At 40.3% G+C, this 72,089-nt stretch overlaps 1 protein-coding gene across 3 annotated transcripts; it reads right to left on the bottom strand.

Moving 5' to 3' along the window:
• Positions 1-15,541: 15,541 nt before the first annotated feature.
• Positions 15,542-47,086, bottom strand: parp4 (poly (ADP-ribose) polymerase family, member 4). Of its 3 annotated transcripts, XM_034128966.1 has the most exons (38): positions 46,980-47,086; positions 46,359-46,486; positions 45,961-46,186; positions 44,625-44,709; positions 44,013-44,091; positions 43,825-43,929; positions 42,869-43,027; positions 41,715-41,852; positions 41,354-41,524; positions 39,863-40,014; positions 38,748-38,879; positions 37,525-37,623; positions 36,626-36,809; positions 35,489-35,651; positions 34,962-35,104; positions 34,625-34,756; positions 33,891-33,977; positions 32,554-32,718; positions 31,197-31,234; positions 30,841-30,922; positions 29,620-29,757; positions 28,556-28,745; positions 28,044-28,114; positions 27,225-27,412; positions 26,486-26,585; positions 25,801-25,971; positions 22,731-22,811; positions 22,351-22,431; positions 22,153-22,248; positions 21,896-22,051; positions 21,662-21,793; positions 21,443-21,559; positions 19,965-20,880; positions 19,184-19,343; positions 18,790-18,856; positions 17,175-17,277; positions 16,188-16,320; positions 15,542-15,848 (listed from the first exon to the last, which is right to left on the bottom strand). In XM_034128966.1, the coding sequence occupies exons 1-38, from the start codon at positions 46,987-46,989 to the stop codon at positions 15,641-15,643; spliced, it is 5,586 nt and encodes a 1,861-aa protein (XP_033984857.1). In that variant the 5' UTR covers positions 46,990-47,086; the 3' UTR covers positions 15,542-15,640. The 3 variants fall into 3 exon arrangements, with proteins under 3 accessions (XP_033984857.1, XP_033984855.1, XP_033984856.1); XM_034128964.1 differs by having other exon boundaries at positions 19,184-20,880; XM_034128965.1 differs by having other exon boundaries at positions 19,184-20,880; positions 21,443-21,541.
• Positions 47,087-72,089: the final 25,003 nt, after the last annotated feature.

The raw sequence follows: 72,089 nt of genomic DNA, 5'->3' as shown, positions 1-72,089 counted from the left end.
TGGCGCTGTACCTTAATAATATAAAAGATTGTATTTGCGTGCATTTCCTATTTGGAAAGTGGCAATGTACTGAGAGTGCAGGTGTCCTAAGATCGACCTGTCAGCGCTACGTCATGAACACAATAAATCATACCCTCGTGGGGGCGCGCTTATGTGTTTGGCTTAGAATTGAGGAGACATCTGATTGGCTATAGATAGAAAAAGTACAAGTACTAATCGGGTGACCGTCAAGGGCAACCTGGTCTCACCAGAATGCGTGACTACACCACGACTCTTTAACACCGCAGTGCGTGGTGGAGTCACGAACTTTGCTACATTTACGTGTCGGCACCACGCAAACAACCCCAATGTAAAGTGAATGAGGCTCCTTTGTCGTGGTGCACACACGCATTTCTACAACGTCCAGCAGTGAGCTTTTATTCTATAAAACGTTTTTAAAATCTACTTTATAGCTTGTAGTAACCAGAGTTGGGTGTAACGAGTTACAAAGTAACAAAGTAACGCGTTACACAGGAAGCCGGCCATTTTGAATTTGGCGTCGGAAAAACGCGATTTATCGCGTTTTTCGTCCTCCGCACGAAATCTATCTTCTCCCGGGGACTTTATCCGTACGACTCGAAATTCGTCGGGTAGCGTCTCGAGCCATGGGCAATTCAAAGTTATCACGGAAGTTTTTTTCTTTCGCACGGCGTAGCCGTGATTTGGGGCCAAAGTTCGCGTTCGCTTGATGCTAGGCGATCCCTCGCCATGGAACACGATGATGTCATAACACCAACTGACATACTCAGAACGCCACCAAACTTCACATGATGGTTAACACTGCGGCCCTGAACAGCTCTAAGTCAAATTTGATGTTACTTAATATGGCGTTACCATGGCAATGCATCCCTCGCCATAAAGCACGGTGTCGCTGTAACTCCAATGGACACGGTCCCATCGTCCCCCAATCTTCACTTGTATATCACCGGTCCATGCCTCAACAGCTCTACGTGAAATCTGAGATCTATAGTGAGATCTCAGATTTCACGTAGAGCTGTTGAGGCATGGACCGGTGATATCCGGTGATATCCCTCGCCATAAAACACAATGTTGTCTTAAGTCAATGGAAAATGGTCCAAACTGCACCACACTTCAGATGATGGCTAATGGTCCGGCCCTCAACAGCTCTATGCCAATGATGGGATGTCATCATATGCCGTTACCATGGCAACGCATCCCTCGCCATAAAACACAATGTTGTCTTAAGTCAATGGAAAATGGTCCAAACTGCACCAGACTTCAGATGATGGCTAATGGTCTGGCCCTCAACAGCTCTACGCCAATTATGGGATGTAATCATATGCCGTTTCCATGGCAACGCATCCCTCGCCATAAAACACGGTGTTGCTGTAACTCCAATGGACACGGTCCCATCGTCCCCCAATCTTCACTTTTATATCACCGGTCCATGCCTCAACAGCTCTACGTGAAATCTGAGATCTCACCGTATGCCGTTTCCATGGCAACGAATCACTCGCCATAAAACACGATGTTGTCTTAATTCAATGGAAAATCGTCCAAATGGCACCAGACTTCAGATGATGGCTAATGGTCTGGCCCTCAACAGCTCTACGCCAATTATGGGATGTCATCATATGCCGTTGCCATGGCGACAGATCGCTCGCCATAAAACACGGTGTCGCTGTTACTCCTATGAAAATGGTCCAAACGGCACCATACTTCATATGATGGCTAATGGTCCGGCCCTGAATAGCTCTAAGTCCATTATGGGGTGTCATCATATGCCGTTGCCATGGCGACAGATCCCTCGCCAAAAAACACGGTGTTGTCCTAACTCGATGGAAAATCGTTCAAACGGCACCAGATTTCAGATGATGGCTAATGGTCCGGCGCTGAACAGCTCTAAATCCATTATGGGGTGTCATCATATGCCGTTGCCATCGCGACAGATCCCTCGCCAAAAAACACGGTGTTGTGCTAACTCGATGGAAAATCGTTCAAACGGCACCAGATTTCATATGATGGCTAACCATCAAGCCCTCGAGACATATATGTGTCAGTTTTGAGATTTCATCAAATGTTGTTGCTATGGTAACAAAATGGTCGCCATGAAACACGGTTTTCTCATAACTCCAGTTAACATGCTCCAAACGGCACAAAACTTCACAGGTTTGATAACGATGCAGGCCTCAACATATCTAGGCGTATTATGGGGTGTCGCATCACACCGTATAAAAGGAGGCCTCGCCTCCTGACTATCATCCTTTTTCTCTTCAGCAGCGGAAGTGATTCCACGAGCTTCGAGACGTTGAGAAAAGAAAGTGAAAGTGAGAGTATGGAGTCAGTGCTTGACCTCAGGACCTACCCGAAATGCCCGAATCTAATTGCAGGGGCTGATCCGCACCCCTTCTGCTTCACGTGTTTGGGGCCTGACCACGCGGTGGGTAATATGGGCCCGACGCCGGCATGCCTAGCCTGCCAGATGATCCCGCGGCTCACACGGGAGCATCGTGGGCAGCACTTCCTGGCGAGGGCTACCCCGCAGGAGGAGTCGGAGGATCTGGAGCTTGACGTCGTAGACGTGGGCGATTCGGGGAGCGAGGAGACGTCGTTCCGGTTCTCCCTTCCATGGGACCAGGCGGGCTCGGTTCCGATGGAGGACGATGAGGACGCCTCGCTGACAAGAGGTCCAACTCTCAGGTCTGCGCGGAGGGATTTCCCGGCGATGATGACTCTGGCGGTGGAGCGTGTAGGCTTACCGCTCCCCCCACCGCTGCCACCGAGGCCTGTAGACCGCCTGAGATCGGGGTTTTATGGCCCGGTGCATCCGGTGCAGCCGACCTTCGTTTCGCCCCAGCTGCCAGAGGTATGGCGGTGTGTGGAGACGACATGGCAGCAGCCATTAAAAACGAAGGCCCCGATAGCCGCCATGGTGGGTATCATTAAGGTGGTGGATCGCTCGGACACTACATATTCAGGTGTGCCCCCCCTCGATGAGAGCCTGGCGACCCATCTGCTTCCGCGGGCGGCTGGTTGGGCGGAGGGTGGCTGCCCCAGGACCGAGACACCCTGGAATATCTGGATAAGATGTTCAAGCTCGGTAAGCAGATGGCGGCTGCGGCCAATAATCTTGGCGTGTTGGGCGTCTCCCTGATCACCCCTCAGGCAGACGCCCCCGCCCTCCCGTCTCAGGACGAGAGCGATTATTCAGACCGCGCTGTTGGTCAGATGAATAATCTGATTTATGGCGTGGCCACCGCAGCAGGGCGGATGATTTCCCTGGCCACAGTGGCGTCTCGTCACGTGTGGCTAGGACTCACTGCCCTATTTAAGAAGGACCGAGAAGATCTCCTCGGAGCCCCCGTGTCCCCGGAGGGGCTCTTTGGGTCGATTTCCTCGGTCACCCAGCGCTTCAGCCGCCTGGAGGAGGAGAGAGTCGGGGGTTTTAGTCTCCCCCCCATGGTGGGGCCAGGGAGGCTAAACTGCACCTCCTCTGCCCGGTGCGTGCGCTAGCTTGTTATGTGGAGCCCACAGCTGCCCTTAGACGCACTGAACAGCTGTTCGTGTGCTTCGGGGGCGGTGTGTTCGGGAAAGCTCTGTCCAAGAAACGCCTGGCAGGTAGGCTCTGCGAGTGCATTGCACATGCCTACGGACAGGCGGGGAGAGCCTGCCTCACGGGGATTCGTGCGCACTCCACACGGGCTGTGGCTGTGTCAACAGCCTTATTCAACGGTGTGAGTGTGGAGGATATATGCACGGCGGCGTCTTGGTCGACACCAGGCCCCTTCATAAGGTTTTATCTCTTGGACATGTCTGGCTCTTTCTCCTCGTCTGTGCTTGCTGGGGCAACACAGGATTTGTAGGGGGGGGGGGGGGGGGGGGGGGGGGCTTGTGGGTCAGTTGGCATCGGACCCCCTCCCCGGACGTGATGCGCCTTCGCCTTTCCTGGGCCCTCTGAGGGTCCCGGGATAGGCAAGGGGCGCGCTGGCCCTTTACGGGGCGGAGGCTAGCCCCCCCACATTTTAGTCCTCTCACACTCTGCACAGGGTCAGTGCCTGATTGTGAGGCATGGGCGCTGGCGCTCTCCCTGTTATCCTTAGGGATTCAGGGAGGCAGGTGCGTAGTAAGCCCATACAGGGCCGAGGGGGCTCTCCCCATCCGTCTATGGGCGGGGGGGGTTCCCCGGCACTGTTTTTTTAGCACACTTTCTGCGAGGTAGGCGCAGCAGGGTGTGCTCTGTCAGCCGCAGCCCAGATTTCTCCTCGGTCACAACCGGGTTAAAAGAGAATGTGGGGCAGCTGCTGCTGACCAGAAAAGCCGGTCAGGGGCAGTACTAGGGTGGAATGATGTTGTTGGACGACAGTGCGCGTATACATCAGGGCTCCACCCACTGTACCCATAGAGTCCAGTAGAGGGCGGAGCCTGTGAGATATATAACGTTGGGTTACGTATTGTTACCCTTGTTATATTAGCACAGACGGGGCCCTCTACTCAGGGCACTGTCTGTCCTATTCCACTCGCTGAAGAGAGGTGTAGGATGAAAGTCAGGAGGCGAGGCCTCCTTTTATACGGTGTGATGCGCGCACATTCAGGTAGGCCCGCCCTAGGCCGGCTACGTCTATAGAAGTCTCAGTGGGAGAATGCACGCAGGATAAGGTAGTACCCATAGAGTACAGTAGAGGGCTCCGCCTGTGCTAATATAACAAGGGTTACAATACGTAACCCAACGTTATTTTAGCCGGGCCGGCTAAAATAATTGGTCGTGCTTTTTACAGCGCCACGGCTTCCACGGATGACATTTTTTTATGTATTTATTGTCAAAGCATTTAATGTATTCATTGTAGGGCTGTCAGTCGATTAAAATATTTAATCGCGATTAATCGCATGATTGTCCATAGTTAATCGCGATTAATCGCAAATTAATCGCACATTTTTTATCTGTTCTAAATGTACCTTAGAGGGATATCTTTCAAGTTTTTAATACTCTTATCAACATATGAGTGGACAAATATGCTTTATATGTTTGTTTATTATCATTTGAACAATGACAAATATTCTCATGAATATTAAACACAACAACCTCTGAACATTACAAATATTCGCTTAAATTCAACCTGGAACCTCTCTCATACAATAATACTGTGTGTGTGTGTGTGTGTGTGTGTGTGTGTGTGTGTGTGTGTGTGTGTGTGTGTGTGTGTGTGTGTGTGTGTGTGTGGGTGTGTGTGTGTGTGTGTGTGTGTGTGTGTGTGTGTGTGTGTGTGTGGAGCTCAAGGCATATATGCTCGAACGGGTGCTGCCTGGACGCTGCAATCATGTTGCGCGTACTATCCGTGCTGAGTGTGCTGACTTTTCGTACAATGTCCCACTGTCTGGCTACCTGCATAAAGTCAATTGCTCGGCGCAGTTGTCGGCGAAATGTCATTGAAACAGCTCCTTATATCCGTTAGCGCAGCTAGCTAGCACCAGATGCTAACAACAACAACACGTAAGGTGTGCCTCGCTCGCGCGAGTCGCGCCACACATACACTCCCTCCCGGTCCTCCCGATGGCCAGTCCGGGCCTGCCGGTGAGCGTGGAAGTGTGGTCTGCCACAAGCGGGCGTCAGGAGCGGGGCTGTCAGCATCAGCTTGTAGATGGTATTTTACACTCGATGCGCTCTGAAACTATGGCGGCCGAGGACAAAAAATACACATGCGTTAATCGCGTTAAAATAATTAGTGGCGTTAATTTGTTTTTGCGTTAACGCGTTATTAACGCGTTAACTTGACAGCCCTAATATTTATACTTTTTTTTTTTCAAAATACCAAACAGATCATGCATTTTAGCCAATTTGACATTTTTTTGCTCTGGATTTGCAAGGGCAGATTCAGTGAGAACAGCACCATCTACTGGCCTGGCATATGTAATACAGCGTCTCCAGCGCTTTCGAACGGCAATGGCCGTGGCTGTCTCCTCCTGATTGGTGGAGTTAGCCCAATAGCCGTAGCGCCACCGTCCTGACGTCAGGACAGTGTTCAAATCTGGATCAGTTTTTATCAGATCCGTTGCAGCCCCTTTTTTAGAGATTTGGGTATGGAGAAAAATAGAGAGGGTTGTGTTTTCTTAACACTTGGTGAGTTCCCTGGAACACCGGGGACACATATTCATGTATAAAAGACGTACAAAAGTGCATTTTGCATGATACAGTAGGTCCCCTTTAAGTATAAGCATCCCCCGAAGAGGCACAAGGTTAGTGTTAACTGTAATATAAAAATGTGGTTTGTGTCTTAATTTGTTTATATACTGTATTATAACTTTGCTAACTATTTGAAGTTCTCTTGTTTAATGGTATTCTAAAGTAATGCTCATATGGATGTTGCTTAAATGTATTTGTTGTTTTGTGTCTTTGTGTAGCCCTTACGTTGGTTTTTGGAGTTTTCAATACATTTGAAATCATCAGTCTAGTGTACGACCATCTTTCCGAGGGATATGCTACAGTTTATATCAGGGGTACTCAAACTTTTTTATTAAAGGTCCACTTGTGAATTTTATACAAAAAACCTGGTCCGGATCAATGCCAGTAAAGTTTCGCCAACAACAACAACAATGGCGGATCACAGGGTTGCATTCGTGCTCCAGACGCTACTGACCATGATACAGATGTTAGTGAAAAATCTGCAGCTCCTCTACCACAACCATCAGCAACAATAATAATATAACATAATAATAATAATAATAATAATCGTCATCGGTCTTATTCGCTGCTTTTGGTGTATTTTGTGGCGGAAGTACAGCGCCACTTACAGGCCCAGCATATGTACTACAGCCTCTCCAGTGGTTTCGAGCGGTTTTGTTTGGACGGAAGACTTTTTTGAAAACGACTTCAGTTCGAAATCGGTTTCGTCTCCGTGGGGACAGAGTCTTAAACATATTATAAATGAAGTTTACAGGGATGAACATCGACATTCGGATAACTATTCCCTTCTAACTAACTCAGACATAATGTAAGGCCATAGCCAGCATGTTGATGTTTTTGTTATTATTCCTGTTTTTATTTGGTTTCTCTCATTTCAGTTTCAGCTTTCTTGCCCTTGATTGAACTCCACCTGCTTCCCATCTCTAATTAGCCTCACCTGTGCCCGATTATCATCCCGCCCCGTCTATTTAGTCTGCGTCCACATTCCCCTCAGTGCCAGTTCGTCTTTGTTATTCCTAGCGTTCCAGCAGTGTTTATTCCTACTAGTATCTTGATTCCACGTGTACCTGACCCAGCTTCGTGTCCTGACCCTGTTCCTGCCTAATCCTCGTCTGTTTTGGTTGCCTTACTGACTGATCTCCCGTGTACCGAGCCTCTGCTATAAAGACCTTTTTGCAACCTAAGCCTCTGTCTCTGAGTCGTGCTATTGTGGAGTCTATTTTTATACAACATTAGAAAGATTGATTCTTATTATTACATTATAAGCTTATTGTGCTCATTTTATGTTGATGTGACTTTGGAATAAATAGACAAAATCACCAATCCCAAGGTTTGATGGATTGGATAGGAAACGAAGGGAAAAGTCACATAAGAAAGTATTAGCCTGCAATACAGAGTAGCAAGATCAGGTGCAGACACTGGAAGAATACAAAGAGTTATTCATGAACAGGACATTGCTCCGGCCTTGAGTTGTGTGGGAGCTTCGCACCCACGCATAGCTAGGAAGCAGTGTAAATGGAGGATTCCACTATATGCCTGCAAAGCAGCTTTAGCGAAAACTAATTACTAGGGTAGCGGATAGTATAGGGAGGGACTTCGCCGGCCGGCTGAATGCTGATTGGAAGGTTGTGTTACCAAGAGAGAGAGCCAAAGTCTAAACCAAGGTTACTCTCCATCTAGTCTCAACCAATCATAAATGTACGGGCAACGCCTTGTGAGATAAAATGTATTGTCGCACAAGGTTCGGGGCTCTTTCCGTAAATAGTGGTTACAGATTACAGCTTTGCTGCCTGTGATTTCTATGACGTGACGGAGTCCTTGGCCAAGTGAATATATATCTTTTGCTCTCTTATAATAAATAGTTAAACTTAGAAGTTGTCTGTCTTTCCTGGAATTTTGAACACAATACTATTGAGTCCTCTACTGGTGTTCATTCAGTCGTTACACATAAATCATACATTTAATTTTTGTAATCTAATCTAAATGATACGTATGAAAGATACACATAAAAGCATGCAATAAAAACACAATTGAACGCAGTGTAGTACAAAAGGGTGTGGTCATCTTTGGGAACATTTGTACTTAAACACTAAAGTATTAGCATAAAAATAAACTTGAAGTATCAAAAGTAAAATAACTCATTGTGCATAAAAGCCAGTAACGATAACACACAGCTGTGAAGTAGATAAGTAATAAATAGGCGAAATGATAGATAAAACCACCATATACAAAATATAAAATCAAAGTTTTGTTAATTTTAATTATTTAATATGTACATTGGCACTGTTATGACCGGCCCGTTGGCCACAACAGGAAAACAAAGAGAGGTGTTCAAAGGTTCCAAAAACCATGGCACTTTATTGATCATCATCAAAGAGCAAACACCAAGAACAGGAGAAGACGGACGAGGGGAAAGGACCAGAGCGAGAGTCCTTCTGCAGCCGGCTTGGAGAGAGTCAGGACCGCCATGTGACTCCGGGCAGCTGGGCTTAATAGCACCTCGGCTCCAGCCAGGTGTCCACGATCGCGCTGATTGGCCTCTTCAGCTCCACCCCATCGTAAGACCTGTAATACACCTGCACACAGGCTCTGGAGCCGTCACAGCCCCCCCCCCATAAAGTCAGGGTCCCCATCGGAACCCTGGCACCCAAATTAAACACTCTTATGTCACCTACACATAAACGAGAAGAAAGACACTAAAAGGTATCGGCTACCTAAACACACTAACACGGCATTGAGCTACTAATCAACGACTAGTTCAGCTAACTAGTGTGTTACGTTTTTTCTTTTTTTTTCTCTTTTTCGCCATGTCACGGAACCTGGAATGCACCCCAACTTGGTAAAGAGGTTCACCAGCAAAATGTTCCCACTGAGGTACCCAATATCCCATCCGAACATTCTTCTGAAGCGAACACCCGTCCGTGAGCATGACTTTTCACCTCCACACCAGGAAGAACACTCTCCATTCGACCCTTCAGAGACTCACCAGCACGCTGCCCCTCCACGAGTTCACCGTGAGAACCAGACCTGGGAACATCAACACATGGCGCTGTGGGGTGTTACTGACATTTCCCGTCTGCACGCGCTTCATTGTACGTGTCGCAGCGCACGCTGTAAACACATCAGGCTTACCACTGCTAACCCGGGACACTGGCGCCACGATAGCAGGAGGTGCCCCATCAGCCCACACCCGACTCCCCGCTATGTCATTACCCAGCACCATGGTAACCCCATCTACGGGCAGAGCCGGCCGCACGCCAACCGCCACCTCACCCTTGAACAGATCTGAAACCAGCATCATTTTATGGAGAGGCACCTGAAGAACATTTAATCCCATACCAAGTGTCGGAATGAACAACCCCATGTACGTGTCCTGCGAAAACGGTAAGGCAGATGCTAAAATGAACGAATCAAATGATCCGGTGTCGCGTAATATCTTCACCCACACCTTCTCATCGCTCCCCACCAGAGAAACAAAACCTTCAGTCATGAAAGGCAAATAAGACTGCAGTTCTGGGCTAGACCCCTGCGGTTTCAACTCACTGTCTAAACGCCCAGTCACCTGCTCAGCGACAGGTGCCACGAACATTGCTGGCCTGGGACTACCACTAGTCCCTTCCTGCTCAGCTTTAGCCCTAAATGCATAGCAGTCTTTTCTCCAGTGCCCTTGCTCATGACAGTAATGACACACATTGTCAGGCTCACGTGCATCACGTACATACCCTCTCTCTTGCCCAGCAGATCTCAATGGATGACCAGACCACGCTCCCATATCGGAGGAATTTCCACTGTGACTGCCTAGTACGGCAGCACCTCCACCAACGTGTGTCAAAACATAGTAATCTGCTAATGCAGCAGCTTCAACAGCTGTTCTGACTGCGTGCTCACTAATATACACCGCAATGTGTTCCGGTACAGAATTTTTGAATTGCTCCAGAATAACGAGATCCCTCAACGCCCCGTGAGAATCAACGTCAGTTGCCGCACACCAGCGATCGAAATGGGTGGAAATATCCCGAGCAAACTCGAGGTGAGATGTATCACCTCTCTTCCAATTCCTAAAAGTGCTCCCGAGCAAGTTTAGGGAAAAGGGAAAGTGAAGCTCTAACCGCCGTACCTCAACACTATCAAAGCCCCCCCCCCAGACGAAACCTAAAGGGGAAACGCCTCTTGAACCTACCAGGGGAAACACTCCTACAGGTATTGTATACACAGGCGGGACCACTACCTCCTATTTTTCAGCTAATATTTAAGAGAACAGATCACCGCTATCGGACAAAAACACATTTCATCAAATCCCACAAACCCGGGACCATACGCGTTCCAAAATAACGCCTAGGCACCCGTAGAGTGCATACACAACACCATATAAGGCCACATACGTCACTGTCCCCAGAGGGAATCCCCTCAAAAAACTCAGGCGACCAACTAGCCACGAACACAGGCTAATTCAGGCACAGCTAACGCCAAAACAACCCAACCAACTCCCGGTTCATACTCACGATAGACGAGCCCCCAGTTGTTATGACCGGCCCGTTGGCCACAACAGGAAAACAAAGAGAGGTGTTCAAAGGTTCCAAAAACCACGGCACTTTATTGATCATCATCAAAGAGCAAACACCAAGAACTGGAGAAGACGGACGAGGGGAAAGGACCAGAGCGAGAGTGCTTCTGCAGCCGGCTTGGAGAGAGTCAGGACCGCCACGTTACTCCGGGCAGCTGGGCTTAATAGCACCTCGGCTCCGGCCAGGTGTCCACGATCGCGCTGATTGGCCTCTTCAGCTCCACCCCATCGTAAGACCTGTAATACACCAGCACACAGGCTCTGGGGCCGTCACAGCACCTATTAAACAACCTTTATATTTTGATTCTGATTCAGATAAGTAAAACAATAAATTGATAAAGCAGCACACATTACCTGTTCTTCATTACTGTCTACGATCACCAGATCTGCTCCTCTGGCTCTGCAGTTTTGTCTGCTTTGTTCCCAAGAAGCTTTCTCCGTAGAGAGGAGATAACAGACACAACCGACCATCCTCCATCCTGCAGGACAAGTTTTCTCTGCAAAAAAAGACAAGACATGCCTTATTACCTTCTTTTGAGTTTTAAGATTTAGTTGACTCCTTGCTGAAATATTCAACTCTTGAGAGCATTCTTGTCCCTTGTGTGATTTAAAAAAAGACATATTCAATAAGCATTGTTGATGATAACCAAGATCTATTCTGATAGATCGGTATCATTGCATGGGACAAAGGGTAAAACTTCTCTCACTCTGCATCATTTTAAGAGTCTGTTATGATTCCTTACACGGTACTATAAGTCCAATTGCTTAATAAATCAAATTAAAAAATACTGCAATAAAGGCGGTAATTTTGACCGACATGACATCAAAAAAGGAAGATGATATAAAAAACATTCCTGGGGAATGTATCTTCTAGATCACCATATAAATAATAATAATAATGATAATACACTTTATTTATATAGCCCCTTTCAAAACGTAGTTACAAAGTGCTATAACATAAAATACACGGTGAGCAAGATAATTAAACAACAGCATGTAAACATAAAAACACAAAGTAAAACACATAGAAAATAAATATAATAAGCTTAAAAATAAAATCACACAAGTCATTACAAACTTGAAGAAGAGCCGTTTCAGTACTATGATTTTTCTAAAACCAGATTAGAATTTTTCTAAAATATTGTTGTCATTGATAAAAGCTAACAATTATTCTGCTACAGTTTTTTCTAAAACTTTATCTAAAAATGGGAGCTTGGAAATATGTCTAAAAATGTTGGGCTTTTTAAGAAATGGCTGAACCAGCGCAGTTTCAGGGACAGAACCTGTAAAAAGAGAGCAGTTAAAAATGTGCAGAATACAAGGTGTCAACATTTTTAAAACATCCTTACGGCCCGTCCACACAGCAGCGTTAAAAAAATCTTGGAACGCTTCTGCCCATTCACTTTGAATGGGGTGACGTCACTTTGCCTCACTTTTCGCCGAACTGCATTGTGGGCAGCAGAGCAGAGATTTTCAGGATTTTCAGGATTCAAAGTTGAGCAATGTTCAACTTTTGAAGCTGAGGTGGAAGCGTCAGCCAATCAAATCCCGTGTATGCAAATCTGACAGTTCAAGCGCTAGCCAATCAAACGGCGTGTATGCTGGGAGAGACATACCGCAGGTCATTTCCTCATATTCCAAAAAATGGAGGAGAAATTAGCGGTAGGGAATCACCCGGTGCTTTATGACGAGTCCCTATTTACCTACCGGGATACAAACCGGAGGAGCCAGGCATGGAGGGAGGTGGCAGAGACAGTGGTATGTTTTCGCCTGTTTGGGGAGTTTATATCCAGTTTACTTCGGGCTTTTTTGCTTCGTATGTCGGGGGCGGGAGATTCATGTGATTGGTTGTTGGTGCCTTGCTCGCAAAAAATCCCCAAGCTTCAGATACGCCCACCTCCAAGATTTTTTTAACGCTGCTGTGTGGACGGGCCGTTATAAAGAGATATTTAGTTATTCACAATCTTATAATTATGTGAAGTGATGGGACTGAAGCTTTTTAGCTTTTAAAACGATGTTACAACGATTTTTTTAAAGGGCTGTACACATAAAAAATGTATGTGAAAAAAAAAAGCACTGAGAGTAAAATAAGTCTGGTGTTCTACACTTTTATGCAGAAGGGTTTGGCAATATATTGATATTGTCAAACAAGAATAGATAAGTTGTTAGACTTTGGATTTCCTCATATAATAAGTTGGCATGTTGTCTTTTCACATTTTTATGAAAAGACCCGTACCTTCTTGTATTGTTGATGATCTTGAGCTTAGGGGTTTGACATCGTCAAGGTTGACATAGATTTCCTCCATCGCTCATGGGAATGTCAAGCATTGAAGTATGTGACTGAGGAAAGTGTGTTGGTTGGTTTCAATTTAAAAAAAAAAAGTCTTTTTGAGGAAGTCACAACTCTCAAGTGTTAAGAGTAGTTTCATTGCTGTGTCAGATAATTATCTATCTAAAAAAAACAATACAAATATAAGGAAATGCTATATTTTTCTAACGCTGAGTCAAGAAAAATTCAAATAAGCTTTATTGACATGACCATAATTAAATTAAAACATAATTAAATTAAAACACACCCATAAACCTCTCTTTGACAAGTTTAAAAGAGTATTAGCTGACATTGTTGTGAAAGCAGGGATCTTAAATGAATGCTGATAAACACAAGAAAACAAATGAAGACAACTGGGGAACCTTTTGAAAGACTTTATTTTTGTTCATGATTACATAAACACATATAGTGGTGAGTACCTTTTTATATCCTGCTTCTTTACACATACTTTCTCCAGTACAGCGTTAGCTCTGAGTGTTAGCGATGCTTGCTAATGTAAACACTGACCATATTACTTCCAAAATAGTTGGGCAGTTTCTGATAGCGACGTTTCTGATAGTGCCGTGGGTGTAAAGCCAGCCCTGATTTTAGTAATGTCGTCATGACCGCAGCACATCTGGATCAGCTCCGTTGTACCCCCGTTTTTAGAGATTTGGGTACGGAGGAAAAGAGAGAGGGTTGTATTCGGACACTTTGTGAGTCTCCTTACACACCAGGGGACACATATGTGTGTATAAAAGACATCAAAGGTGCATTTTGCATGATCGGGGACCTTTAAGAAAAAATGGGAAGTGGTAAAGCTGCTTTTTATCTGATAACAGCAAGTTGTTGAGTGCAAGAGCTTTATCTTGTCCGAGAACATGTAATACACCCACCATATTTTTATAATAAGTGTTATCTTGTATAAAAAAGTTGCCATTTCCTGATTTAGCTACACATTTACTCGAGTACTGTAATGTACTTCAAATAAAAGGGAGTTTGATTTTACTTTTTTGAATGAAACATGAGCAAATCCTGCAGTTAAAGTCTTGTTTCTTTTGGTATATATTGAAATTAAAACTTGTGGGATGTTTATGGTGCTTCATATTGCATTGACTGAAGTCAGACTGATATTTATTTCAAAGTCAAAGTTATTTGCACCGTTTAACCTTAAAACGTGTTTCACATTCAGAATTTTAAAGGTTTTAAGTCTTTGGCTTTGTCTCTCGTGAGTCGGTTGATTTTGTTAATATTATAGTTCCAAATAAAAGAGGAAAATAATAAAAAAACTGGTTGTTTTAATCCACTTCTTATTGAATTTACAGAACAATACTATACTGTACCCTGATTTATACCGCTACCATGATATAAAACTGCATATACTGTGAAAGAAAATCCTATATCCTACACTAAAATAATCAAAGGTGCTTAAAAGGCAGTTATAAATGAAACACAAGACAAAAAAAGATTCACATGTACAAGGTTACTCAGAGAAGCAACACACACCTTCAGCAGGTCAGTCCAAGATGTTCCCAAGAAACTGACCCTTTTTGGGCACAGAGGCACTGCTTCCTTATTTTATAATAACATGTGACTGTGTGTTCAACTGTGGGAAGACAGCTGTGACTACATTTACCAGTAAAATATTTAGAGAAAGTAGTAGCTGCGGAATTAGTTTTGGTTTTGACTAATTTTTGATGAGAGGATTACAAACATGCAGATAGACTGCTACTCATCGTGACCTTCCCTTTTATCACTGGTCACAATGATGCTATCTCTGTCTGAAGGCATTGTTGTGGACTTGCATGCATGTGAACAAGATGATAAGTATCAGGCCATGAAATGTAATCTAGCCTTTAAATCCTCTTTCCCCGAATAAGGGCATGTCCACATAACGCTCCAAGGGTTGTTTTGTTGTTTCTATGACAGCAATATCTTGACACTGCATCACCATTGTTGTATTACAGACTAGCCTCACCCCTTGGTTTTTATTATCGATTTGTGCTATGTATTTGTTTGACATTGTGTCTATGAGAACAAACAGGAGGATGCTTGTTCTCACATTTTGTGTGATTGAGCGTCACAGCTTTAGTCTGACAGCCTTAGAGTGAGGAGGATGATATGTGTACGGTACGATAAAAGCCACACACTCACTGGCAGATCTGCTCCAACAAACAGGCTCTTTGGTCTTTGTTATGATGGTTACTGTCTGACAGTGAGACAGTCATTTCCTTCAGTGACGTCAACAGCGTTTTTCTGGAAAGTTTAAATATTTTCAACTTGACCAAAAAGGTGGAACGGTCAGAAGAAAGACGAGGGGTGCAACTCTTTCTCTGAAGACCACGGTGTAAAACAGTATAAGCTATCGCCTTATTGGAATACATTTGAAAAAAGATGCTGACGTGCAGAAAAGGCGATATGTAGACCCAAAGCAGTTTAAGTTGAATAAATCAGGTCTGCAGTAAGCCAATTGTATCTACCTAAGAACATGTAAACACACTGACAATAAAAGGGCTACAAATACATCCAATAGATGATGTAATCCCCATAAAAAGGCAAAGGGGTGTGAACCTCCCTCTCACTATCCTGCTCAGTGGACCAGAACCAGGGGGACGGTCTTCTGCAGGTTCAGCCCCCTGAGAGCGGAGAAGGGAGGGAGGCCTTCGAAGCCAAGCAGCTGGCGGGTGGAGGACTCCCAGCTGAATCCAAACTCCAGCCGGCTGTAGACACACGGGTACTGCCGGTCCGCCCAGCAGACCCAGTCCACCGCCCTCTTCACCTCCTCCCAACGCTCAGGCCTGGAGGAAGAAGAAGAAAGTCGATATGAAAACAGGTTGCCACGCTGGACATAGTGACAGCTAGTCTCCAAAAATCACCCAGAGAAGAACATTGTAATACATATTGGATCTTTTGCAAACGAGAACAACATATTTGAGTGTTTTAAAAGTCAATGGGCATCTCAAGGGTATGAATTGAGAGATAAATGCTTTGTTGTGTTGTGATGTGTTTCTCTTCCTGTTTCATTTCCTCTTTTCACACCTTTGTACTTTGGTTGCAGTGTAAGCCTTCAAGCTTGGAATCAGTTTAGGTGTTTTTATTTAGGATCTTCATGTTGTTCGATTAAGTTTTGGACAGACCTGGGCAGAGGGGAGTCGTCCAGGCAGAACAGGGTGCGGAGCAGTTTGCCCTCCTCTATCTTCTCCTCTCTCATCAGCTGCAGGACCAGCAGAGTCGCCACCAGCTTCAGGATGTCTGCATGGGCCTTCACACCTACACACACACACAGACAAGTACAGCACATGCTTTTAACATCCGTGGGAAACAAACTCATCATCATGGCTGAGATATCTGTAAGACTTAAAAAAAGGAAAGCAGTGCAACTATGAGAGTCCTCAATGAAAACTGAAAGACAGGCACATTTATTGTGGACAGAGATGTCACAGTTCCATTTTTTTAAAGTGTATTTTTCAACTTGGAGCCCCCACTCTTACATCTCCATTGTGAAGCAGATGTTAATTTCATACCCTGGACAAATATAATCCAAACTATCATGAAATATACTTGTGGCGAAAAGTTGGGTTTTGATATAAGTCTCTAAAAAGCAGAGACGTGGCATGATAACTGTTTGCGATTTGACCCTAGACTGTATATTTTCACACACTAAAATGTATAAAATGTGGCAGTTTTGAGGTTATTCTTCTCTTCTTCTCTTGAGTTGTAACACTGGTAATGGCTCTAGCAACTTACTTACTTTGAATACTGATTTTACATTCAATATTCAACTTTTCACCAAAAACCTTTTAATATAACCCCCAAAGAGAGCAGTTTGAGTTGAATCAAAGAAAGAGACTTAGTCATTAACAGGTCATTTTTAAACTCATCTTAATGATTTAAAACCTAAAAACTCATAAATACAAATAGGACATTCTCGTCTGATTGGTTAATATTATATTGCTTGGAAGGTTATATTAAACTTTAAAGAACATGTTGGCACTATTCGGCGAATGATACTTCTATCTCCACGTGTAAACCCAATCTTTTGGCCACAGAAAGATGTGGAAATGATCTGAAATGACAAATATATTCCCACTCTAAAGGCTGCATCAGTTTCTGAGAGTCCTCACCCAGAGACTGGATGCCTTTGTTTTTCAGGAACACGTTGGCGAAGAGGTCCACATCCAAATTAATCAGCTCACCCAGCTCTGCGGTGAACTGCCAGTAACCCTCCTGCAACACAGAGACACAAATAAAATGTTCATTGCCTTCATAAAGTGGTAATTAATTACGCCCCCATGGTTAAAGTGCCAGCTAAAAAAAATACACATTAACATAAGCATTACTGCAGCAGTAAATACATCCAAAAAACACCATTTAATAGTAAAACACTCACTGATGATATATGTTATTACAACCTTTTACTTTACGTGTCAACCTACCTGGTGATAAACCCGTTTCTGATTCTTCCTCCTCTCCCTCCCACCAGATTAATTAATGCAATTAACTGATAATGTTTACATACTTTTATTTCAGTATATGCATGATTAGGAGTGGAGTATTTCCAGTTAGGTATTAGTACTTTTAAAAGCATCTAAAGTATTTTTCCAAAATGCTTGTACGATAATACTGAACATCGCCAAGTTGCATAAGACTGCTTTTGAAACCCAAATTTGCCCCGCTGTCAGTAAACATATCTCTAACTGCTGTATCGCTATAGTTACAGTGTTTTAAAGGAGAGGTGTCATGGCCATTTCCACTGATCATAATTCCATTGTTGAGGTATACTAAAATAGATTTATACTGTGCATGTTTCCAAACTCACATTGGTTTCTCATACAGCATCTCTGTAAACTACTTGTATTCACTGAATTTCACTCTCTGCCTTTAACGGCTCGTTGTAGCTCCAATAGCTCCAGCCCCCACCCTCCCTGTGAGCACAGTGTGCTCTGATTGGTCGGGACGTTGTGAATCGCGCTGAGCTCCGTGGAGGTGTTGTTTCCTTGTTTAGGATACATAGCGAAACACAGCCAAACTCATCCTGAGCACACACAAAGTCACAGCCGAAGTAAAAACAATAAGTGTGGCTTGATATTGAGTAAGAAAAAGCTTGATAAACGCAGTGAGAATGGGTCTGCAGAGAGAATTTCGCCGCCATCCCAACTGTCTGTTATCAGCCTGCAGCCAGGGAGGAGAAATCAGCTGAGTTGCCTGCTCCCTGCACACAGATGTGTGTGTGAGGAAGTCCGTGGATTGGTCAATATGGACCAATAAGCGGGGGCTTAACTTAACGGCTCCGTGGACGTAACGTAACGGCTCCACGGATTGGTCCATTTCGTTCCGGGTACGGCATGATGTCAAGCCGTACCCGGAAGAATCAAATGGACAATGACGTATCTCCAACGAGGCGTTTTGGGGAGGTATTTTCTGTGTTAGAGTTTTACTCGCTACAGGGTGTACTTTGAGGGTTTTGACTCTGCACACCGTTTACATGCATAAAAACCTTCATAACACACAAGGGGACGGGTAATAACCGGAAAAGCATGACACCTCTCCTTTAACAAGAAGTGCAAAGCAGCCTTCTGACAGCTAATCATCCCAAATGGGTTTCACAAAGAAATTATCAAAAGATCAGAATTGATAAACCATTCAAAGGGCTGTCATTTTATCCTGTCAGCAGGAAAAGAAAAGGTCCATTTATGCACTCGAGAACAGCCGCATACGTTCATTTTGAATATTTCTTACCGAATGCTGCATTTGGAAGATCTCTGTCCATCTGAGCTTCAGCGCTTCAGGGTCTGCTGACTTCCTCCTGAAACGACATGATCACAACAGGACACTCTTAGAGAACACTGGAAGTTGTGTACTAAAAAACACACACATGAATCAAAGAATGTAAACATAAATACTCACATATACTGACTTTCTTTTTTTTCCACATGCATACATGTACATAATCAGAGGATTTACAACAATACTTTTCAGTTAACATGCAGATGAATTCATCTATGTTCATTTTGTCAACCAAAGCCTTTAAAAATAAGTAGAGCATTTTTTGTCAACAACTGTTATTCAAAAGTTATCACAGTTTTCTTAGTAGGAGCTTATCTATTCAAACAAAAAACGTTTAGGGACTCACTCGAATGGTTGATCAGCTGATTGACGCATCCTGGAAGACTTAAAAAGACCTTTACTCCGGACCCGTCCTCCCCAAGAACTTCCACATAAGGGCTCATCTTCTTCAGGCATTGCTGATGATCTATCTCTGGATTTGTGCCTCCGTCGCTCTACATGGACATCTGATGCTTCATCAAGTGAAACAGGAGGGGCATCTTTCATTGGCTGATCTTGTTCTTCAAGCGCACAACCCCTGAGACCAAAGCCTGCCATTTCTTGTTCATCAGAAAATAAGAGCTGAGCTGTGGAGAATAAAGATGCTGCACTACTGGAAAACCTTTCAGCTAGCGGAGGAGCTGGACCAAGAGTAGGAGGAGGGGGAGCTGGAGGGTCTCGAGAGGTGGACTGGCGTTGAAGTGAATGTGCAGAATAGGACAGTGCATTTCCGAATGAAAATGCTTTCCCTGTGACAGGAGGCTCAGGCGCACGGTCGTTCATCATCATCATCATCACATCTGAATCAGTTGCAGCTTGCGTTGTACCGTACATGGCGCTTTGGCGTTGGGGAACTTCTGCTGCTATTTGTTCTCGAGGATGAAATGAGAGAGGAGGGGGAGGCATACGGAGAGTGATCCTTTGAAGACCACTAATCTGAGAGAGAGGCGCACGGAGAGGAGATTTTTGGGCGAGTTCCTTCATGTGGACCTGTCCTCCCCAAGAACTTCCATATAAGGGACCATCTTCTTCAGGCTTTGCTAATGGTCTACCTCTGGATTTGTGCATACGTCGCTCTACATGGACATCTGATGCTTCATCAAGTGGAGCAGGAGGGGCATCTTTCATTGGCTGATCTTGTCTAACGGGTTCTTCTTCAAGCGCACAACCCCTGAGACCAAAGCCTGACATTTCTTGTTCATCAGAAAATAAGTTTGCTCTTTGTCTGGAGAATAAAGATTCTGCACTACTGGAAAACCATCCTGACTGACCTTTCACAGGAGATCCAGTCGCACATTCAGTTGTTTCAGTTGTTGAGGTGGAAACACTCAAGCTGCATTCCTGGGGTGCAAACCTCCCTGCATCCCAGAGACCAGAGGAGGTTCCTGTTTGATTGGAACGTGATAGCGCTCTGTTCCCGAAAGCGCGTCCTACCAGTGACCCACTGCGCTGATCCGACATGGCATTAGAGCCAAGTAACATTTCAGCTAGCGGAGGAGCTGGACCAAGAGTAGGAGGAGGGGGAGCTGGAGGGTCTCGAGAGGTGGACTGGCGTTGAAGTGAATGAGCAGAATAGGACAGTGAATGTCTCTGTGTTGAGAATGAAAATGCTTTCCCTGTGACAGGAGGTTCAGGCCCATCATCGCTCATCTTCATCAACACATCTGAGTGAGTTGCAGCTTGCGGTGCACCGAACATAATGCCGTGGTGTCGGGGAACTTCTGCTCCCATTAGTCCATGACGATGAAATGAGCGGCTTTGAAGACCACTGATCTGAGGGAGAGGCGCACGGAAAGGAGATTTATGGCCGAGTTCCTTCATGTGGAAAGGAGGAGGTGGTGGAGGATGAAATGAGCATGATGAATACGAATGCATTTCTTCATCCACTAGAGGCGTTTCAAAAGAATCTAGTGTTACTTCAATGCCACACAGGGGTGCTGGAGGTGCCCATGTGTCCACGTCCCCTCTTCTTATTTTTTTCAGTTTTAAGGGAGAGGCCCCATGCTAAAAAACACAGAAACAACAAAAAAGTCAAAACCTTTTTCTTACAAATTATAACTGGACACATTTTTTTCAAACTAAAATGAATGGAGCAGTATTGCATTGTCCTGCCTCTCTAATAACATGTGAGTGACGCCACACGAGGACACTCTTTAAGGATTTGTTAACCTGCTAATTGGTATGTTTTTGTTTAGTTTTAACAGTCAATGCATTACAAATAACAGCTCTATCTGAAAGCGATGCATTTATTGTCACTTTAAAATAGCAAATGTGAAGCAGCAATTTGTTGCTGAACATTTTACGGGAATAAGTCCCCTATCATACAAAGCACAAAGGGAGACAAATGCAACTCATTGAAGTGTTATTTATTAAAGAGGACATATTATCCTCATTTTCAGGTTCATATTTGTATTTTGTGCCTCTCCTGTCACATGTTTACATGCTTAAATGTACAAACAATTGCTTTATTTTTCTCAGGAGGGAAGTTTGGGATTTTAGGGCATCTTTAAATTACAAAAATAAAACTCTTTTGTTTCCTCATTATTATAATGCAATGTGACATTACCTTCATTTCGATTATTGGACCACTTTGAAACACAGACCCAATCAGAGTCTCAGACTCATCCTCAGACTCATCCTCAGAGATCCCTTGGAACCCTAACACCTTACCATCATCACACTCCTACAACGGAGAGACGAAGGCAGAAAAGATATTGTCAATTAGTAAATCATAACAAGTAAAGATGCTTTTTTCTTGTCCCCTGATTACACAATGTGACTTTACCATAGTGCATTTGGACCTCCTTTCAGAATAATCCTCAGAGTCCTCCTCAGAGTCCTCCTCAGACTCATCCTCAGACTCATCCTCAGACTCATCCTCAGACTCATCCTCAGAGGGCCCTTGGAGCCCACAGTCCTACAACGGAGAGACGAAGGCAGAAAGGATATTGTCAATTAGTAAATCATAACAAGTAAAGATGCTTTTTTCTTGTCCCCTGATTACACAATGTGACTTTACCATTAAGCATGCGGACATCAATTCAGAATAATCCTCAGAGTCCTCCTCTTCAGTGACCTGAGGAGAAATCCAGCCCATGTAGGGGAGGAAGTCCACATCTTCCTCGGCGAGTAGCTTTGGGATGTCTGTAAAGCCTTCCTCTGGTTGTTCTGAGTCCTAAAACAAGGTAGAGGGGATGGTTGGGTGCTACAAAACCTTCAAATCTGGGGTGGAAAGGTGGACAAATATAAATAAATAATGTTTTTCATTTAACAAACCCTTTCCTCGATGGCCACAAAGCTGGTGAACTGAGACAGGATGGAGAACTCTTTGCTTAACTCGATGATGAAGCGCTTCAGCTCCGCTTTCTTTCCCTGAAACAAAACAGGTCCAGTTTAACACCTGGAGCTGGGACTAGACGTCTAAAGCGATGCAGGTTTCCTTCCACACACACACACACACACACACACACACACCTCATGTTCGGCTTCATTGGTATCCAGGCTTCCGTCTTCGTAATCCCTGATGAGGGCCCTCGCAGTGAGCTTGTGAAGAAACTGAACACACACACATTAATACACATCATAATCTATAATCAACAACAACCTGCATCAGTTTCTGCAGGGTCAACTAGCTAAGATAACTGCAATTATAAGATGGTACTATTTTTTGTTAACAAACAGTTTCATCAACTGCTATTCAGGATTCATGGATTCAGAGGACGTTTTGAACAACACAAAACATGTAGAAACAGATGATCAACGTTACATGACATTAATGTTTTTCAAAGTAGAAGTGCAAGCAGAAGGATTAACAAATACAAAAGGGACTAGTGTGTGTGTGTGTGTGTTCTTACTGTGCCTCTGGTCTTCTGCAGCTCACTGGTTGAAACCATGGTTTGGAGCTCCTGACCGCTGAGATTTCCGAGCAGGGTGGCCTGTGATACAGTAAGTCATTATTTGAGTCATTTATCAAGGAAACATGCTGGATCATATTGAAGCTTTTAAAATATGTTGCCCTACTGTGTTCATATCGTTGAGCATTGTGCAAAGGAAGCAAACAATTTAAATCACATTGAGCTCTTGGACATTGTGATTATTTCTTACAAGTTTTGAATATTTTATAGTCTAAGCAAGGGGTCGGCAACCCGCGGCTCTCGAGCTGCATGCGGCTCTTTAAGCCCTCTGCTCTGTCTCCCTTGAGCTTAGACAAAAATAAGAAGGAAATCAAATAAAAGTATTTGTAGGACTATTTACATTTTGTTGCATGGTTGAAAATGTTTCGTATTTTGTATTTTGAGGTGATGCTGTGACGCTGTGACACATAAATAAAAAACAAAACTTTTTTCAACTAAAATATGCGTCATATCCTATACGGTCCCGCCGCCAGCGGCTTTTCTTACAGGGGAATAACCTGACCCCCGGCACGATGCTGGTTTACCGGTATGTTTGATATGTGGAGAGAAGTTATCAAAGGTGCTGCAGCCTTTACGTATCGAGGAGAAAAACGGAAGAGGAAGACAGCTGACGATCTTCAGTCATAATTCAATCAGTTAACTATTTTTAGGGTGCAGCTATATGTTTTATTTATTTCAAAGTGGGTCAATTTTGATTGTATTTTTTTTCCTTCAAATGTGCAGAGGACTCCCCAAGTGCTGTGTGGATTTATTTTAAAGTAGGCCTGTGTCTTTTTTATAATTCTCCTTATAGAGTGGCGAAGTCCCTCCCCTTCCGGTGGACCTCGATGGGACCTTATTTCGGAAAGATTATGTATTGAAGTCAATGGAGAGAGAAAGATTATCTTTCGATCCCGTTTGAATTGTGCCACGAATTACACATATGTTGTTTGTCAATTTAAAAGATAATTTTGCAAGTCAAAAAAAAAAAAATGTGTTGTAAAACTGTGAAGTAACACATTTGTTTGTGTGAAACGCTCAATGAACTACATCTCTGGTCTCACAGAACAACACACGTCACCAAGATGGCCGTCACTACTGTCTTGTCAACACAACGATTGACTTCCCTCACTATCACCACAATGAAACACGTCCTGAAGAATGTCATGCAAAGCTGCCTGCCTGCCTTCCTTTGATTCTCTCTGAACTGCCTGGTCGTTTTAATGTTTAATGTCAACCATTTGTGCAGATAGCATGAAGTAGAGAAGATCGCTAGCGTTAGCGTTAGCATTTCTCCCCCGGGCTTAAATTGTGTATTATAGAATGATCACACCGGTGACAGTACTATTCAAAGGGTTCACGAAATATGACTACTACTCTTACTGTTTAACATTGTGGGTTACTTCATGTTACTTCATGTTAAGGCTAATAAAAATGACAAGGCTGTAATGCTAACTAACGTGCTAGCTACTAGCTAGCTTGATCCAGACACTCCTAGTCCTTTCATCAGACGGGAAGCGAAAGAACGAGCAAGACCCATTGCTGGTATAATAACAACCTGGTACTAAGCACACAGGCATCTTGTTAAAGTTATCTTATCTTAGCCAGCGCCATATAGATAGATTATATCTATATTGCGCTGATCTTAGATCTTAGTGGAGGAAAACAATTGTGACATCACTTACGCGACTCTGGGATTTGTAGTCTTTCTAGTTACGTATTTTTCATAGTCTTATATTTCAACAGTTTTACGACAAACTGTGACTTTTTTGACATGGAAATTCTTTTTTAAGATTGACAAACATCATATGTGTAATTCATGGCACAATTCAAACGGGATCGAAAGATAACTTTTCTCTCCCCATTGACTTCAATGCATAATTTTTCCGAAATAAGGTCCCATTACCCGGAAGTAAGTGGGCGTGACTTCGCCACTCTATAGGAGTTCTTTGTTTCTTATTAGAGGTAGGTAAGTTTGAGAAACCGGCTCGAGATACACTGTTTGTTATATTCCATGGAATGCTCTTAACATCCCGATAGCAATGAATATCTTCAGTGCTTTGACAAAAAATCCATAAAAAAAATGTCATCTGTGGAAGCCGTAGTACTGTAAAAAGCACGACCAATCATTTTAGCCGGCCCGGCTAAAATAACTGGATGGCCTACCTGCCTGTCAGCCTTCCATCTGTGCACAAACTTATCTCGTGCCCTCATTGGTCATGTGCGCGTTCGTGTGTGTTGGAGGAGGGGCTCTGTAAGGAAGTGGCAGATTTGTTCCGGCTGTGTATTTTCAAATTCTAGCGCACTCGAGCTGGCTTCTCCAAAATTACCTACCCCACCTTTAACAGTTTTATATAATGTAATAAATAATAAATGCAAAAAAACTGTAGTTTTTGTCTATGATATAACAATAAATACAACTTTATAAGCCATCAAGCTATCACATATGTTTTGCGGCTCCAGATAAAAAAAAGTGTTGGAAAAGGGGGCAAAATGGCTCTTTTGGTCAAAAAGGTAGCAGACCCCTGGGCTAAGCAAAGTAAGCTGTTTCCAGTCGTGTATATTAAAGGTCACCTATTATGTAAAATGCACTTGTTCATGTCTTTTATGCATAAACATGTGTCCCCTCTGTGTAAAGAGACTCTGAAAGTTTCATGAAAAAAGATTCTCTCTCTTTCTGTCCTGATCCATGTATATAAAAACCTGTCTGAAAATGAGCTGATCAGATTTTGGCCACTTTATGATGTCATTATACATCTTATCACCTGAATCTCCTCCTAGAGCACCATTGAGTTCTTTTTAACCAAATATCTCTCAGAGGGGCGTGGGGAGGGGCTCCTTATTTGCATCTAAAGTAACAGACAGAGAATCAGCACTTTTGAAACAGGGCTGAAACAGAGGGGATTATGGGATGCTGCAATGATCTGTTTGGTGTTTGGAGCCAAACACTTCAGACACATGTTTTGTATATATCTGAGACCTATAATATATTGATGAAAAACAGTATAATAGGGGACCTTTAAGTGTGTACCTGAGTGCAGTGCGGCACAAAGCCGTACACCAGGGTGTGGCAGTCATTGAACAGAGCGTGGAGCTGCTTGGGAGCTTGAACAGGAGGGGGCGCTGTCGGGTTGAACTGCTGCCACTTCACTGACACTGAACTGCAGCTGGGAGACGCCATACGATGCAGCTGAGATGCAACCTGCCGCCAAAATCAAAGATAAGATAAGACTTTATTTATCCCGAAGGAAATTGTTGTGCCAGAGTTACAAAAATACAATTAAATATCTACATGAAACATAGACGGTCACATAATTAATGTAAATATAACCAGTAATTAGTAGTGCAACCCTAATTGCACGTTTATTATAGCACATTGTTAATATTAATAATATTGTACATGTTATATAGCAGCGAGTGTTTTGTAATGATGGTAATGATATTTATATTGCACAATGTGTTGATGTGGAAGTTCTCCGTTCCCTTTACTGAAGGGTGAAGATTTAACAAAGGGTTAACAAATGAATAAAACCATTTTTTTCGCAATGTGAAAGTCTGTCGGCTCATTTTATAACATTACACGTGTTAGAACCTCTTGGGAAACATGTGGATACTTTCAACACATATGGAGATCATCAGATACAAATTCATGTTTTGCATTGGGTAAAAAAGCCCAATAATGTGTTATAATAAAATGTAAAGCTAGTCAGTCCTACCTTATCTGTCCAGTTGTGTTTGGTTTTTGTGTCGAAGAACTCAAAGGCTCCGCCCCCGGCCTGAGCCAGGGCTCTGAGCATGTGCCGATTGGCTGTCGGGCTGAAATGACAGAGCAAACATAAAAAAACAGCAACTTTAAAATGTCTGTTGTGAAAAAGAACCTCAGTGTGCAAAGCAAGGCAAGGCTGAATACAAAATGTTTTGTCATTAAAGCTGAGAGAGTTACAACCCGTATCGGTCGTGGTTATGAGGGAGAGTGAGATTCCTTACACATTTAGTAGGGACATTCCCCCATTTCTGTTATATTTTCATTCAGACTTGTGTTTACTTTGTTTTCATTCTTATGTTGTTAGACAGCTCAGCCATTATGTCTTTGTGTCTCTGGTGTCAGGACATATTTCCAATCATATAACTAGATCAATATGTTTAAGAAAATGTATAAAAAAAGCGTAATCAGACAGTCTGAAGTTTACTTTTGATTGTGTTCTGGTTTTATGTTTCAGTATTTGTAAGCAACTGTGACTGAAAGAATATTGCTTTTATTTTACGTTTGTATGGTTATTTCATTTTTGGTTTGTTGTTATTTTTTTTAAGAAGGGGCAGGTAAAATAAGATTTTATATCTGAGACCTATAATATATTGATGAAAAACAGTATAATAGGGGACCTTTAAAACGCAGGAATGTATTCTCCTTTCTGAGAAAACCCCCCTCCCCTGTGACCTATGACCCTTTGAGACCTGAGGCCGCAGGTGAAGAGGCGGCTGTGCTCGGCGTTGTCTCTGAGCAGCTGCAGGGTGAGCTCTGCGTTCTGGATGTGTCCGTCCGACAGCAGCAGCAGGTTCCTGACACCGCGGGACGGAGGCAGCAGGCTGAGAGCTCGCAGGGGCCGCCACAGTTCAGTGCTGCCCCCTACTGGAGAGGAGAGCTGGTGGGAGGGAGAGGAGGAGGAATCAGAATCACAATCTCAATCAGAAACGGGTTTATAGAGTGGTGCAGTGATGACGTATTTGTGTAGGCCGACTTGGAAATAAGCTGAGCATGGGTTCAGCAATGGGATTTGTCCATAGGCTTTTGGAATATTGTAAAATATAAGTTCTGTGTAAAACGAACCTGTTTGATAAAAACAACAGCACACATTTTGTGTACAGTTACTTCCAGTATGTTCTGTGAATTACTTTTAAGTCTCTTCAATTACTAGTTTACTTTTCAAATCTAATATAGTATTATTCTGTATGTCGTTATAGAAAGCCGTAAACTAAAATAAGAAATTCATAGGCAATACTTCTCACTATCATTTCCTGTTTTATTTTAGAGTTATGAGAAATATATTGTAAGGAATAGTCAAGTTTATCGAGTCCATGTGTCACAGGACCAAGTTCCTGTCATGGCCGAAAACTCAAGTGTAGTATACTGAAAATATTTCATTACAGTCCAGTGATTGGTAAGTCGTTTAAGGTGGTTTAGTCGATACTACAGTACATTACACAGAGAGGTGAGATACATTTTATAGATTACAATGTTATATAGCTCATTTTTTTAATGAACCAACGACTCACCTTGATAAATGTTTCTGCTGCCGGTTGAGCTTCAAAGAGCGGCCGTGCTGTGAGGAAAGCGTCTTTGTGATCTGACAGACAAAAATACAGAAAAAAAAAAACATTATACTTTCGCTAAACTTATAATCTATTGGTTGAACTGAGTTTGGAATAAGAGGAGACTTTTATGTAAAATAAGAGTTGACTTCAGACGGAAAGTCCCTAAAAGCAGTTTTCTTGTAGTTGAAATGACATGTTGGATGTGATGGCTGACGTGAGAGGAAGTGCTGAAACACTAATGAATGTAAGAGTAAATAACAGATGATCAAAACCAAAGCAGTGTCATGGCTTGTGCCTTGCAGTTTTATTACATAACTTATTCATTTTTTATTTCATTTATTTGATTCAGTCAAATTACTTTTAGCTTACTCATTAATGGTGAGATAGTTTAACATTGTCTCACCTTTCCAACTTGTACTTCCCCTTATTGCTTTATCAATTTTTACCCAAAATGAATACACATTCAAACTGACCTGTGCCAAATAAAATGACATTGAGTTTGGTGTTGTTATCGATTTGGCTGAGGACCTTCAGGGCGATTTTCTGGGCCAAGATGAGAGACTCTCCCTTCATGGACTCCGACGTGTCGAGCAGCAAGACGAGTTCATCAGATTCACGCTCGGAGTTCACTTCAAAGTCTGGATAGAAAACTAACATGCTGGCCTAGAGGAGAAAGTGAGAGGTGTTTAAACAAAGAAACAGAGGTAAGGCAAGGCAAGTGTATTTATATAGCACCTTTCAACACAAGGCAATTCAAAGCTCTTTACAAAAATGAAAGACATTAAGAAAATGGCATTTAAAAACAGTCATTAAAAAGCAAAGATAATAAAATAAACATTAAAAGACAAAATACATGAATAAAGGTTACAGTGCAGTTTAAGATGTGAATAGTTCAATTAAAAGCAGCGGCAAAAAGAAAAGTCTTCAGCCTGGATTTAAAAGTAGTAAGAGTTGCAGCGGACCTGCAGGTTTCTGGGAGTTTGTTCCAGATATTTGGAGCATAATAACTGAACGCTGCTTCTCCATGTTTAGTTCTGAATCTGGGGACAGAAAGCTGACCAGTCCCTGAAGACCTGAGGGTTCTGGATGGTTCATCATTTAGCAGGAGGTCCGAAATGTATTTTGGGCCTAAACCATTCAAAGCTTTATAAACCAGCAGCAGTATTTTTGAAATAAATTCTTTGACACACAGGAAGCCAGTGTAAGGACTTCAGAACAGGAGTGATGTGAGCCACTTTCTTAGTGTCAGTGAGGACTCGAGCAGCGGCGTTCAGAATCAGCTGCAGCTTTCTGATAGATTTTTTAGTGAGACCTGTAAAGACACCATTACAGTAGTCCAATCTACTGAAGATAAAAGCATGGACAAGTTTTTCCAAATCCTGCTGTGACATTAGTCTTTTAATCCTAGATATATTCTTAAGGTGATAGTAGGCTGATTTAGTAACTGTTTTGATGTGACTGTTGAAACTCAGGTCAGAGTCCATGACGACACCTAGAATTCTGGCTCCATCTGTTGTTTTGAACATTGCAGACAGACCTGGCTGTCCTTGTCGGGGTGTTTCTCCACCCACATCCTGGGCAGGTGGACCTCCGACAGAGTGACTGACAGCATGAAACCAACTGGACCCATGACCTCTCCTGGCAGCACGCTCAACACTGCCTTACAGTCGGTTTTCTGTGGGAATATCACACAAACACACAGAAAAGAACAAAGGGTGCACATGAAGATCATAAAGTGTTAGGAAAGTATCACTCGTCACCGGCTTGAGCTTCAATATCAGGATACATGTATTCATTATCCTTGTAATAATGGAAGTAGTCATCACATACAGAGCATTTGGGACAAATAGTTCCTCTGAACAGTGTCCTTCACATGCTGATATACAAGAGAGGGAGTTACACAGTCACAAGATGGAGGAATAGAAAGCAGTATTCTATGTTTAGTTCAGATTAGCTCCACGTCAGAAATGATCATGCTTGTCATATGTCTATCTCCATAGAGGCTGAATCATCATGTTAATCTCATAGCTATCATATGCCTAAAACAGTCCTGATGCTCTTCTAGGTAATCATACATCCTGTCATGTACACAGCTACGTAGCCTTTGTTATCATGTGTACTCTGATATTGGAAGAGTACATTCAGTAATATCCCAACATAAAGAAATTATTTTATTTTATTATGGACTATACTATCAAACATAGTAACGACGAGTCAAATATTTAGTGTAAAATACCTCCAACATAATGACAAATCTGCGTAATCAGATACAAAAACTCTACATGTATGCATCTGATTAGCAGATAAAGACAAGATACTACATAAGGCATTTTATTGAAGCTGTGCCAGGGAGATCTCTCGTATTTTGAGATGAAAACAATTTAGCTAAATCAAGATATTGTTAATTATAAAAAACTCTGGCATCATGTCAGCACTAGAGTGAGGTAGAAATGACAACCCCAATAGTAGAATTACATAAAACAGTAGACATTTTACTTTTCATTATCCAGGTTGTGCAATGTACGGCTACATAATCAAAATGCCAACAATTTAGCATTAAGGCATTTAACATATTTTTGGTACACTTTTGTCTGCATTTCCAAACGCATCAAGTCAAGAGAATACATGCTATTTCTATAGAAGTGTACAATATTTGTTATTTCTTGATGTGTGGAGGAACACAGTAAGACAGAGACGATAACTGACAGCCATGTAACAATGTCTAAAAAATCCCAAACAAATGTCAAACACAGATTACCTTGATCTTGACTTTATGGCTGATGCAACACAGCTTTGTGATCTCATTCGGCATCTCAATCGACATGTCCAGGCTGAACTCTCTGAGAAATAAACAACACTCATTACAAAAACACAGTAAGAAGGACAAAGAGGCAACGATGAAAAACACAACTTATTTTTCTATCCAAATGTTTAACTGAGATAATGACAAATTATTAACAGAAAAAAGTGTCATTGATGTAATATTTGTGGATAAACAAGTTAATGGACAGTGTGTTTTTTCACAAACATTCAGCACAAAAGGTGGTGTCAAATTGAAGGATTACAATTAAGCTAAAGTGCATTAAAATAGTCAAAATACAAAACATAGCTCACCTCGCCTCATCTTTCACACACACCTTCTCCACAGTGACCTGTTGATCAATGCAAGACAAACAAGGAACATTAACAGTATTTAGTTTTCAATGCAGAGCCCAGCACACCTCCAATCTGTATCTCTCCATTGATGAATGGTTCATGCAGACGTAGGATAGCTTTATGAAGGAAGACTATGAAAAGTCCCGCTTTATTTGATATCTTATATATTGAATTGCTTTCAAGCCACACAAAAGGAGAAAAAGACTAAAAAAGTAAATAACTCAAACTGATGAAAACACATGCGTAAATTGCAAAATACACATTGTTTTCACACACACATGTAAATAACATGTACACATGACTAAATATGTATATATGTTCATTTCAATTCATTTCTTATTTTATAGTTATTTACCATTTGTAATTTGTATCTTTGATTTTATCCTGAATTGTATTCATCTGTGTGATTCTGTGCTGTCCTGTTTTTCAATCTTACCCTGTTGCTGTTAAACTACTGAATTTCCCCACAGGGATTAATAAAGGTCCATCTTATCTTATTCGGGTGTGTATTATCCTCTTTTTTGCTGTTTCGCTCTTTTAAGGCACTTATGAAGCTCAGCGCAAGTTCAACCAGGAAGACCGTCTTTACTCATTAATTTACTATTTCTACGTCACTACTCTCTCTCCTCTCAATAAGTGATCGGGGGCGTCACTCTCCAGCTTAACCAATCACTTTGCTCTATTCTCATAAGCCTATCATAGCGCTCCGCTAAACCTTTTAAATCTGCTCTCCCCTCTGACAGCTGTCATTTCAGGTGAATCGGCGCAACCCTCCTCCACCCCCCTTTTCACCTCCTGTCCCTCTGAATCCAGGGTCAAGCTAAGCCACTCCCCTTCAGACCGGACCTAACGATCCATTCACCACCACCAGTGTTTAGACCGCGGGGGGTTTCATCGGATCGGTTCTCCCCTCCCGAATGATACTCCTGCACAACGGGGCCTAATCGCCAAAACTCCATTACATTCATTTGTGTATTCCTGGCAATAAATATGTATTCTTACATCAAAACCGTCTCTCCTGATTGAATTGTTGTTGCACCTTAAGACAACATACAGATTAATAATAATATTAATAATAATAATAATAATAATAATACTACATTACATTTATATAGCGTTTTTTCTGGTGCTCAAAGCACTTTACAATCAAGTAAAGAAGAAAAATAAATAACAACAAAAGTAAAAAGTGCTAAGCTAGGTGGAATAAGGGCGAGGGGTTAGTGGATTAGGAGTTGAAGGCAAGAGTGAAAGGGTGAATTAAGAATTTACTTTGTGGAGTATTGTTGTTGGGGTATACATTTGGACCTCCCTTTACCTGTGTGGTCTGGTTGAGCGCCGCACTCTCCTGCCACGGAGCCACGCTCCCAGGGAGATGGAAGAAAATTAACCCGTCCGTGACGACCAGCTCGGACACAAACGTGACTTTAATGAGGACGGTCGCATTGGGCGGCAGATTGCCCACACTGATGGTGAACACATCCTGCAGAGAACACACAGTGATGGAGTTAGAGATACAAAGTGGAAATAACTATTTTAATCACCTCTGGAGGAAAATCATTTTGTATACATTTGACTTGAATACAGTATTTAAAGGTCCCCTATTGTACTCTTTTTCATCAATATATTATAGGTCTCAGATATATACAAAACTTGTCTCTGAAGTGTTTGGCTCCAAACACCAAACAGATCATTGCAGCATCCCATAACCCCCTCTGTTTCAGCCCTGTTTCAAAAGTGCTGATTCTCTGTCTGTTACTTTAGATGAAAATAAGGAGCCCCTCCCCACGCCCCTCTGAGAGATATTTGGTTAAAAAGAACACAATGGTGCTCTAGGAGAAGATTCAGGTGATAAGGTGGGGGGGGGGGTTACCTTGGTTGGTGATTGGCTAATGGTTACACAAGCCAAAACATCGTTATGACATCATAAAGTGGCAAAAATCTGATCAGTTCATTTTCAGACAGGTTTTTATATAAATGGATCAGGACAAAAAGAGAGAGAATCTTTTTTTCCTGAAACCTTCAGGATCTCTTAACGCAGAGGGGACACATGGTTATGTATAAAAGACATGAAAAAGTGGATTTTGCATAATAGGTGACCTTTAAAACTAACAATCAAAATCTGTTGATAGAAAGTAGATGAAACAAGGTGTGTACATTAAAGGTTCATTTCTTGGGAGATAGACATATCCAAGATGTATTTAGAATTTTGGGGTGAACTTTGGCTGAACATAGTATAAATGGGGCTGCGTTTGTAAATAACTGAAACACATTTTTTTTTCTCCATAACAACGGTGTTCTGGGGCTCATGGGCATTGTAGTTTCTACAGCCTTCTGCAATGCTAAATTACACATATGGTTGGAATAGTTAAAGCTTGTAAATATGATTGTTACTTATCAGAGAATTTGAGAGAGTCCCGTGTCTCTTCATGAAGCAATACTGATAATAATGTTGAACAAATAGAGAATAGCGAAAACACTTCTGTAGCCAGTGGTTTCCGTCTTTGCAACCCAATTTCATGCATCGATTCAAGTAAATAAGGTGTTGTGAAAAGGGGTTATAACACTGTCTTGTATATTATTATATTATTCAGTGTAATATTTCAGAATCAGAGATTGCTTTGTTTAGATCTTGAATGCAGAGGGTGAACATACGGGGGCGTCCTGGTCCATGAGGTAGGCTCCATGTCCTTTCTTTATCGCCTGCTTGTACTCCCTGCGTGCCGTCTCTTTCTCTTTCACCTGAGATACAAACAAGGTAAAATAGTTTAAACAAAAAATCCATAAAGTTAATTTGTATTGTTTGATAAAATAGTTTATTTTCCAGTTCACAGTAGGTTTTATGATATAAATGTAAAGTACAGGTCCCCAGCACATAGAAACTGCCAGATGCTAACTTGCATATATGGGCAATTTGCACAATTAGCACAAGTTGCATTAATGAACATTAATTAGCATATGCAGACAATAGATAACAATGGCTTGGCCGATTTGGAATATTTTGGAGTGGTTTTAGGGGTTGTTGAATCAATTTCTGACATTTCAGGATCAAAATGGCCGTTTTAACCAGAAGTGGCTACATTTATATTCTCGGTGGACTGATTTTTGATGACTTATTTTTTTTTTTTTATTAAGTTTTAGGTGACTCAAAAATGCCAGTTTTGCCAGCAATTGATTCGACATCCTCAATAACCTCCATAACCACACCAACATTTTCCAAATCGGCCAAGCCATTTTTTAGCTGTTGTCTACAGTATATATGCTTATTAATAAATTAGATAAATCATTAAGAAAGGCTCTAATGAATAAAATAAGTCTATATGAGAAATAAATACAGTAACTAGAGGGCAAGACTAATATCTGTGATATGAAAAGTAAAGTTAGGTTACCTGTCCCACCACATGTTTCCCATTAATAAAAGCTTCAAATCCACACACTGCTGCAGAATCCTCCAGGGGGAAGACGTACTTTGCCTCGATGGGCACAGAGCTCAGATTTGTGTATTTCTGGAAGATGATGACCTGAAAAGAGGACAGAAGGAACAATTGAGTTTAATTACAGATTAGATACTTGTATAACAGTGTTTTTTTAGATCCAGTAAATTTAGCAATGAGAATAAGATATATTCTCCTATGGTAGTCTGATGCATTTTACGAGGTTTGATTCAAATCAACCAATAGATCATCTATCTGAACAAAACATCTGAATGAGTTGGTCTGTTTTCACCTGAGAGAGCAGATCCATCAGTTTGCACTTCACGTGGACGGCCTGCAGAGGGAGCTGCTGACCTGAGCTGTCCATCAGTCCAGACCTCATGTCGTCCAGAGGGTTAGTACAGAAATCAATTTCATCCAACGTGAGCTCCTTATCTACACACAAACCAAGACACACACAATGTTTGTTTGATTGCAGTGTAATGACAACAATACAGGACAACATTGATCCTTTCAATGGCAAAACAGTCTGACCTGTCCATTAATCTTGGAAGAAAATGCTTTCCTACTGTCTGAAGTAAAACGCTGCCTAATTTAGCTAAGTGGATTGGGGAATTTTACTTTATTAAAGTTGTGTTGTTCCCAAATACCAATATAATATTAGCAAAGTGGTTTAAAAATGTTTTTAGGAGCTGGAAGAAGGAAGACTTTTTTTCAGTCATCCCTCAACTGAAATAAAACATGACATACACCTCAAAACAATATGGGTGTGTATATCAGATCAGATATTCAAAGTGCTGAAGCTCAGGAGAAGTATACCATTGTCAGGTTTCTCAGTTATCTTCTCATCTCGGTCCGTAGAGGGCTCAGCGCAGATGTTGATGTTTGGACTGAACTCCTTCGGTGCGTCTCCCTCGACACTGTACTGGACCACAAACTTCAGTTTCACCTGATCGGGCCTGTACACCACGTACTCATCGTCCTGGAGCACAAGTACAAGTATACATGTTACAGTGTACACAGACTTAGAAGTTAAGATTATTTAAAGCTTTGAAATTATTTGTATATAACAATTAATACAATCTCTATAGAATATATCAAAGAATATGGTTAAAAATAAAAAAATATGTTATCTTTTCAAAAATAACATTTGAAACGTACATTTTAAATCCTTTTTAATTGTTTTTCGTTTTTTGTTACAATAATGAACAGACAAACAATATGAAAGCAGACAGGGTCATCCTGGGTACAAAGAAATGCTTACTATGTTTTAGAAAATATTATACATAATATACAATATGTACTTGCAATCACATCTATACAATCGTATACACATTTATCTCCTAAGATTCCTAATACAAGCTTTGATAGTGCAAAACAGTCAGTCTTTGTTTATTTCACTCAGCATCTTAAAATCTAATTTGATAAACTATATCACAGTCTTGAAAATAAAGAAATAAAATCCATTTTAGCTGCAGAAACAGGCTTTAATTTCATTTACATTAGTGTTGGGAAAATACTGAATGTACTCTTCCAATATCAGAATAGCACATGATAACAAAGGCCCTACGTAGCTGTGTGCGTAACAGGATGTATGATTACCTAGAAGAGCATCAGGACTGTTTTAGGCATATGATAGCTTTGTGATTAACATGATGATTCACTCTCTATGGAGATAGACATATGACAAGCATGGTCATTTCTGACGTGGGTCTTAGCTATTCTAAACTAAACATTGTATACTGCTTTGAACCGGTATTCTGCATCTTGTGACTGAATACACCCTCTCTTGTATATAAAGCATCTGAAGGACACTGTTCTGGGAACTATTTGTCCCCTACTGTATGCTCTGTATGTGATGACTACTTCCATTCTTGCAAGGATAATAAATACATGTATCCTGATATTGAAGCTCAAGCCGGTTATTTTCCTAACAATTAGCATGAAAACACCTACCACAAACTCAGAGTGAGTGTTGGGGGTGCGGCGGACCCCGTGCACGCTGTCGTATCCCTCCGGAGCCTCGGTCAGGGTGAGGTCTTTCTTATGGACGTCCATGCACTGACCCAGCGCCACATCACACACCAACAGCAGCCGAGAGCCGTCTGTCTCGCTGGGCTTGGAGTATTTCAAACTGGTGCTGTGGATAAGGAGAGTGGAAAACAGTCTCACTACAGATGAGTGTGTTGTTGCCATCTGGTTCCCCATAGGATGAAATGAGGATCAAAGACTCATTAGAAAAGCACCTTTTAGATCAGGGGTGTCCAAACTACGGCCCGGGGGCCAAATGCGGCCCGTGGACCATTTTGAATCGGCCCTCAGCAAATTCAAAAAGTATAATGGAATATGGTCCACAAATGAAACTTGTGCTTGTCTTGTATTGTACTTCTTAAAGATAAATGTGCAAATATATTACACAGTAGTTTTCATGTGTTAATAAAAACACTTTTCAAATAAATTCAGTCAATTCAAATTGGAAACATTTTCTAACATATCTTAGTTGTTAAGAAAAAAGCCCAATGACTTATTTACATAACAAGCATGAAATACAACCTTCCTATTTCTCCTTATTATAATCAATCTTCTGTTTTAAGCGATGAGCTGCCAACACTCACATTTGATTGATTTTGCTAATTTATAACTGAACTTACGAGGTAATATACCCAGCCCTTCGTATGTTTTTCTGTATTTGGCCCTCGGTGAAAAAAGTTTGGACACCTCTGTTTTAGATACAATGAATTCTCATAGTCGCAATCGTTTCATTAAATTCTGTAATGTTTTAGGCAATTCAAGAGTAGTATATAGAAGTAGGTTTTATATTTCATAACAAACTTGATTTCAGATGTTCCACTTACCTCAGGTCATCACTAAAATAGATTCCACTGCCCAGATTACCCGCGTCTGTTCTCTCAATCCCATGATGCTCCACTCCAACACGGGGCAGCAGCAGACCACTAAAGAGAGGGTAAACATTGTTAAAGTAAAACAAATCCAAGACCAAATAAGATTTCTTAGTTGTCCATTTGAAGACCTTCACTATACTGTACCTGTCTGCAGTACAATATCATCAAATATATCACGTTGCTAAAGCTACGCTCCACTGCGAGTCTAAGCGCTCAATTCAGATGAACTGCTTGTTTGGAGTTGTTCACATTATTCTTAAAAGGAACCAACATCAGAATCCAATTTGAACTGGTTTCACAAAGGAACTATACCACTCACGTTACACACAGCATAGACTATGATCAATGAGCTTCATTTATCCCTAAATCCAGCAAAAATGGCTTTAATTAAATGTATAGCCAAAGAGCCCAGGAAAAGTAAACCTTTTTCTAATTTCAAGTCAGAACAGTATATCATGTTTTCTTGGTGGTACACCCTCCATACAGAAGTCAGTCTGGATTTAAAGATCAACAAGTACTTTTTCGTCTCAGAAATGATCTTTATCAGTGTCCTTGCAAGAAAACCTGGGATTATCCATCAACAATTGACAGATAAATCTCAGGATGCTCAATGAGGTAAAACAGAGAGACATCTTTGTAATGAAAATCCTAGTATTTATGCGTGTGTGTGTGTGTGTATGTGTGTGTGTGGGTGTGTGTGTGTGTGTCATTCAGAGTTGATTTTCATCCTGTTCTTTGATGGTTAGCAATCACAGAGCGGAAGGAAGCTCTGATTGTGATGAACTTGAAGATAGTATTATTTTGTAATAACCTTAATAACAAGCAGAAGGATTAACAAATGTATGTGTGTGTGTGTGTGTGTGTGTGTGTGTGTGTGTGTGTGTGTTCTCACCGAGACAGTGTGTGTGTCATTTTTCAAAGTAGGAGCGCAAGCAGAAGGATTAACAAAGTGTGTGTGTGTGTGTGTGTGTGTGTGTGTGTGTGTGTGTGTGTGTGTGTGTGTGTGTGTGTGTGTGTGTGTGTGTGTGTGTGTGTGTGTGTGTGTGTGTGTGTGTGTGTGTGTGTGTGTGTGTGTGTGTGTGTGTGTGTGTGTGTGTGTGTGTGTGTGTGTGTGTGTGTGTGTGTGTGTGTGTGTGTGTGTGTGTGTGTGTGTGTGTGTGTGTGTGTGTTCTCACCGAGACAGGACTCCCACAAAGTTGCTGGGGCTGGAGGAGTGCAGCAGGGGCCCAACGTTCCCAAACTCACTCTTAAACGTCTGGAGCTCCACTCCTCGGCTGACACGCAGAACCTGTTTGACCTGCATCTTCCTGCAAAGAACAGATGGGAACTTGGGAAGTGAGAGCCCAAACTCAACGGAAACAAACATTTATGTATCAAAAACATATATTTAGGTGTTTATGGATGGACACTACTGGCCCCATTAGGGTTTAAAACACACAAAAGACACTTGGAGGCTTTTACCTCTAAACGTACACACACTATTATTATTTATATTCCTTTACAATTAATCTGAATGGAATGGTCCCGGTTACTTCATACAAAGCCTCTGGTGAACACGTATTATCTGTATTAATTATGTCTCGAGAAGAGGAAAGGCTAATTAATATTAAAACTGCATTCTGTGCCCTCAAACTCTCTCTCTTCTTCTGGAAATGTACTGGGCTCTTTTTTAGATTTTGCCCAAAGTGTTGTCTATAATTTAACAGTTATAAATCTAACTTAATGAATTGGGTAGTGTTTGATTGAAAGTGAAGAATAAAGTATGTAAGAGGAGGTATGTCGTGGCAAAAAAGCTGTGAGTTTGATGGATAAAACTGTGCAATATTTGGACTAAACCAGATATGTGTAATACTGTGTCTTTACTGAGCTAAAAATGCAAACCCTCCGAAGCAGATACAGTGTTATTCACAGATTTATGGTCCAATAATAGCAAACTCTGTATATATTTTGAGTAAGACAGGAAATTGATAAAAATTGAGGTCTGAGGGGCATCACCCCCAGCGCTCATTCTATAATATTTCTCCTCTGTGCTGCAGATGGACCTTTAATACAAATAAATGGCTACAATTGGGAAGAACCAGCCGAATGAGACTCACTATTAAATTACGTGATGATGCTCATATATTTGATCAGATTTGTGACTGTAAACGGCCTGAAATAGGAACATAAATAACAGTTGGTGGGAATTTATATCTGCAACTCCTTCTTGTGAATAGAAGTATGTGTTTGTGGTTTGGAAGCTATGCATCACTGAATGGCTTCCTCCAGTATTTCTGAGGTGTTACGCTACCTTTCCTGCAGCAGGGAGGTGACAGCCTGAAGCTCGGGGGTGTCGGGGGGGGCCGCCTCAATGCTGCACCTCAGAGCGCGGTACTTCCCCAGGCAGGAGGGCATGGGGCTCCTCAGGGTCATTTCACTCACGTTGAGAACATCTCGGATTAACTAGACAAAGGAAGATATCATGATGAGGTTAACCTGAATATGCACAGGGGACAGTGGTGACTTGTGTTTATGAATGAAAATGAATGCTGTGTATTTCAGAATATTTGTTTAGGTTTAAACAATTCATGTTTTTACATTTGCTATTGTGGCTCTAGTTAGTCAAAAAAAAGCCGCAAGGGGCTAAACATGAGAAGAAACACTAGTATGACGTGCACGAACATATCCGCTCTACTCCATGGGTTTGTTTGACAATGTATTCTTCCACAAACAAACAAAAATAAAATACAATCCATAACCAATTCCTTTGAATACGACGGCGAGTGCAAGTGGAAGTGTGATGGAAATGGCAATGAGAGTAGACATTGTGGTGAAAAGTATGCGGTGAACAGAAAATGTTGCTTCCCCACCTCTATACAGAAACCCAAGTGAGCAGGTTACACCACCACTTACTCCAGCCCACGCTCCAGTGAACAAACCCACCACTGATAATGAGTCAAACATTCCAGAAAATGAATAAAACACACAGAGACCCCACATTTGGCTCCTACATTTGATGTAAAGTAAATCAATTACTATATGTGGCCAAACAGTGAACATGTTCTACACACTAGAGTCGATTAAAAGGAAATAAACCAAATTGGGTCACATCATTTAGTAAACACAGAATTACTTTTTAATAAATGCAATGAATTCAAATGTAAATATGAACCATTTATTGTGTATAACTTCTCTGTTATATGGAAAATTAAAATAATGACGAACTAAATAGCTTCAGAAGCCAGGAAGGTTCAAACTTGTTATCGCTCAAATGAAAACAAAACATGACAGTCACCACAAATAATGTTGTATTGATCTTTATCAGAATTTATCTTATCTTAACTGCCAACTCTTCGTGTACTTATCAGTGTTTATAAGGATCACCATGATATAAACTAACTTTAAAAAGTGTTTATTATATACTTCTTGCTTTAGTACCATTTATGCAATTAGTATACAAAAAAAATCCAACCCAGATATACTGTACATCAATATGTTTTTCAATTACGTCATTGTAAAAGTCCATCAACAGCACACTCATCAACAGGGTTTTTGGCTATGTTTGTGAACACACCAAAGTATACTATACGGAAAAAGACAGCATGTGGCCTTACAATTCATAATTATTTACTTCTAGCTGTCTATATTTCTGCTGTATTTCTTCTTAAATGTCTTTCATTTTATTTTGTAAAGCACTTTGAATTGCCGTGTGCTGAAAGGTGCTATATACATAAACTTGCCTTGCCTTGCCTATACATGTCTTAGTGTTTGTGTTAGTGATTGTGTGTGAGTTCAGTGTTACCTGACAGAGATCCAGTTTCTGAGAGATGAACTTGGCCGTGGGAGGAAAGGGGCGTGGCTCTTTGTGCGGCAGCAGGGTGTAAACCTCATCAATAAGAGACACAACCTCATTATAATCTGACTCCTTCAGCTTCCTCTGAGCCTGGAGCAACAAGCCCTCCACCCTGCTCACCTACACACACACACACACACACACACACACACACACACACACACACACGAGACATGGAGCACAAGAATAATTGTAATGAGATGCATCATTAGACTGTCTTTCCGGGAAGGTCAAACAAATAAGGCTGATGGGGCAGCTGATGTTTCTCTCAGTAGTCTGACAGCAGCACGATCCACAGAGAGGAGCTTACATCGTTGAGGCTGAGCTTGTTGATGGGGACTGTGAGGATGTTGCCGAGGCAGCCCAGGGCCTCGGTCCACAGCAGCTCCACAAACACTCCCACTTCCTGTGATAAGCTTCCTGTGTTCAGCTGCTCCTCCAGCAGCAGCTGTCAGTAAAACAAGGAACATGCAAATCAAATCAACAGCTCATTAGATTCAGCTACACAAATGTCCAGAAGCAGTGACTCACCCTAACAAACTCAGAACCCTGCTGACCACCTCTCATTTCATTTTAAACAAAGACAGTTTTGTATTTTATGAAGGCTGGGTATTTAAAAATCAAGACAACTGTGTAATCTAATGTACTTTGTACTGTCATTTTTATTATTGGGATTTTTTTCTATGAAATTAATAATTATTTACCCTTTAAATAGTTTTGTAATATGTAATAATGTTGCATATTGACAGGAAATGATGTTAATTAATTGACTTTGCATGTATTATTGTATAAATAAACATATTACATTTTATCCACCACATGCTGGTGCAATACATTTAATTGTGAAAGAAATACCGTTACTAAAGAATATTTAATGTTAACATGAAGCTGAACATAAAACTACAGTTTTTTACAGCAAACACGAGGAACAGAATAGTATCCTACTACTTACTGTCGGCAGCTTTATTGTTTTTGTCATAACAATTTCTTTAAGGTTTAAATAAAGTAAAGGGTAAGTGAAAACACACCTTTTTCGACTGCACCTCGGCCAATGAAATCTCTATACATATTGTAATAATGTACTAGCACTTCGAATGGTTTGGCTTAGTTGAAGCTAAGGTACTAGCACTTTAAATGGTTTGGCTTAGTTGAAGCTAAGGTACTAGCACTCCGAATGGTTTGGCTTAGTTGAAGCTAAGGTACTAGCACTCCGAATGGTTTGGCTTAGTTGAAGCTAAGGTACTAGCACTCCGAATGGTTTGGCTTAGTTGAAGCTAAGGTACTAGCACTCCGAATGGTTTGGCTTAGTTGAAGCTAAGGTACTAGCACTTCGAATGGTTTGGCTTAGTTCAAACTAATACCTACATGATTCTTGTTACTCTGTACCCTCCTGGTTGAATGCACTTATTGTAAGTCGCTTTGGATAAAAGCATCTGCCAAATGAAATGAAATGTAATGTCCCACCAGCTGGAGGGGGTCGGAGCCGAGGTCTGGGGCCTGTGGGGGGGTGTTGTTCCTCAGCTGCAGACCATCAGCCTGCAGGGTCTCTCTCAGGGTCTTGTAGACCTCCAGAGCTTCCTCTGAGGTGGACAGGTGCACCAGCATATCCCTCACCGCCGCCTCCTGTCAGCACAAACACAGGCATGGGTATTTATGTTTTTACAATGTTCAAGTTACTCTATAACTGAAGTCTGATCGAGTCCCAAATGTTGATTTTATGGTACTCTGTACAAGTTATTTGCTCCTTTTGATTATGTAATGTGACATGTTGTAAAAAAAGTGTCCATCTTAGTCTCCTGGTGATTGCTGGAATTGATTTGTTGTGGTTCACTGATGTTTACTCTGCTGGTGGTCTCTTCAGTTTTTCAGATCCTTTAACTTCAGTTAACTTTAACAGCATATTACAATAGACAGCATGTTTTAAGACATAAAGGAGAAGATATTATAACTGGGTCATAAAGCCAGAAAAAGTGCGGTCGTCTTTCAACCAGAAGGTTGTGGGTTCGATCCCAGCCCATGCAGTCAACATGTCGATGTATCCTTGGGCAAGATACTTAACCCTGAGTTGCTCCCGATGGCCAACGGTGTGTGAATGTGTGTGAATGTTAGGTCCTAGAGTAAGGTACACAGCTCTGTATGAATGGGTGTGAATGGGTGAATGACATGTAGTATGTAAAGTGCTTTGAGGGGTCTTAAAGACTGGATAAAGCGCTATATAAGTACAGTCCATTTACCATAACATGTATACCAACTCAAAACTAATATTTCGATAATTTAGTATGTCTAGGGAAACAGTCAATCATAACATTATTACAAATTGTGTGCAGTGTATGCAGTGGAATGAAATTAATCAATGTCTAAAAAGTAAATAAAGTCATTTATTAGCTCAGCAAAGCAGTGTTATATAAAATATTTCATACCTTGGCTCCGATATCGTCCTTCCAGTACCTGACCACCCGGTAGCGGCATCCTGTCTCTCCTCTGTAACTCTGAAGCTCCAGCACACACCACGTCCTGCTGTTTATCTGCAGAGAAATGTAGGCTATTAACAATACACATTTACTGTAGAAGCAGTATAAGAAAAGCTTAAAATAAACTGCAGTTTTACCTTTTCAAAGATTGAATACTTTGCCACTTGAAAATTATCCGGGTACTTTGGAAGAGTCGTATCAGTTTCAGTATAAATTCTGTGGAATTGAATTCATGCATACATGTTATTAGGGAATACAAATGTTTGCAGAAATGTCGACCTAATGTTTGAACTCTTGTGGTGTTTTTCATCCAGTTGTTTCTACCACCATGTTACAAAGTATGGGAGCAGCAACAAATGCATCTTCACATGGAGAACATTGGGATTTAAAAGAAGGACAGTTTTCTATTTATTCATGGGAATTATTCTTCGTTGGCTGCATACTCAGGTGACAACATGTGTTGAGCCTGTGAGTGTACAAAGCTATTCTCTGTAACACTACTATCTTTTAATTCTTTGTCTGAAGGAGCAGAAACTGCTAAGAGAGACAGGAATAGGTCACCGATCAGCTTGATAAAGGTCTCAGCAGTGCAAAGGTCACACATATTTACAATCATAACAAAAGGTCCGCATGACTGAACCTTTAACCATCTGTTTGATTCATAAAATGTAACTATGTCATGTTCAGCTTCATCACTGATACCCCAGGGTTAATATAACAAACTTCTTGAGAAGGGTCGATGTTCACACCTGAACTTTTCCAAGATGTTTCTGCTCTTCCCTGAAGTCTCTTCCCTCTTCGAGAGCTCGGTGTTGCTCGATGGTACTTTGGACACTAAAATACAAAAGACACAAGAAAATACACATGAACGACACCTCACTTTACTTGTTCTGCAATAAAAGCATTAGCACTGGTATGCATTTAAACCTGAGTACACACAGGCTATGTAAGCATTGTGGGTTCCTATGAAAACACTTCACAAAGCTCTTGATTTACAACACTGCTGGAGGTTATTAAAGAAAAGGCTGCTATGAAGATAAACCTGCTGACTGAGTCTCAACTGTACTTTTTAATCACAATGTCCATCTATCAATGTGGAAACTGAAGTGGGAGGACATAACAATTGATCGACAATAAGCTCCGACTTGTGTCTGTTCCTGAGAGCAGATAAACGACTCAGAGGAATCATGAGTCATCGTTGCGTTGGAACCGGGTGGAGTCATGATTCTGATTGAGTTAGTCTCCGGAAGAGACAGTAAAACCGGAAAAGTAATCATTGTTATATTACAGTCCTTCACCTCTGTATAAATATGCAGTGCATACAAACCCACACTGCACACACTGCACATTTTAAAACAACGCAAATGTAATATAAAAGCTTTATAGACCAACACGTAAATAAGGTGCATTCCCAAATATCAGAGTTAGGGGTCTATGGCCTTCACCATCTTCCATTCACTGCTGCAGTAACAATACATTATTGTCCAATGGGGATCAATTAAGCTGCAGTACATCAAATGGTAACTTGAGAATCCACAATAACTGATTTTATTTTATCTTCGACTGTTGCTATAAGCATTTATGGTTGCAGTGTTTCTGGACAGCAAAAAAAACAAAGATTCAAGGCCTTTATTTGTTCTTGCTAATTTTAAAGTGTCAAGGATCCCATGGAATCATGATATACTACTTTACTTCTAGTGGACCTTAAAAGGTGACCTAATAAAGGGTATTTATGTTGTTTAAAACATTGTGTCTACATAATAAAAAAAAATAGAATTACTCCCTAAAGGTTTTATGCATTATGCAACCAGTAAAGTTGCATCCATGTCTGTATAAAATGCCATCACTTCCTAGTTTTATCCAATTACACATTTGTGGGAAATTGTCATAATAAGCATATTAATTAGGAAGATAAAAAAGGGTTGTGTGAGGTCACAGTGAACGTGACATCTGACCACCAAAACCTAATCAGTTCTGTGTGCAGCCAATTTTCGAATCCTGTTTTAAGTATGATGTTTTGTTGCATATAACATGTGCTTAGTATACATGCTTTTTGTTAACAATTACTACCTATGCTGATAATACCTTGATGTGAGATTGGACTACGCCTTGGTGAGGAGGGGGGAAGAGGAGGAGAGAACACAGAGGGAGAGGAAATGTCCAGCTTGTATTCATCCACAGGCAGAATAACTCCCTTCTCCAGACAGCTGTTCACATATTCCACCCCGACCACAGGCGTTTGGTATTTCTGGATGCTACGCAGCCTGTTGGAGCTCAGGTTGGATACATCATTGGTCACTATCAGAGAGCACTGTGGGAAATGTAGGCAGAGAGCAATATATGATTGTTATTTAACATTGCAACACAAGGACACAGTTTAAACATGCAAGCTTTATGTACATTAATCATGTTGGAGGAAGATATTTCGTTTTTAATCAAAAGACCATAGCCTGGCCGTATAGGAAGTGATCACACCCTCTGACCTTTTTATTGACAACAAAGGAAATGTTGCCTCCATTCTCTGTTATTGCTGATTTCAGCTCCTTCTTCTCCTTGTAAGGCAACGCTTTCAGCTCAAACAGCACAGAGCAGTTCTCAAACACAGCCATGCCTGTGAGGAGAGAACACACCAAAATAGTTTATTGGAAAATGAATCATATAAATACAATGTTTTCCATCAGCTTAATACTTTTGGTGCAGTTGAAATGTCAATACTGTACATATGTTGTAAACTTCAACGTGAGACCATAACGGGACAGTATGTACAGTGGGACACACCCACACTGGCGCACACGGAAAAAAAGAAATTGCTGAGAAGCAAACCCGGAAGTATTGCCCTAAGGTAATACAAATATAACAATGAGGGCATTAAAAAGATGCAAAACATGATTATATCAGAAACTGAATACATCTGGATGCACTTTAACAACATTGGCGTTACTTAAGACGTGTTATTTGCATATAATAACTTGTAGGCCTACTATAAAACGAATAATACAAAGATAAAACAACAAAGTATATATGGTTTTAATGTTTATTACTATAACATTGCTAAATTAGCTCTCCATGACATTTGCATATAAAAGAAACTGAGGTTTACTTAACTGTTAACATCCAGGCGATACTTCTGCAGGTGTGGTCAGAAAATCCAGGTTGACTTTAGTTCTGGGATAAGAGGAAGTGTTGAGAAATACAGAGCTGTCACTGCTGCGCACAGGCTAGCATAAAGCTAGCAGCACACCGTTTTAACTTCCGGTGTGCTTGTGTTTTCAAAATAAGGGTTGGTGACGTTGACGTTAAACCCAGTTGTGGAAGAAGTGATACTCAGGTGTATTTACTTAGGCGTTGTAAAAGAAGATATCCTAATCAAAAAATACATTGTACATATCCAATATTCATTATTGTTGCATAAGTAAAAGAACAGAAGTATTACCAGTGAAATGTAATTATCAGAATGATTTGGGTTGTGAGTGTTACACAGTGTTATTTTATAATAACAAAATATATTTTTCAGTTTTTATCAAAAGATAGCATTTTTATGTAGTCTGGTCAATGTGGAGTATAATGATATGGGTAGAGTATGATATGGGTAGAGTAGTACAGCAATGTGTCATATCATGTACATTTAAAAAGTAAATCGATACCATGCAATATAAAATGTCTATAAAATAATAGAATAAATATACTGAAGTCAAGTACAAATATGTCAACATTATACTTAAGTACAGTACTTAGTAAAATATACCTTCACCATCATAGTTTTTACCCTAAACTAATTCTCACTATTATAATGTTTAGCATTAAATGCAAATAATACAAACAACGTTTCTGTTGTTTGTGAATTCAACTACATGTTGAAGGTGAATGTAAAGAGTTAAATATCTTTATCATCTAATACCCGTATGTCCCCTACTGATAAGACAATAGTATTTTATTAGGCTAGTGTCCCAGTGCTTGCTACAGAAATAAATAGCATACATTACATTTAAGTAGCATGTCCCAAAAATCTGCTTATTTGTGATTTAAAAGAATATTCTGACGATTTGTGCAATAGTCTTAATTTCTTTCTTTTAGGCACTGAGACATTTGCTGCAATCCTTTTCTGTAAGACTTTTACTTTGAAAGGAAAATCAGAAGTAATGTCAGGGTCAGGGTATGTAACTTGACAGAGGTAATCTGTTGCTGACTTCCTGGTTAAACACAAACAATTTCCAGTTATCCACATGGGCTGAGCTATTTTTAGCACGGACAAAATGCTGCCCTCCTCTGGATGAAGAGTTCTGCTACAAACAAAACAAGTATGACAAAGTTAATTTTACTATGCTGCCCAGCCCTGTTCACCATGCTAAAACACATTTCACAGAATATTTAGCTGTGGACTCTTAGCACCTGTGTATGAGTGCTGTTTTATGTGTGTATATTCTGGTATATAAATGAGGATTTAACAGCTTGATGTTTTTTCCCTGGACCTTATTTATTTGAGTTCACAAAAATTCTTATAAAGTGTTATTCAGAGGGGTTAAAAAGCCCACTTACACACAAGTTGGGAACATTTAATTTGGCGAATACTACTACTTATATAGCCTATTGTTCACACACTGCTGAAAATACAATTATTTAACGATGGGTACATTGGTTGAAACACACGTTCCCAGTTTAAACATCTATTCAAATATCAGAATTTAAATTCATCTTTATCTCACAGATCGGCAGAGGAAATTGGTTCCTCAAAGACAGAAGGCACTGACCCACCACCAACCAAACACAGTTATTAAAAACACAGAACTACAGAGATGTATGACAGCCTGAACCTCCTGCAGTGACGTGAAATATAAATAATATGAAACCAGATGATGGTAACACACAGTTTGCAAAAGCAGTGATTCAGATACAGAGCAGCCTGGTGACTCTGCTAGTCACACACAGAGATGACTCAATATACAGCAATTCGTTTTTATGTTTGATTGTTAATTCCACCCAGGCTGGTTCATTTGGCCAAAAAGCTACACAGAATGACTGAAGATCCAAAATAGCAAATGCAGATAAAGATATTTTTACTTAAAGGGGACCTATCATGCAAAATGCACTTTTATACATGAATATGTGTCCCCGGTGTTCCAGGGAACTCACCAAGTGTCAGAAAACACAACCCTCTCTATTTTCCTCCATACCCAAATCTCTAAAAACGGGGCTGCAACGGATCTGATAAAAACTGATCCAGATTTGAACACGTTACTGACGTCAGGACGGTGGCGCTACGGCTATTGGGCCAACTCTCCACCTATCAGGGGAATGTGGGGTTGGGCCACGGCCGGCCATTGCCGCTCGAAAGCGCTGGAGACGCTGTAGTACATATGCCAGGCCTGTAAGTGACGCTGTAGTCTGCCACAAAAGCAGCGAAGAAGACTTCCCGCGCATGGTTGCCATGGTTGCCCTTCTGTTTATTCTCCGCTGTGGCTTTTTTTCTCCCTCCCCGAGGCAAGCGTTTGCTCCCGCTGCTGTAATTCAATGCAATCCCTCCCCGTCGAGGCAAGCACTGTAATTCTCTCCGGTTAGTCCACCAGCAGATGACAAACACCCACCTCTCCACCTCTTCCAAGGAACGAGGGGACCGTGCGGCAGAGTTTCAGTTTCAGTTTCTTTCGCCAGTCAAGATGTCCGTTAAAGTTTAAATCTTCCGGACAAAATTAGAAAAGTTCCGGTCAAAGGTCTTCTTTGTTATTTATTGAGCTTTAAAACAAATGAATAACGACTCTATATAATAATATAATAAAACACAGAGGACGGAGATCTATTTTTCTCCCCCTCTTCTGACTTGATCAGAGCACGCTCCCCTCTCCTGCAGGGGGGCGTGGTCAGCTGCAGCTCACAGAATCAGCCCCCTGCAAAAACAGGGCTGGAGAACAGCAAATAGAGCGAAATGAGGCATGGCTCAAATGATCTGTTTGGTATTTTGAAAACAGAAACGTATAAATATACCTTATGGCCCTACAATAATTCATTTAAATATAACATGATAGGTCCACTTTAAGGAAAACTCAGATGGCACTTTAGAATTGAGACTGATGTCCAACAATCTATATAAGTTTAAAACAACTACATTAATTCAACATGTATAAGAGGCTTCATGTTGCACAAGAACTAAATGATGATAAACACTGGGTTTTTTAAATAAACCAACGGAGCAACAATGCATTTTTTAACAGTCTCAGAAAGGGGGCTCCAAACAGATCCATGGTAGACATTTTACTTATTAATAAGGTGTCAAACTATGCCATAAAATTAATAATATGTTTAAAGAAATCATCAGATGTGACAGTGATCCACAAGGGGGCATGTGAACATAGCTGTTTTTCCTGTGCTGTGTTAAGGAGAATGAGAATATTTTTCTTTCAATAACTAACCAGTTATATCCAGAAAGAAACAAGCATTATTCAACATTTGAAAGTTAGATTTCTGCATAGTGCTGCTGTTAATTTGATTCTTTAAACTAGATTATTAAGCATTGCTCACACATTTTCTTTCCTATTCCAGGATTTGGACATCCCCACACCTTACCCTCTATAATTAGTCACTGCTGACAGATTTCAGCTGCTGAGGAGAGTCCTTTGGGTTCTGTCGGCCACAGATTGGATGTAGAAATGGTCACACTGATTATTTTAACACAAGATGGTTTTGTGGAGGATGGATTTAATGACGTCCACAGGATCCTAATGTTCCTTTATGAATACCAGAAGTCACTCTGATGCCCGAAGCAAGCCCAGTTGCCCTTTTCTAACATAATTACTTTTCTACCCCAAGTTAATTTGTCTGCTTGACTAAGCTAATTGGATTGACAGAGCTCGAAAGCACAACATGGCAGCACCAAAAACTGTAAGTTAATGTATGTTGATCTGTGCAGCACTCATCCCAATACTGTAGGGCTTTGTGACAGGATATTGGCCCAGGGAAATGTATAACGCCACCGGCTTGGCAAACATTGGCAGTGTGAGGCACTAAAGAAGTGGCAGTATTTGTGTCCAAGAACATTTGTGGACAGCAAACTGGACCGTAGTCATCCCGCTGGAAAGGAAACGCAGCGATTGGATTGACAGAGAGAACAGCAGGAAGCAGGTTCATCACAATCAGAGCTCCCTTCCGCCCTGTGATTGCTAACCGTCAAAGAACAGGATGAAATCAACTCCGAATGACACACACACACACACACACACACACACACACACACACACACACACACACACACACACACACATACATACATACATACATACATACATACATACACACACACACACACACACACACACACACACACACACACACACACACACACACACACACACACACTTACACATGCAGTATCCCATTGGGGATTTTCACAGATGCCATTTCTGTCTGCCAGCGGTTGCATCATCAGGTACCAGAAACCTCCAAAGCTTCGGAGAATCTGCAGAGAGATGAGAGGATCAATGACAAAAGAAAAGAATATTCTGAATCACTCACAGACACAAGGATAGGAGGCTTTGAAATCATTGTATTCCAAGTATAATTGTACCCTTAGATAAACCTTCCCAACCCTTAATAATTCTCTGCAGCCTGCAGGATTTTTTTTTCATAAAGATCAAAACTGTTCATGTACTAATGATACCTTAGCTATTTCCCCTTGACTCTTCCAGCCGCTGCAGACAGCACCTCAGTTTGAGTCGTGTCTCCATGCGTTTAATTGTAGAACTACTTTAGAGAAAGCTGATTGCATGTTGGCTTTGATACCCTGCCCTTTTCTAACTCGCCATCCAAGCTGTCTATGAGTATAGCCTTTTAGAAGTGACACAGTGAGTCAGCTTTATTCAGAGGAAAGGCTGAATGGAGATATGAGTCATTACTTTCTCATTACTTTACGCTTCCCTTTGAGTTTGCACAGCAGTTTTCGGGATGTGTTTACTGAAGGAACATTGTCACGACATTCATTCATAGTCCAGCTGTGATATCTTAGCTGTCTGGCATGTAGCACTCGAGCTTCAGTCATGAATCAGTAACAATTGATTCAGAAGTGTGCGGCCTGCTGAGTGTTGTTTGAGACCAAATGGAGAGCAAGCATTTTAAAGTCTTTTCAGAGTGGTTGCCTTTCAGTTTTATATTGCTTCTTTGAAATAATATGACCAGTTTATAAAGCACTATACACAGTAGCCTTGAACCAGCTTATTTGTCTAACATGCCTGCAAAGTGTAACCCAGGGTGTGAAGTTTGCAAATGATTGCCACTCGCAAATTGTGGAAAATGTTTTCAAGCACTACACGTCCCTTGCATGCTCATGCATGCGTCCCGAATATTGAATTTGTTTTGAACAGTATAATAGGAGGGTATTATCTCATGTTGCAAATTGTAGGCTGCATTTTTGATGAAACAAGCCCCCAGGTCCCCTCACACAAGTTGTTCCAAAAAGTAAAAAGCTTTTAGTTTTTGTGCTTCGAGCTATTAGAACAGCCTGCCGGAGGGTCTGTGAGCAGCTGAAAGTGTTGATATCTTTAAAGATGAATTTAAAAGCTACCCCCTAAGCCTAGCTTATGCTTATGTATTATGGCCATTATTAATGGATTTTCATCTTTTAATATTTTGTTTAAAAGCCCCTGGGACCTACAATTTTAGTCTATGACATTGAATAAGCGTGAGCATAATAAATAAATAACCAACAATTGAGGGATTAATTTTGAAAAAAGCAGCTAATCTGCTACATCAGGACCGTGTGGATAATCAGAGTTGACATCAGTGACCTGACGACCGACAGGCAAAGCAAATGATGACTTGTGTTTTGTGGATATAGGAACCATCACAACCTTATGTGAAGCTGATTGATATCATTAACATTAATAAATTGTTTTGCTGCATTTTATTGTTTCTAATTTGATCACCATCATTCATATTTACGTGATAATCTTACACGTCTTGAATATTTCAATACTCATGTGCATTGTCTTGGATCTGAGTACTTCTTCCATCATTGCTCACATAAAGTATACTTGCTCAAGTAATGTACTTAAATATACTTTTTACAGTATTTACATTTTAAGCTACTTTTTACTCCAATTGATATATTTGACAGCTTTAGTTGCTTTACAGTTTCCATTTGCTAGCTAATACAAAACATCAATCAACTAATAATTCCACTTTGACATATGATTATAGGTCAAGGTATCCAGAAGTCAGTCAAATTAGCTCCACATTTAGCAGATCTTATGAACACATTAGTGCACCAATAGTCATCATTCAGTAATTTGATATATTCTGAAATGATCCTTTATTACCAATAACTTTGACTTCTGGTACTTTTGAATGAGAATACTTTTGCTTACTTCTTTGATCGCTGAACTTTTACTTGAAACAGAGCATTGTTCAATTGAGTATTGCTATTTTTACTAGTAAGATATCTGAGTACTTCTTACACCACTGCCTACATGCATCTGCCTTTACATTTCCCACATGCAGCGCTGCAGAGCCCAAACCTGCCTGTAGGGGGAGCTCTGGCTCCTGTGGCTCACACCATATACTCTGACCACAGATGTGGAAGATAATGGATAGTGTGAGGATTGTATCCCTCTCACATTCCTTTTTTTAGGAGCCACACATGAGTTTACATTTCCCTGCAAATAACTCTAGTCAACATCTAAAACATTAGACATTTACCCTCCAGATTGACTCAATTAATGCTAAAAAGCTAAGCAAACTCCCTCACTCGTCCTTTCTTCTCCTACTCTGTCTCCTCTTTTTATGCATCTCCTTGTTCTCTGCCACCTGTCTGCTATCTTTCTCTCTTCCTCTGATGTTAGAGTCCAAAATGGAAGAAGCTATTACTGTGGTTTATTAGCTGTGTTGCAGCATCCACTTTAATCTAACCTCCTCTGTTGGAGGATAAACTGCTCCAGGAAAAAACGAACATTTCTAGACACTTATGAGACAGGACTTGATGATACAAATACATCGTTTGTGAAGTTATTGTCCATTAGTGGCTGAGCTAATGAGCTCCCTAACTGAGCTTTTATCCTCGCTCAAGCCCAGTACAGAGAAGGAAGATTGAACAAAAAAGCTGTATTCATTTATGTATTCATGTGGAGCTTTTGTGACTAGCGCTAGCATCTTGGCTTGCATGTTAGCTCGTTGTTTGCCAACTAGTCAATGCACCAGAACCACATCTTTTTTGTGAGACTGCAGGTGTTCAGGGCCGTTACTTTATGATACAGCACCATGTCGAAGTCTAGTTTTGATAGCGTGATAATGACGTTGATTATGTTAGTTTATATTGTGCCCAGATGATGCATAAGTAATGCAATTAGTCGTGTTTAATCACATAATCACAAACTATTGTTCCAGAAACTGTGTACACACACAATTTTCACACAATACACCCCCTGCAGCATATTTTGTTCCCAGGGCCCCTAACAGATTTATCCTGCCATGATCCATACAGACATATATAGAAAGACAAACAGTCCCTATGTTTGTTTCTGCTTTCTCCAGGCCTGCAGCAGATTGCTTTGCACAGTAGAATGATCATAACAGTCAGCATTAATATTTTTGTGCTTGCACTGCTCCCAGAGAGGAGACAGAGGAGGTGTTGCAACCAAAAGGGAAACCTTTTATGTTTTGAAGTAGAGGTCGTTAAGGAAGCTGGGAACAAGTGCTGCAGGTTCAGTTTTAAATCCTTGTTGACATCCATTTCCATTTCCCCCGCACAAGTGCTGTAAAGAAAACACACACAGTGTCTAGCCAAGATAGATGATGAGGACTGATTCAGACAATTCTTCCTATATTTAACCTTTGGCTGAAGAATGAGAGCAGAGAATCTGCAAACAGGCACACAATGCTTTTCTGGATGAAACTATATAGGATCATAATCGGTCATCACACAAACACACACACACACACACACACACACACACACACGCACACACACGCATACATTGTTTACGTCTGTAACATAGTGACATCACTATGTAACCATGCTAGTGCTCCAACACAATGTTCATGATAGGCTAAGAGGTGGGACATTTATTATATTTCTCCTCAGAATGAAACAAATAAAGACCTTTTTGAACATTAAAGGGTGTAAACATGTCACAGTAGAGACACAAAATATAAATATGAACCTGAACATTTGCATAATTGGTTCCCTTTAAGCAGCTATTTCATAAAATGATCGTGACCTCTATCCACCATTAGCTTGAATTGAAAGGAATGTTTACGTGAGCTGAAATCGAGTTTGTCATTTATAACTGAAAAGCGTTTGCCTTGGACTCAGAGCATGTTAACAGACAATGAGCTTCCTTATCAGAAAACAGAAAATTATCCCACGCCAATTGCAGTTCTGCATCATGGAGCACTAATGAAAGCACAGTAGATAAAATTAAGGTACAGGTGCAAACACCTCAGGAAAATGAGGTCCCTCAAACTAATTTCAGAGATTTCCAGTCAAACAAAAGCCCAGCGAGCGGTAACATCTGACTCCGCTTGCCAAACAGTATTAAATTGGCTCATTTTGTCTTCGCTCTCTCTCGCTTGCCAGGTTTCTGATAACATATTCAATATAAAGCTGGCAGCAAATTAATGGCTCCTGACATAATAAACAAAACTCGATACAGTTTGCCTCGCCTGTGGGTGTGAAAGCAGTTCACTTCATAAATGTTGGCAATATGCGTCCCATTAATTAACAGACTGTCGATAACTGTAGTTAACATTGGAGAACTGGAAAGCGATTATACGACTAAATTACAATAAGTATTTCAACAATGTTATACTTTTTTTTCCGTTGCATTGATCTTTGGCTGCAGTTAACTCGGACCTAGTGCCATTACCATGTATAGTCTGGCTCTTTGTTTGGTTATCTGGCTTAATATTTGCTGTTATGAATAAGCACCATGGTTGGGAGGGTTCCTGTAAAATGTTATTCCTTTACAATTACTAGTTAACTCCATAACGTGTATTAAGTAAGACAAGAGAACAATGTAACCTTGGAAAAGAAGAAACCAAGATATTTAGTATAACAAAATATGTCCTCTACTCAGAGATTTTATTTATAGGAAAACCTGCCTCCGTATACACCAACAATGAAACACATGGGCACATGTCATACTACAGTTTTAAAAAGCACAAATACAATGTGAGCTAAAAGAAAATGATCTGTTTTAGTTTAATACATATACAGTTAAAGGTGGGGTAGGTAAGTTTGAGAAACCGGGTCGAGATACACTTTTTGTTATATTCCATGGAATGCTCTTAACATCCCGATAGCAATGAATATCTGAAGTGCTTTGACAAAAAATCCATAAAAAAATGTCATCTGTGGAAGCTGTAATACTGTAAAAAGCACGACCAATCATCTGAGCCGGCCCGGCTAAAATGACTGGATGGCCTACCTGCCTGTCAGCCTTCCATCTGTGCACAAACTTATCTCGTGCCCTCATTGGTCATGTGATCGTTCGTGTGTGTTGGAGGAGGGGCTCTGTAAGGAAGTGGCAGATTTTTTCCGGCTGTGTATTTTCAAATTCTAGCGCACTCGAGCTGGTTTTTCCAAAATTACCTACCCTACCTTTAAGCTCACACACACGATTTTATGAACATCGGTTCACCTACTGAATAAAAAAGGAACAAATGAACAAAAGAAAGTGAAAACCATGAAGCAGATTCAGGCAGTACTGTAGGTTTACACAATATTCTAATTTTTAGATGTTTTGCAACATTTGAATCCCCATCTTTTGGAAAACGTAACAGTTATCTAATTACGTATTTTCTTAATGTAACTGTAAGAGAATTACCTTTTTTTTGTCTCATTACGTAATCCCATTAAATGTAATCTGTTACTTCCCAAACAAGGTAACTGGTAACACAAAGCTGGTTATTAAATGGTTCTGTTTTCTCAGTTTTTTTTCTATTCCAGTTGAGTTAATCTAGTAGAGGCAAACTTGTTAAACACACATGATATCCTCAACACCATTAATTAAATATGATATTTAATTAGACGTACTGTAGATACATGTGGTGTAAAAATCAACATCAAAATTGATATTGAAAGGTTAATTATTATAATTAAACTAAGCTATAGTAGTAAAAAAACTGTAGAGACATTATATATCTAATACATATTAAAGTAAAGCAAAGGCTATACATTTGTTTTGAGTGCATATTTCTTTGCTGTTATGTGTAAAGAACAATTAGTTATGAATACGTGATGTTCATAAAAAGTAATTTCAGACTCTCAAAACACGGAGAGGAAAAGAAGTGATGAGGTCTTTCTGACATGTTGCTTTTATAATCATCATGTTATATTTTACAATGTGCAAATTACTTTTCTAATAAAAGACACAAGATGTTATACTGTATATGTGTTTATTTCCCTGAGGTGCAATCACATAGAGAAGAAGCCTCAACAATGTAAGAATTGAGAGACTATGGCAATTAAAATGCAGATATAATTGCCATTATGTACAGTATAGTGACACATGGAGTGTCTTGAACAGCATTATGATTTGACTATCTATAAAATATCTGTGTATTGTTAGTGATCGGTACTTAAAGGGGCCCTATTCTGCTCATTTACAGGTTTATATTTGTATTTTTTGCCTCTACTGTGACATTTTGATATGCTTTAATGGTCAAAAAGTGTGTTGGGGAGGTTCGCCTGAACTTACTTGGAACTTAGAAGGAAATAAATATATTGGTACTTCAATTTGTTGTTTTATTCTCTGCTTTAAACAAATGAAAACACTTTATTTTACCTAGTGAGCTTTTTGCAATGTTTTATATATACAGTCTATGGTTTTAACCTATAGTTTAACATTTCGGGCTGTCTTTTAAACTATAGGTTACAGTAAATTGGATTCTGTTTGACTAAGTTTGCTCCTCGCCTAGCTCCTATCTAGGGAGGTGCTTTCACCCTTATTTGTAATCCTCTGTACAAATATGAGTCAGAGCAAGTGGGAGAATCAGCCCATCTCATCCAGTATGTCTCTGTTACAGTTACAGGCTCCAGGAGATTTTAACTAGCCACGGCTCTGTCAGGTGTTGTGAGGAGTTATATCTTACATTTCTATATCTAATACGTTTACATTTAAAAAAAACAATTTTTACCTTCTGCAGAGTGGATTTCAGCTTTTACCTTCTAGACAAAGCAGCATTAAAACAGCATTGTTCCAGCAGCCATCACTAAAATGAAAAAAGTCAAGGCAACTTTGCGGAGAAGAAGCAATTCCTTTTCACTTTGTTTTAGTGAATATTGGAGCCTTGAGTTTTATCATGTCTGTCTATTTTCTTCAGGATGGATGACTGACCTACTGCAAACCAAAACACCTTTAGGTAGAAAGTAGTCCATATGTTGGCAGGTTTTGAGCACATCGTCTGAAGTTAGCTTGTTCTGGTAGCAGGCTAACTGTGCAATATTCCCCCGGTAACCATGGTGATATACTCTGGTAACCATGGTGATCTACTCCTATAAAACCAGAGTATGTCCACCCAATTATCTCACTTTGTGGTACAGGCACCACATTGTGTGTTGTTCAGTTACCTCAGTTTATTACAAGGCTTAGTTGAATACTCGATTTCAATTGGTCAATTTGGACATTTGAGAGGTTGTTAATACTCGATAACACACCGCTGCAAGCAAAATAATGACCGTTGCTAAGGAGGATGAAGGGAGAGAAGGAAAGAGGACAAAAGACAGAGCGTTGGACGTCAGAGAAATCAACAGAAGAAGACAGACTGGAAGTGAACACTAACGGGAACAAGTTGAGCTATTCTGGCATTGTTTAAGGACTTAAAGTGCGTAAGAAACTGTGAACAGACTTGGACCGTGACAGTAAACCTCGATCAGTACTGCCATTTGTTTTAGGTTATCAATTGTTGTCGCAGTTCCAGCCATTGGTACACCGTGGTTTGGAGTATTTTTATCTGAGCAGAAGCAATACGGTACATTTTAAGTCAATAAAATCCTTTTTCAATCAATGTACTTCTCAAACAAAGATAATGTGAAAGGTAACTTGTATTTAATACCATTTGTTTCAGATAGTTTAACAGGGTGTCCCATTTCATTATGTCTTATTTTCGTAATCTAACCGTTGGTGAACAAAATTAAACTAAACTTTCTAATCTCTCAATAAAATATAATAATATGGTTCAACCGTCACAAAGCGTAAATTCCCCCTTGGATTATAAAGTATTTTGATTGATAGTAAAAAAGCCATGCTTTCAGGTAGATGAGATCAGACCTTGTCCAAAGAGTTTTTTCTGTCTTTCCTTTTTTTCCCTTGACAGCTCATAAAGCTAAAGCCTCGGAAAGATGTCCTACAAGGTGAATGTTCCTCATATTTCTTTCTGCTTTCAGAGGTTGTGACTGAAGCCAGTCACTTTCACTGGTGCTGCCTTCCTGAAATCTAATTTCATGCTGCTCTCACCATGCACCATCCTCTGGTTACGCTACTGATCTAATATCTCAGCCGCTAGATTGATTTACATTGCTACAGCTTCTATTTGCAATGCTTCTGTGTTAATGTTACAGTCTTTTAAATAATAACTGAACCTGAATTCTATATTAGTGGAACATTTGGTCTTGGTGTTGATTACATATTGTACCACAACAAACATTGACCAAATCACAGATTAAAAATGCACTTCAAATGCTCAATAACGAAAACAATGTAGTTTAGATAAAAGAAAAACCTAAACTGGCTGTTACTTAATTTCATCTGTTTGTCATTTTTTCTGGCCAATTTCTAGAGAACTTCTCCACAATTCATACTAAATAGCGTCTTAAAAGGTGCCATCCTTTGGTTATTTCACTCAAGGTGAATCTGAGGCAAATTTTAGAGGTGGTTTGATTGCATATACAATCAAAGGAGCAATGTGATTGAATACAATACATTTGCACAGGTGTTTGAGCTCTATACTATCTATTTTTGGTTTAAAAAGAAGACATTACATGCAGTTACCACTAATTTGCAATAAAAAATATCTCCATTTTGTAGAAAACATAATACCGCCCATATTACTGATTATTTTCACCATACAGAGGAAAAATAAATTAAGAAATGTTGCTAAATATTAATATTGACTTGATCTGAATCCGAATACTTTATTTATCCCGGGAAAATGTTGATAGTTGCAATATTACAAAAAGTTAAAGCATGAATGTACAAAAAAAGATAGAATAACATCAAATAAAATATATTTCTAAACATAGAAAGTAAAAAATATATACATAAAAATAAGACGTTAAAGTACAAATGTGCAGATTGTACTACAATAAATAAAATCGACTGTTTAATACAATATAACTGTTTAAATTCAAGACATCTGGCTGTTGGTCTCCGCGCAAAGAAAACAAAATACGAAAGGATATTTAATACGGGAATATTTTGTTGAGTTACATTTCGGAAAATGGGTTTGTTTTGAAAAATTGATTTGAGCCTCAACCGTGAGCCTTTGAAGAATGTTCTCTTTTATTTCCTGTTTCATTAACCAAAACAGCATTGACATTTCAGAGAGGTCATTAGGAAAACAAAGCAGCTTTATAGAGCACAGTATCCTATTTCTACACTTTCTCTCCATTAACTACAAACCACTTTTCACTTTGGTCCATAGCCTGAAATAAAAGCATTTCAAGGGATTGATCGATACTCATTGATTGCTACAAGATATTTAGTTCATCTATACTCCTAACTCGGGCTGAATAAAAGCGGCACTCCGGACCAAGTTGTTTTTGTTCTTTCACGGCTCAAACAGTATAAACAGACCCTGAAGAATAACCCAGTGGTTTGGTGTGAAACCGCCTGGCGTTTCACTTCAGCCGAATCGATTCGGCCTGTTTTTCACTGTAACACACATTAAGGCACTTTCATTTATTTTGCTTTCTGTCAAACTGAAGTCCTTGCAGACACTCACAGGCTTATCCCTCCTCTTTCATAAAAACACATTCTTGCTCAGAGTCATTTCAGGTTTAGTTCAGGTGCCCCCAAAATATGATGACTTTGAAAGTGTACACCCTTTTTTAGACAGGTTTTCTGAAGCTTATAATAAATATATAAGAGCACAATTATAAGACGCACTTAATTATGTGTTATCAATTATTAAGAGTAACTTATCACAAATTAATGAACCCAAGGATGGACTGACAGTTAGTTTGTTTAATAGTTTTGATGGATGCAATCTCGCTGCTACCCTATCTATTCTTATCCAGCACTTTACTCGGCTGTTTGGTTTTATTTATTTCCTCCGGTTGTCCCAAAGAGCTCACTTAGAAATTATTTATTGTCAAGATTGCAACTGGACCTCATATGTCGTAAATAATGACGTACGGGTTAAAGCCGGATAAAAATAGGTGTGTGTCGTTAAAAAGGGTGTGACATGGAGAAGGACACAACGCAAGCTGAACACACCTTTGTTAAAGTCATTTTTACGCAATGCATGAAGAACAATCAATGCTTGAGATCCCACAATCAAACAGTTTTGCTTTTTGAGTTTACATTTTGTATTGCTTGTTTAGGGGTAAATTGGTCAGAACAACTTTTAAATATTCAAATGTCACCCTACAAAGGTGCAAACAAATACAAATGGTGTGTCTCACCCTACACATTGAATGTCTAAAATGATTTAAGAAAAACACAAACTAAAAATGTCATATATTATTTCCCAACATCCCAAACAACAGCACAGTCTGGAAACAATGATCCTACTTCATATTAATAGTATTGAATTGTTAAATTGATGCTAAAATCACCCACTGGTATCGAATTGACAAATGCAATCAAATGTAAGCTTACTTTGGGAAACAGGTTAGGTGGGAAAGCACCTAAAGCTATGTTGGTAAGGGAGCTGAAATGTTAGTTTCCTTTTTTTTTTTACTCTCCATTGTGTCCTACCCCTTATAGGTCAGTACTGAGTGCTCATTCATCATCAGACTCGGCCCTATTAGGTCCATAGACAGCACTGATGTGGTATTAATATCAAACTCCAAGGTCAATATTGGCCAAAGAGAGCAACAATCCCTTACTGATTTAAAAGCTACAGTGTATTGTTTGGAAATTGCAACCAAGGTTGAAAACATTACACCAAGGTATGTAAAAAGTACACTGGAAAAAGTAACTAAATGGGAATTACATAAAACCAGATAACGGTGTGTTACTTTCAGTTGACATTTTCAGGGTGATCATATGCACAACAAATAAATTCAACATGGAGAGTGGAGTTCAGAACTTACTCATCTTTCCCTGTACATATTCAGAATAGAGAGCCAAGAGAAGAAATGCTGTTCGCTATTCATGACTCCCTCATCTTCAGAGAATACCTCCTTTAAACAACCTCCTACATACTTACTAAAAAACTATATTTTTATCCTTTCGGCGATTGATGTGTATCTAAGTTTTAACTCCTTAAGGCATGCTTGGTTTCTTTAGACTCTTGTTTTTTGGAAGAGTTGCCTGCCTTCTGTCTTCACTTGTGAATCTGTAAACATGTCGTAATTTCACAACAACAAAATACTTCCAAGAATAAACTATGATGTCCCCATACCCTACGGAGCCCATGAATAGTTTAAGGTATGACTGAATGCATTAACAAAATTCATTCATAGCAGGATAGGCCGGTGTTTTGAAGTGGATTCGAGGAGCCAGTGAAGGGAGCGTAGGAGGTTGTAGTGTAGGAGAACATGGGGAGGTTTATGAACAGACAAGATTAGAAGTTTTTTCCGTCATATGAACAATGGATAGAGATTTGTTTTTGCAATACAAATCTTGAGTCTCAAGCTCTTCCAAAAATGCAGCAAACGATACTTAACAAATTGGTCAAATACATTAAATAGTGCCATAAACATAATGGTTCCGGCTGGTTTAAAGATACTGGAATTGCCCGATCTGCTGTGAATAGATCATGTCCATCCTACATCGAGATTGTTAAATCAAACACTCTAGCATGTGCACTTTGCTGTATATCGGCCAATCGGCTACCTTATTGCAAGTGTGACCCAGGTACACCTCAACAAAACACAACTGTTTGCTACGGCTCCAAAATTGTGGACAGGACAGCAGAAAGTCCTCACAATCCCTGTCGCAGACTGAAAACCCATCTGTTTTCACTGCGTCATGGCCAATTAATAAAAGAACAAACAATGTCTGTATGTACAGTAGCACCTGGAAGGTTTTTGCTTATTGAAAGCCAGTGCAGTAGCACAGTATTGAAAGCTAATGTAGTTAGGATGCAGGATTCTTGCTGTTTTCAGTTTTCATCTTCATGGTTAAGTGTACTTATTGTAAGTTGCTTTACTTAATGTAATGTAATGTCCCGTTTTTCGGGTTAAAACGCTTTTCCTGACTTCATAACCTTTCATTTTGCCCCAGTTCATCCAGTAGATGATAACGTACTGTAGTATTCCACTAGAAAGTTGAAAAGTTTAACCTGCGCTTGGAGAACTTGTCGGAAGATCAAAGAGATTCATCCCCTTGGCAACAGGAAGATCTGCACCAGATTCAGTAGCAATCTCTCCAGAAGTTTTCAAGACATTTCACAGTTATGGGTTACAAATGTAAATACTTTCCTTACTAAACACAACCACTTTGTCTGCTTCCAGTGTTATCAAAGGGTTACAAACTGATGTGGGATCAGTAGATCCCCGGAGTCTCTGTGTGCAGACGTGATTGTTCCTGTAACTTTGATTTGCCTTTATAGCAAATATTACCTTCAAATCTCCTGTAAATGTCATAGAGGAATATCTCCTGTTGATTCCTTTTAATTCCTTTACAAAGGTCTGAGGAAAATTGAATAACAAAAGACTAAACCCTGCGGTTTCCAGGGGGATTTTAGCTCCAAAGCTCCTTTCCTGCAGAAGCAATGCGAGGTAGAATAAAGACGGTGAAAAGTGCTTTGATAGTGTTCTTCTGGGCTCATGAAAGCTACACTGTAAAACAACTCAGGCTGGTTCAAGACTCAGACTAGAGTTCCCTTGCTGTCATAAAAAGAAAAGTACACTGTAACTTTAAGGTACTGCAACCTGTTTTTCAACTCTTAAAGTAGATGATTTCCTCTGACTTCTGTTCTGTTTTATTCATGCCTGGGTTAGGGTCTTTTTAGTTTATAGTTGGCAGTTTGTTTACTCAGATGTTCTCGGGTTAGATATTTCGGTCCTCTTGTACCTGATCTTTTCACATAACACTTCACTTTTCATCGATTCTCCAAGGGGGATTTTTCCCTCTGCGCTGTTTGTTGCTGCTCTCAGAACGTCTTCACATCGCTTATTCTTTTTCAAACCATCCTTCTTACAGTATGTTGGCGAGATACTTTTTTCTTCCATAATTCAGTGCCTCCCCGCTATGCATGTGGAATTGTAAGCATATTTGATGAAGTGAATGTTAGCTACAAGGTTAATTTACCATCTAGCTGCCAGAGCGTTCAAGCAAACCTTTCTTCACAAGACAAAAACGCTTGTTGTTGTCGACTCAAAAGACCAACAATAGGACACAATGTTTATTTTCTACAAAGTGTCTAGGTCTATCAATAGTCTGTCTGTCTAAAAGTTGTTCGATCCACCACTTTGGTCCTGCGTTAAAAGAAAATCCTGTAACATCAACAATTACAATATATAGATTAACATCAACTTTGTACAGAAAATAATTGTCTAAAAATGACTTTTTTATTGCTCTCAACTTTCTTCTTTGCCTAATTCTGATTGTAAGTGATAATATGCGGCTTTACCACTTGAAAATACTCTTTATAGGCTTTTTTTTAATTAAAATGGACACAAACAACAGTAGGACAATAGGTTTTGGACCCAATGAACCTACTTTGGACCTTAGTTTGCCTGAAACACAAAACACTTTATAGTTAGGGAAATCCTAACCCCTAGAGTTTATAAAAGATTATGTTATTCTCCTTATAAAGTTCAAAGTACTGTAATTAGGGTCTTATTTTAGAAATCACTGAATATTGGCAAGAGAAACGTAATCTGACTCCTTTTTTAATTCATTTAAACGGTCTTTATGTCTAAGTGTTTGAACACTTCTCACTGCATGATGAAGATCTCGGTAAAAAGACAGATTAAATGTGCCCTGCTGTCTTAATGAATACATTAAAATACATTAGAGCTTATTCTGTGAGAAGTATTGGCACAAAATAAGAGATATTCTCATTTCCATACACTATTTCATAATTAGGCTGAGAGTTTAAATACTTCTGGCTTTTTATAATTTCGTTTGAAATTATTACGTAATTATAGTCATCCCTTTAACATTGTGTTTCGACATAAAAGATTACTCAGTGATGGATTAAATTAAGTATTTTCTAAGTGGTCATTTACAAAAGACAACTTTTTAACTTTATAAATCTGTTCATCTGTTCATAAAGTTATATCCAATCCCGCTGGAATTTAAAACACATTCAGCACCTCCATCCTTTTATTTTTCATTAGTGGAAATGAAAGACTGTGTCAGCTCAGCAGGGCTTTAACAGCAGGGGATCGCAAATGGAGTCTTTAGATTTTGTGGTCCAAATGTACACTATGTCTGCAGATTTAAGACAAGACCATTAGTGAATTGGAAGTCTGTTTATTACTGTGAGGGATATGGAAATGTCCACCCCATCAGGAAGACTTGCTGTTATCAAAAGAACTGCATAATAAATATTGGCAAAACCATAGCAAGCATACAGAGAAAGATTAAGAAGTGAAAGATGAGACAAATCATAACCAACTAGACTCCTCTGCCCTGTGTTCATATGAAAGCACAAGGCTGTCTTAGTCAGGTCAATAATTATGGATTACTGAGGGGTTCAGTTGTAGCTTATGATGTTTCTGAACCCTGATGTTCTTGCTGAGTGTGAATACATTGACAAACAGGAAGGTGAGAAAATCAAACATACCCGCATTGTCGCAGAAATTGAAGCAGTGAGAGGACCCGAATGAAGGATTTGGAAACACTTTGCAGGAAAGACTTATTGGACCAGAACGATATACCTTTATATCAGGAATCCAGAACAGGGCAAGGCGAGACAAAGCAAAACCAAACAGTTCTTTGGGAAGTAACAACGTGGAAGGATCTGTAAAGACTATGAGAAAATGAGGACTTAAATACAAGCAGAACTAATCACATATACAAGACAAAGTTTGAGAGGGCAGGCAAGAGACAAGGCAGGTGAAAGCAGGTGAAATTATCAGAGTGGGCGGACAAAACACAAGCAGGAACATACAGAGACAGTTAGTAAAAACAGAGATTACACAAAACTCTTTGAAAATAAAACGGGAAACATAAAGAAAGATAATGACATGCACAGGAAACGGACAGTTAAAGCTATCATTATATTCTCAAAAGCAGCTGATTGCTCCCATTCTTAAAATAAATGTGTTTTCTCGACTACATTGATCTTAATATAACGTAATTTTCACTGTATTTCTTTTTAAACTGCTACTCTTAGGTACTTAATAGTTTTATTCCATTCTATTTCAAATAATTGTATGTAATATAATATGGCCTTTTGTGTGTCTGAGATGTGTGGAAGGGGCTACAATTGCATTTCATTGGCCAATCTGGTGTTGTATAATGACAATAAAGCTGAAACGTAATAATATCTCATTCTAGCATACAATATACTATACTTATTATGTGAGAAAATGTAAGTGATTCATTTTCAAGTTCATGATAACTGGTATTACTTAATAATAATGTTCTTTTCATGACTCAGGTCAAGTAGTGGACCAGGAAGCTGAAGTTAAAGCTCTCCAGTCCGGAACAATTTGTGCAGCAACATTAGATGTGACACATCCTGAACCTTTACCAAGTTCTCTTACACTGAAAATACTCTCAGACCAATCAGCCACAGAATGACACTTACAATGAGAACGCACCACTGTAATGCAACAATAATCATTGCACTCTTAGCCCCTCTGCTTCATCTTGTGCCGGGAACATCCACTCCTCAGTATGCTTAATGTGCCAATCACACCCCCACCCTAACATTAGGATAAGAGCATACAGTACATCAAGAAGGATTGTGGATCAGATGGTGAAACATTCCCTGGCTGCAGTAAAATGCTTACCTAAATGTAGAATCTTTAGGTAGTGGCTGTTTGGCCTTTTTTGCCTCTTACAGATAGTTTGCCAACAAAAGTGAACATATGCAGTGGAAACACTTGCCGATAGTGTCAATATTTGTCTATACTGTATTAATATTTATTCTGTCTATAATGTCAAAATTATACTGTCTATAGTACTGTAGTTGTACCTGCTCTATAGTGTTGAATCTCTATATTTGTTTATACACACATGTACTGTGTTCATACTGTAAATACTTCAGTTTGTATCTGTCATATACTTATTTTACTGTGCCTTACACTGCACTTTAATGTTGTTTTTTGTGCACTTCTGGTAGGATGCAAACAGTATTTTGTTGTCTTTGTCGTAATCTTATCTTTAAACACATTTGGTTATCTGGAGTTTCAACCCAACCCATGCAACTGAAATAAGATTGTGGTGGAAATTCCACACTTAATCACCTTCTGGTAAGAAAAGAACAAATATACAAGCTTAAACCAAAGTCGTGTTATTTAATAAAAAGTTATAGCATTTAACAGAATCAATCATATTTATAGCTGGAAAGGACAGAGGTCCTGCACTAGTATATAGTACCAGGATCTGACCCCGTTACACAGAAAAACAATGACATTTATGCGCCGGCCACACGGAGACGAAAACAAACCGAATTCGATATAAAAAAAGTCTTCCGTCCTCGCGGAATCGGCTCAAGAAACGTGTCCGTCCACACGAGACCGCTCGACCCGCTGGAGACACTGTAGTACATATGCCGGGCCTGTAAGTGGCGCTGTTCTTCCGCCACAAAATACACCAAAAGCAGCGAATAAGACCCCCCGAGCATGGTTGCCATGGTTGCCTGGTTGCCCTTCTGTTTATTCTCCGCGGTGGATTTAGCAACATGTAGTTCATGTAGTTCTCCATGTCCACTTGTTGCTGATGGTTGTGGTAGAGGAGCTGTAGATTGTGCACTAACATCTGTATCATGGTCAGTAGCGTCTTGAGCACGAAAGCAACCCTGTGATCCGCCATTGTTGTTGTTGTTGGCGAAACACATCAGCAATGACGCAGGTGACGCGGGGGTGAGCAGCAGAGGTGGGGAGAGGCGGGGCTATGGTGCAATCGTTATCAGGAAATTATTGTATAGGTCGTACACACAGAGCCGTTTGGCCCCCCAGAGCGTTGCGTCCACAGATCTACCCACCTTGGGACCCGTTATCGTTATCGTTATCGTTATCCGCGTTTCCCTTTCGGCCTCGTGTGGACGAACCGTCTATAAGATAGAGAACTGTAGCGGATACGACCCGTTTCGTCTCCGTGTGGCCAGGGCCTCATACAGATGACACAGAAAGGAAGGCAATCCACATTACAGTCCCAAGTTGGGTTGGGGGCAGACAGAAGGGGAAGCACAGTGTGTTAATTACAACCCTAACATCCATATGATAATTGCCTGACAATGGTCAGGGCGACACCCTTCTATCTGAGAACATTTCATAGCGAGGAAACCTACATATATATTGAATCACTGTAAATTCCCATCATAAAGATAACCAAGTCAGTTTTTTGTGGGCTGCCTCGATCAGAAAACATTAATTGACAATTCAACAACATTAGGATTTGGCTCCGGTAATTCTAGAATATACCAATCCCCTTCTGAGTATTTCCAGCCTCGGCTTGAGAACACACTTTGCTAAGGTGTGCTAAATGTTTTAGTTTGCACGTCAATAAGAGACAGGCTCTCAAACAGAGCATGTAGGGTGAAGGATACATACAGCGTATATTCAGACATACAGTATGAGACATATAATAGAGTGAACATAGTGAGTTTCTTTAACACTTAACAATGTCACACAAGAATGAAAAAATATAAATGCAAGGATGACCCTGAGAATGGGCCATAAAGAGTGTCTTGGCACACATATTAATATAACCTTTAAAGATTTACTTGTATATAACTAAAGATGTGTAAAACATGTCTTGAAGCAAAGTTCAAACAAATCAGAAAATAATAATTGGATTAATTTGATAAACTTTGAATGTGCCTGCTCTTTACTAAAAGCAGATTGTGTTCCGATCCAATACCAAAATATTCGCATAATTGTTACATTTCAGCCAACCTGACATTTACCAATCACAGCACGTTCCCAAGCTTTACCAAAGTTTGTGAAGCAGGAAAACAAAACGTTGTTTTCCTCACTGCTTAAAATACTGCCACCGCATCAATAAAGCACAATAAATGAGTCACAGCTGCATCTAGTTAACCCTGTCTTTAGAAATTACTGTACATTTACATTCTGCTAATTAGAAACAGCAACTCTGTTATTAAAGGGACATAGCAATGCTGCCTGATTAAGTTGTTAATTAACATTAGGAAACGCTATTAACAAACAATTTATTTCATTGGTTTTCTCTGCGATATCCACTCATGGTGACTTAATTGTCATGTTTAGGCACTCATAATCTGAATACTTTGTTTATCCCGGGGGGAAATTGGGTTTTGACAGTTGTACCATATTAGAATACAAACTAAAAAATGATTTAAATACTGATATGTTCATTAAAATAATGATAGAAACACAAGAAGTTGATATAAAAACAAGGCAGGACGCCTGCCACAGGAAAGAGGGAGCCCTGAAGACTCATGATGAAGACATGATGAAGACCCAGACTCAAGGTGAAGACATGATGAAGACTCAGACTCAAGGTGAAGACATGATGAAGACTCAGACTCAGGGTGAAGACATGATGAAGACCCAGACTCAAGGTGAAGACATGATGAAGACCCAGACTCAAGGTGAAGACATGATGAAGACTCAGGCTCAGAGTGAAGACATGATGAAGACTCAGACTCAAGGTGTAGACATGATGAAGACTCAGGCTCAGGGTGGAGACATGATGAAGACTCAGGCTCAGGGTGGAGACATGATGAAGACCCAGACTCAAGGTGAAGACATGATGAAGACCCAGACTCATGATGAAGACATGATGAAGACTCAGACTCATGGTGTAGACATGATGAAGACTCAGGCTCAGGGTGGAGACATGATGAAGACCCAGACTCAAGGTGAAGACATGATGAACACTCAGGCTCAAGGTGACATGATGAAGCTCTTGGTGCAATCCCTTTAAACCAGAACAATCCGGAAGCCATCAATGGAAGGGTTGTCCTCATATCCATCCATGTTTCCATAAAGCACATTAAACTTCACCCCAGATAATCGGTCTGACTACCCACTAGCGTGATTAGCTCATCGTATTTCTTAGCCAGTGATCATATGATGCCCCTGATGAGGGAGGAGACTAGGCTTATCCTTTTCTATCCCAGCTGTTATCATTCGTCTATTCGGTGTGACCTTCTTGAGATCTCTGTTGGGATAGTCATTGGTCCGACTGGCAGGTTAGCGACTACAACAGAATCAGCTGTTCCCTGTTTCAAACAAAACGACTATGCACAGCAAGTGATAGCCGAAAGAAAAGTGTCTACCATTTAACTGAAAAAGGAACTTACAGTATTTTCCTATCCTTACGCAAATGGCTTTTCCTGCTTAAATCTAACCCCACGTGGGACTCCGGATGAGTGTGCACAAATGAGGCTCTTGAGGGCACGTTTGTGACCTAGTGTAGCAATTGGGACAGACAACAGTGAGACTGCCACTCACCCTCTATCTATGATTGTATTTTAAAAAGGGCATGCTGTCTAGAAATGAAGGGCACCCTTTCAGCATGTAGCCCACACAGGCCTCCCCGAAGCCCAGAGCTCGGCTCACTCTCGCTGGCCTTTTCCCTCAAGGCTGCTCCTATAAACTGTGAAGGTGAGAACTACATTAGTCTATTACAGATGTGACCTCTCTGAAAACTACAAGTGTCCTTGAGATCTTTTGATCGTACCACTCCTCTTAGTTTCATTTTCTCCACAGTCTGTTCCTTTTACGCTTTGAATCACTAAAAGGTTTTGCTCATTTAAAGGCAAATTTGCAACTGAACACGATGCATGTTTTTTCTTTTGAAATGTATTTTGTATTCTATAGACCCATTCGAATGGTATTAACATGAAAGGGTGAAGTGGGGAGTAAAATATCCGCTGTGCCCCTCTGTAATTTAACTCATGTTCTCCACAGCATTTGAATGAGAGTGGAATATGGTCTGTAATAGACATGGATTTGCCCGTATCCAGCTGTAGCGGACAGTACAACATCACATCTTCATATTGGCTTTTTAATGTTAAATTACACCATTGCCTCTGGAGAAATACATCTGGTCTGAATGAGGCGCACATTCCCGCCAGTTTCAACCAAATTCTCTGTGCATTGCAGTCTTATAACTGCTAATTTATTAAATATATTACATTGTGGATTTGTGTTTCAATACATTTCCGTCTGATATTGCACTCTGGTTACTCCTGCTCCCAATGCATGGTCTCTACATTTTAATGGGAAACTATGATTGTATATTACCTTGATATCACACATATCTCCACATGCGTGTAAAATACGCATTTGTATATCTCCCTTGTCAATAAAATCCCTTTTTCATTTTTATTTCTTCCCTAACTGCTACTTTTATACATATTATTGGCTCATTTACTGTTTCATTATTTTGAATTCAAATACTTTAAGGGATGTTATATGTGTTTATATATTTTCTGTGTGTGTGCATTGTGGAGGGGTCTACAACTGCATTTCATTGGGCAGTCCTAATGACAAAAAAGCTCAACCATAATAAATACTGAAATGACAAACAATACTATATGGTATATGTAAGAACAGGGGGTGTTATCTTAGTCAGAGTCAGAATCAGAATATCTTTATTGACATTATACTCACTAACATTTTGTAGGCTTCTCAGAGTAGTAAAAGTAATAGCAGCAAAGAGAAGGCAATAATCATATTAGGTTAAATGTAAATATTCAGAAATTGTACAAAGCTACACAATTTACATTTAAATAGATAGTGCAACAATTACAATAGGTGTGTGGATATCTGTCTCATAGTCCTTGGTGTGTGTGCGTGTGTGTATATATATTTGTACCTTCTTTCCTATTCACAAGGCCTGTTATCTGGAGTGCCTATCAACCCTCAAACTAAAATCAGACAACCATAAGTTCTTTGTGTGCTGCCTTGATCAGAAAACAAGGGAATCAACAAGAATTGGATTTGGCCTATA

Source organism: Trematomus bernacchii, unplaced genomic scaffold, assembly GCF_902827165.1.
Source record: "Trematomus bernacchii unplaced genomic scaffold, fTreBer1.1, whole genome shotgun sequence".
NCBI classification, from domain to species: Eukaryota; Metazoa; Chordata; class Actinopteri; order Perciformes; family Nototheniidae; genus Trematomus; species Trematomus bernacchii.
Note: the sequence above shows the minus strand (reverse complement) of the source record. Positions and strands in the feature narration are given on the sequence as shown.

Excerpts from the sequence above, each read along its gene's own strand:
- parp4 (XM_034128964.1), bottom strand. Across the intron at positions 22,249-22,350 it reads CCAATGAAGCCGAACATGAG|GGAAAGAAAGCGGAGCTGAA; the intron begins GTGTGTGTGTGT and ends GTTTTGTTTCAG. Across the intron at positions 20,881-21,442 it reads GTCCAATAATCGAAATGAAG|CATGGGGCCTCTCCCTTAAA; the intron begins GTAATGTCACAT and ends TGTGTTTTTTAG.